The sequence below is a fragment of the Myxocyprinus asiaticus genome, chromosome 4 (assembly GCF_019703515.2).
Source record: "Myxocyprinus asiaticus isolate MX2 ecotype Aquarium Trade chromosome 4, UBuf_Myxa_2, whole genome shotgun sequence".
Lineage (NCBI taxonomy): Eukaryota > Metazoa > Chordata > Actinopteri > Cypriniformes > Catostomidae > Myxocyprinus > Myxocyprinus asiaticus.
In genome coordinates this window covers 40183475-40255563 of record NC_059347.1, presented here as the reverse complement: position 1 = coordinate 40255563, position 72089 = coordinate 40183475, and the positions used below count along the sequence as shown (strand labels likewise).

The 72089-nt window shown below is 38.5% G+C and overlaps 1 protein-coding gene and 1 pseudogene across 1 annotated transcript; one reads left to right on the top strand and one right to left on the bottom strand.

The window, feature by feature from the left end:
• Positions 1-40992: 40992 nt before the first annotated feature.
• Positions 40993-63277, bottom strand: LOC127439753 (carotenoid-cleaving dioxygenase, mitochondrial-like; annotated as a pseudogene).
• Positions 63278-69908: 6631 nt separating this feature from the next.
• LOC127440147 (mitochondrial import inner membrane translocase subunit Tim8 A-like) lies at positions 69909-70815 on the top strand. Its single transcript, XM_051696575.1, has 2 exons — positions 69909-70111; positions 70206-70815. The coding sequence occupies exons 1-2, from the start codon at positions 69968-69970 to the stop codon at positions 70371-70373; spliced, it is 312 nt and encodes a 103-aa protein (XP_051552535.1). The 5' UTR covers positions 69909-69967; the 3' UTR covers positions 70374-70815.
• Positions 70816-72089: the final 1274 nt, after the last annotated feature.

Sequence of the window (72089 nt, the reverse complement as noted above, 5' to 3'; positions counted from 1 at the left end):
AACAAAGGAGAGTGTTATCAACCACAGATTAGAACTAGAACATGGTAAGACAACTGATATGTAATATAGAATTGGATTGCTCATGATGTCATAACAGTGAAGCCGCTGCACCGCCATATTGCTATGCCCAAACATTCCAGTGTCCTTATTGACTAAATAGGAAATCATCTAATTTCAGTGAGTAAACATTGGTCATTCAATCACTGATTTTATAACTGAAATCTTCATGTACATCCCTACAACGCAAACATCCCACACATGTAATTATTTATTTAAAGTCTGGAATTTTCCTGTTTCTTGAAATCCAGAGTGAGTTATGTATATCTGTATCAAACAGTATCAACCTCTAACAAACTTTATCAGTAAACAGATCAGCTGAATGTAAACAAGTTTACTGAAACTGAGGTAAGATACAAACAGACATTTTCAGACTTATTTATTGTGAACATCAAAGTGTTTGTTCAGAGTTACTTGTTTTATGTTTTCATCAAAAAGTGCCTTGTTTTCGCGGTCACTTAAATAAGAGTGTGCACTCTCTTCCCATACACGCGCAGCAGGCACTGAGATTGAGGGAGATACACAAAGCAAAGTTGGTTAAAATTAAACTTATAAGCTAGGTTTAAATGGCAAACGAACACGTATTTATGACATGAATCCATGTATGACTACAGAGAGCACTTCAATATGAAAACAAGCAAATCCCAGGCATTTAAGGTGATTTAGAAATCCTGGTCTGACTTTTTTAAAGTCAGTATTGTCATCCTAAACAAGCAGACATTACAGCTTTTTGTACTTACATTACAACTTGTGGACAGTTTTGATGCTTCCTTTGGTGATCGTTGCGCTGCACTGATAGACTGAACAAGTTTAATATGTGAGGCAGGTGAATGCTCTGACATCGTGATCCACGAATAACTTCTCCCTCATAAAAAATATTATCCATAACTAGCAAATTAAACATTAAACATGATTGTCACTAGAGGGCGAAATGCAAGAGGTTGGAGACGGTGAAATAGCATATAGTAATGTTGGGTACGTGGAGTGGAAGAGGAAGAGAGGAGACGCAGGAGTAGAGTCTTTCAATCTTTTAATTATAAACACTGGAGTGTAAACAAACAATAAAGCTCAACATGCTAACATAACACAGCATAACACTTCAAGTAATGACAAAGGAATGGGCAAAACTAGAGGATATATATACAAAAGGAACTAATGAGGGAATGGAATACAGGTGAGGATAATAAGAAACAGATGGAATTGATGAGGGCAGTGAACAATTGGAAATTAAGTCCAGGGGAAAACTTCAAAATAAGAGTCCTTGAAGAAAATGAGGGAGGCAGACTGTGACATTACTCCCCCCCCTTAAAGGGTGACTCCTGGTGCCCAATGACAGATGAGGAGGGTATGATGATGCAGAAGGTGAAGAAGGATCCAGGAAGGACGATCCAGGGGCCTGGGGGGCGGTTTCAGGGCTGGAAATGGATCCGGAGGCCTGGGAGGCGGCCACAGGGCAGGGACTGGGTCAGGAGGCGTAACCGCAGGAGGAGGAGACTCTGGGGAAGTGGGCGTGGCCATGGAAGAGTCTGAGGGCGGAGCTAGGAGAGGCTTGACGAAGGCAGGTGGAGCCGTGGGAGGCAGAACCATGGAAGGCAGAGCCGTGAGAGGCTCGAGGGGCGGAGCCATGGCAGGCGGAGCCATGGCAAGTGGAGCTGTGAGAGACCCGAGGGGTGGAGCCAGGGAACTTGGTAGTTGTAGCCGACGACTCGAAGGGCCAGGGTGGAGCCGAAGGTTCGGAGGACCGAGGTAATGCCGAAGGCTCGGAGATCCGAGGCGGAGCTGAGTGATCGGAGGACTAAGGCAGAGCCGGTGGGACTGAGGACCAAGCAGAGCTGGAGGGGAGGAGGTCCCTGGTGGAGCTGAAGGCGGAGCCAGGTGACCAACGGACCAAGGCAGAGCTGGAGGGATAAGGGACCCCGGTGATGCCGACAGGCTGGTGGCCCACGGTGGAGACGAAGGGACGTAGAGCCGAGGTGTTGATGAAGGATTTGAGGGCCAAGGCGGAGTCCAGGGCTCAGAGGGCCAAGGCGGAGTTGGAGGGTTGACAAATCCCCTTGCCTGTGGTTTCACAGGGAGCGAAGGTCGAGCCTGTGATGTGTGAGGAGCCGGCTGACCAGGAGGAGGAGGAGGAGGAGAAAATGTCTTGAGTGGAGCCAGCGGAGGAGGAAGGGACAGGACACTGGATGGAACCAGAGTGTCCATTAAGTGGAACCAGCGGAGGATGAAGGGTAGCCAGTGTGGGAACTAGGGCGGGGAGCAAGTCCAGGTCTAATAACTTGGCAATAGCTGGCTCGTTGACCGTGGCAGGCGTGGGTGCTGGCTCGTTGACCGTGGCAGGCTTGGAAGGAGGAGTCGTGGAAGGCTTGGAAGGAGGGTCTTTCTTGTGGGTCGTTAGTGGTGAGAGGAGATATAGGGACAGCATGGCTCAGACAAATTCTAAAAAGGGAAGATTTTCCACTTGTGGAAGGGCTGTGGGATGATGGAATTTTAGGCCCATTCCATAAATGGCACAGAGGTAGGGGTCCGAGAAAGTGGAGGAAGTGACGAGTTAACAGAATTTGACAGTGTAATCCAGGAGAGGAAGGTCTTGTTTAAATAATTCCATTAAAGGACCGGTCAGCTCCATGACTAAGTGTTGTGCTCGTCGGGGTCTGGCTTTCTGGGAGAGGGAGATTAGTTGGATTGCTGGAGTACAGGAGGACGTTGGGAGGAACAGGTAAGTAAATCCGTATTTCTTTGTAGGTCAGTCCTTCTGTAACGTTGGGTACGTGGAGTGGATGAGGAAGAGAGGAGACGCAGGAGTAGAGTCTTTCAATCTTTTAATTATAAACGCTGGAGTGGAGGCCCACCCCTGCCACGGTCAACGAGCCAGAGCCCATGCCTGCCAGACTGTGACACACACACACACACACACATATATATATATATATATATATATATAAGTGGGTAAGTTTTGGCAAGGACTGTCATATATTTTTGCAAATATTATTAGGTAATAATTTAAAATCAGTATACAGTTTTCAACATAATTTCTTTAGGTCTTTAATTAATTCTGAATTTTGTACAGCATCTCCTAAGAGTCTTCTTTGAAAAGACATCATTTTATTTTGAGTATGTCCTTGTCAGGTCTGTGCTCAAAAAAATTAGCTTCCAAGGATGTTCACCTAAAAATGGAAAATTAACTTTTATTCATTCATTTACTTACCCTTATGTTGTTCAAAACCCATATGCTGTTACTTTTTTTGGAACATAAAAATAAATATTTTAAGCAGCTCTATTCTATAGAATAACAGTTTATATTGAGCAGGATCTGTCAAGTTTAAAGGACAAAAACTCTAAAGCACTATTAAAGGTTCTATATAAAGACATCATAACAGTAGTCCATATGACTTGTGCACTATATTCCAAGCTTTCTGGGGCCATACAACAGATTTGTGTTGTATGGACTACTTTTATGGTATTTTAATAATGATTTCCCCCCCTTCTCTATGGACCTTGACAGAAGTGGTCAATATGAACTGTTTTTATATGGAAAAGAGCAGCATTGGGATTCTTGAAGAAAAGATTGTGTTAAGATTCTACTAGGGAAAAAACACAATGAGGGACAACTTGAGGCAGTAAGTATTTTGTGTATTTTCTTTTTGCTAACCAGCTGACACAGTCATGTCATTTTACAGATACGTCTGTGATGAAAATAAATTATATTTGTTTTTTCTTTGAGACAGCACAAAAAAGAAATAAAAGATGACTGAAACAGGCAAATTGCTAACAATGCAGACACAGTGTTTGTCTTGTACTGGGTGAACTTGCATCTTGTAAAACATGTATCTTTTAAAATAAAGAATTATAAAAATGTTGGGCCTTTATCACATTTAAAGCCTTTATTCAGAAAATTATTGCATTCAGCGCCTTTACTATTTTAAAGGACCAAAGAGGACCATTATATTTGTCAACACCTGCAACCCCCCAACCCTAAAATTGTTTGGTCCCCCCAATGTTCAAGACATGGTTACGGTCTTGTTGGGAAGTGTAATTGAACTTGAAATCACGATTGTGCCGATAGACTGCAATGGCAAGATTTATAGTAAAAAAGGAATTATATAACAAACAGATATCAGATCTCTATTAAAGTATCTTTGTGTTTCTCGGAAAAAAGAAAGTCATAAGGTTGAGTAACTGACGAGAGAATTATCATTTATGGCTGAACTATTCATTTAATTAATAAGAGTACTGTACACACTTCTTACTAAGCTGTATGCCTCAAACCCCATGGAGAATCCCATAGCAATAGCAAACAACAAATGGTAACCTGTTGCATTTTAATATAAGCCTGTGATAAATGAGGCTGCCTGACAAGAGTAGAGATGGTTGGCACATTGATTTTGAGTACCAAACAAACCCAATCTCCCAACAAGTATAAAAGGACATGGGCATAACATGTGAAAGTACATTAAAATACACAGTGTGTTAATGCATTTTTCTGTTCTTTGTTAGCATGATTAAATGTAGTATTAGACATCGTATTTGCGTTATTTGGAACTGTGAGGTCTAAATAATGTATTCTGGCTGTATGTTCAGGCATTCATTCATCGTCAACATTCAAACAGTGTTTCCCAAGGGGTCATAGGTTCAGATGCATCATGGGAGTGAAGTGGGTGGGCAGGGGTGTACATTCTGTTCTGTTGCCTCAGGAGAAGTCAGAGGTCACTGTAACCTCTTGACACTTAGTCATTTCTGACCATATGTTTAATGCACTGGATAGGACTGCAGGATAAGTATACTTGAGAACTAAAATATTTCAGAAAGCACCTCATAGGGGATATCAGTTTGAACCTCCTTTTGCCTGAACATGTTTAGAATTTTATAATTATATTATCAGATTTTATAATTAAATTGAGTTAAATTATGGTTTAAAACTCAAAACGTATGCTTTTTTAACAATAAAAAAGTACTATGTGTTGTTCTAACATTTTGACAAGCTACAAAGAGTAAGTAGTAGAGAAGAGAGGGGATAGGGGAAAACAGCTGTTCAAAAAAACTGTAACAACAGTACTTAAAATACTGCTTTCTGATCAAATCTGAACTACTTATATTTTATTTTGCATTACATTCAAAAATAATTAATAATTAAAATATTTATGATTTGTTATTAATACAAAAAATATATTTTGTGTTAATTTATTATCAATGTATTATCTAACATTTTTATACTGAATTAACGGACAATCCTGAAAATTTCTTACACCATGAAAACACTATAAAAAATACAGAAGAATTCAATTTTGCTGTACCAAGTAGCAGTTGTTCAGTCCAACTACTGTATTTAGCTGTTTAGCTGTATTTTAAAATGTTAGATTTTAAAAATTCTGTAATTTGAAATATTAAAATGATAAGCACAAATAAAAATAAAAAAACAATAATAAAAAAGGGAGGATACGGGCTGATATTAAACATAATTACATTTGCTAGTGTTATGGTAAGTTTTGTACATTTTGTTAATGATGAAATGGCTGTAATGTAATGACAATGGCAAGCTTAAGGCTTGCGTGTGTTTGGGGGGGCAGGTTTGGGTGGTTTACAAGGACATTTTTTTAGGTTACAAACAATTAATTACAAGGGTAATATGCTGTAAATGTGATTTATGAGGACATTTCTAGTGTCCCCATAATTCAAATCACTTAAAAAATATACTAATCAATTTTTTTAATTTTTAATTTTTTTATAATATTTTTTTTTATGTAAAAATTCAGAAAGTATTTTGTGAGGGTTAGGTTTAGGGTAGGGAATAGAATCTATAGATCGTACATAAGGATAGCTGCACCAACATGTGTGTGTGTGTGTGTGTGTGTGTGTGTGTGTGTGTGTGTGGCAGGCTAGAAAAACCTTCCTTGAGGGTAAAGCCCATTCATTGCAAATGAGATGGAACTACATAAACCTGTTACAGAATAACAGGATTAATAGGTTTAAATTTGTTTGTTTTTAGTGCCTACAATTGAGAGTCAAACATGATTTACTTACCCCCATGCATTTTTATAATAAGAAACATTTTCTGGTTTGTGCTGTACTATGTGATTTTCAACATTCTAGAAAAATAATTACGATAACTACAAAAATAAAATAAAATAAAAATTAAAGAAAGAAAATAGCTATCCTACATTATAATTATAACTTGTTCCTTGAAACTTAATGTAGATTCACGTGCACTTGAGGTGATATGAAAGTAAGCATGTGTTTTATGCAAACTGTTTTCATTGCATTCTATTATTTAGTATGTATACAACAGAATATGGTGAATAGAGTTTTCTATGAAGCATAGAAACATTCATTCATTTGTTTGCATGTGCTGGAGTCTTTTACAGCTAACAAAATTTTTTAGCTTCTATAGCTTAAATTGAGAATTCACTCTTACAGTATGAAAATATAGTTTCATCAATGTTTTTAAAAGTAAACCTTTTTAAGAACTGATGATTCTCATTTTGGCACAAGAATTGTTGCTTATTTTTAAACATACTATTCTGTCATTATTTCATTCTTGGCTTTTTCCAAAAACATTGCAACTTAGCTTATAAGCGCAAGTTAGTTCTTCGCTAAACATAAGTTCTGTCAGGACCACTCTGTTTGACTGGAATGTTCTTGATTGTACAAGCTCTTGACATTAGTTTTGGCAGGAAGGCTCTGCTCTGAGGGGTTCAGCTTCCATGCTGAACACATGGTATACCTCGCTGATGCTCGAACATTCGACAGTCGACAATTAACCAGATAATTTACAAGCAAATTTAATACTGATTGATGACAGATCCAATATATGGTAATAATTCAGTACAAATCAGTACAAATTGTGATACAATACAATGGTTGAGTTCAGACAAGGAATCAGGAAGATGATGATAACAGTCTATGGCGCTGAAAGATGAGGTAATCTCCATATGGACAGAAGATTCATGCAGAAAGGCTCAAGATTGGCTTAAGCATGAGGAGGAGCTGAGGATGGGGGTGGGTGAGCGAACGTCTGTGCCACAGACTACAGCAGGTGTGTGTTCTGAATGATGAGTTTGTATGTACTGCCTAATTGGTAGGAGGTGGAGTTCATAGATCAGCTGATGAGCCTGCTGGCACTCCGTGGTTTGCCTGAACTACAATTAAGCTCCATTTCAGTCGCTAAATCTTCATTTCTTAACTAAAATTATCTCAATATAGAGAGAGACACTTGGAGCATTCAAAGATCATCTGGTTAGAGGTCTAGGCACTGTACACTTGTAGACTTACTGCCACTATGCAACATGCAATTTGTTACTGCCATGTAAACAGACTAGGATCCAGGAGCAGATATTCACCAGCCACTGGAGGAAGCAAGAGGAGGAGGAGGATGAGGAAAAAGAGTGAGAGGGAATCGCTCATTGCACACTCTCACGCTAATGTTATAAACAAAATAAAAAATGTTTTTGTTTCATTATTAATATTTAATTATTTAATATTTAGGCGAATTAGTACTACTTACATATGAGTCCGACTAACATTCTGCTTAGTGCATCGGGAAACCCAGCCTTTGTCAGTAAGCTCTCCCTCTTTCTGGCCCCTTTGTGCGAGGTTTTATTCCCTTGATATTTCTCCTTTGGTCTCATTTTACATTTTGTTCTCTCGTTCTCTCTCCCTAAGATCTGCCTAAAATCATTTTATACCACAGTTGATTGAACAGCTTACTAATTGTCCCAAACAGCCAAATACCTCCTTTAATTTCTTTCTTTCTCTCCCTGTTTCTCTTTTTCTTGTAGTCCCTATTTCTTTTTCTATAACTTCTCTAAACTTTTCCTTTCCTTCTCTTTATCTTAATACACTAATGCTGTGTTTTCCCCTTTTCAGTGCCCCCCACGAAAAAAAAAAAAAAAATCTTTCTGTGTCCTTCAGACTTTCTTTCGTTGCACTAATCTGCAAAAATACAGCTTTTTCTTTTTGTGCCTGTGTGTGTCCTTTCCCTCTCTTCTCTTCTTTACTTTACCCCTATTCTTTTCTTTTCTCTTACATTGCTCATTTTATTGGTCTTTTTCCTTTGTCTTATTTTTATTTATAGGGCTGTAATTGGTATGCTTATACACACAGTGTCTATATTTTCATATTTGTCTCTTTTATCCTTTAATTAAAGTGTTGTCATTTGGGAGAGAATATAACCATGTATGAATTAATTTCAGCATCACTAATCCTCCAGTTTTGGATCTTACAGTAAAGTGAAATCTTTGATGTTAAATTAAGTTGTAAACAGAATAGAAAATGCAGAAATAACAGATACGCGCACCTGTGCAGTCCAAGACTGCCTCTGGGGCCCTGGCAACGTCTTGGCGGGTTGCCATAGTAACCCTGACCACCAAAAAAATGCCAGGTGTCCGAAGACATACTGCTGGCGCCACCGGGTCTCCAGCCCCTCCCAGCAAGGGGCTGTCTCACTCCACAGTCTTCTTATGATGCCTTCTTGTCTCAGAGAGGGTAGACAAGCCAGGGGACTGAGGGAATTTGGGTCCTGTAACTTACTGAACTTTTCACAAAAGTTAGATTTATTAATATGCTTTTTCATTTCTTATTTTGTCTTTAAATGTATACCTTTTTGCTTTTGAATAATTTTGATAGACTTGAATTCATCATACAGTTCATCTACAGTACAGACAACATTATGTTCAGTTTTTGTCACTCATTCTCACTCTTGCCAGCAGCTTATTAGCAAATTCCCCATGCCATCTTCCTGTGGCTAGGTTTTGGTCATCATTAGGCAGCTGACAAATTAGGCTGACACCTTCCACTGTGGGCAATGAAGTCTACAACTGGTGTCTGCCCTATCTCCTCACCTTTTTGTGGAGGGAGTTTAACTCTCTATGTCTCTATATTTTACTCTTTCTTTCTTTCTTTCTCTCTCTCTCTCCATTACTTTCTCATACTTTTTCTCTGTTCTCTTCCCACTTTCCTTGTTTTCAGAGATCTCCTATGGTCCAACCTGGCCAAAGGCATTTAGTTGGCGGCTCTCCACATGGCACAAAAGCACCGCGGCATTCCTTGTGTCTGTGGTTAATCTGTAGTGTCAGCTCGCTTTGGCCGGGCCACATAGCGCTGGGAATATTAAAAAGCCCAGCGGCAGAATTCCTCTGGAGCAGAGATGAGGGAGAAAGAGCTTGAAGAAGGGAGAGAGAGAGGTCAGTTGAGGTTGGCTGGTAGGACTCAACAATAAAGCGTGAAGTTTGAATCGCAAGATAAAAACTAGCGGCAGAAAAATTATTGTAATTGATACATATTAGGTTGCAGTTTGCTTGTATATTTTCATACAGGTTTACCACTTACCCCTTTACTTTTGCACTTACTTCCATCGAAAGTGCCATAGTAGAAACTATAGTGAAAACCAGGGACAAAAAATGGTTCAAGGAACAAAAACGAAAACGAACAAACATTTTTGCAGAACGCAACCAAAAATGGGAACAAAGGCCGTTTCAATTGTTCCAGACTGAAAACGTTATTTTTAAATGCTGGTAACCAGTTTATAACCTGTTAATTTAATTCCGATATATTTTTATAAAACCAAAGACTAAATGGTTTATCACAGTACATTTTCAGAAACTACACGACTTCCTGTAGCCCAAAAAATGGGGCTTCACTCTCTTTAGTTAAACATGAAAATCATGTGCTTTGAAACTGAAGGAAACTGCATCATCACACATATCTTTCTCTTAATGCACATCATTGTAGATGTAGCCTTCCATGTCATCCGGAAGACCTTTTTGGCAACTATATAAAATTACTAAAAATACATGCACAATTAATCCAGATGCAAGGAAAAATATTGAGGAAGAAAGTACATTTCTCATTTGTTTTCATGTCTTCACTGAATTATTGTTAGATATGATTAATTAATACATATACGATGCTGCCAGGTTCGACCGAGAAGCATGCAGATCTGTAATTAAAACAAAGAATTAAAATAAAATAATTAAACAATTATTAAATAATAATAAAAAATTTGTCCCACATAATATAACATTTAGTCCAAATGTGCGCAGTGTGTGTATGTATGCAGGAGAGAGAGATTTTGGCTATTAATTGATTTTAGGTGGCCAAATGAATATTTTAAATATTTTTCAGGATATTTTTTAGTATTAAGAATACATTTATTGAAAAAACTTTATTTTATATAGGTTACTGTACACTATGCTTGTTATGATTTTATGCTGATAATTCCCCCACTTAACCACAAAAATTGGTTATTTTCACTTATTTTGGGTGAGGCAAGTCTCTTATTTTGACCTTGTTTCTTTGCAGACCTGGCAACACTGCAACTGGTATATCACTCAACCTTAGCACAGAGTAATTTCATTTTAAAAAGAATGTTAATAACAGTTCTTTTATTTTGGTCTAACTGGTTACCAATTAGAAATTAGACAGGGGAACACTCAAACTAGAAAGAAAAAATACTATTTCTGCTCAGAATGAACTGAAATGAAAAACATTTCTTTTTTTAGTCCCTGGTGAAAACACAGAAAAGCCCTCTTGCTTTTAACGATAAAATATCACTTTAGACACTTAGACATTTTTAATCACCTTTATGCCTTCACTTGTTCACTTAAATAGTCCTGCATTGTGACATTTTAATTTTTAAAAGTACAAACTCCACATAGTCTCTCAATTAATATGATGAACATGGACAGAATAAATGAACATGGAAGTATACAAAAACATAAGAAATGTAATCACTAGTAAAACTTTACCTCTTAACTTAAAAAGAATCAAAGAATGTCTTTACTTTCTACTGTGGTCATTTTCAAGGATCACTAAGAGACTGCACATTTTAAAAGGGGCTTTGAACTCAATAATTGGTATAATAAAGTAGACTTTATTTAGGTAAAGGGTTTTTTTTTCTTCTTCTTCTCAACATTGTTAAAACAAATTTAAAAAAATATATCCGATATTGCCAAAATATTTTTTTATTGTGCCTCTATCTGATACTTTTTTATTTTTATATTTTGATTGGCAGTTCAGGGTTAATACACACCACATGACAGTTTTCATATAATATAAACGTTTATGTTTTTAGAAAAAACTTTTTTTCTTTCTATTCTAATGATAACAATGTGAGAATTTTTATTTTTATTTTTATTAGATTACAGTAATTGATTGTAGTGGACATGAAGAAGGGCATGAACATCTAAATGACAGACAAATATAATACATCAAGGCTGACATTTCAGTTCTGTTTTTTTCTACACATATATTATTTTTGCAAGTTAAATATGCAATGTATATATTACATACAGTATGTGCTTATTAGTTAATATAGATCATTGATTGAAATTAAGAATATTATCATTTATCTCAAGCTTAGGAGGCTTTCGGTTTTGGTACAGTTAACGTTTTTGATATCAGATTAATAGACAATCATATAAGTGATTTTTTTTTTTTCATTTACCTTAAGTAAGGCAAGGTTACTATTTATGTTCTGTTTGTATATATGATTTTTTTGTTCTTAGTTCTGATTTTATGTTTGATTCTAGGCAGCTTGCTGTTTATGCAAGATGAGTAAGCATATGTGTGAGTGAATTTGGCGGGATGTTTGCTCCACAGCGACTCTCTTTGCAGTACCTCTCCTAGGGTCACTGAGTGCATGCTTTTACCCAGAATCCGTTAGCATAGTCTTTCAGTCAAACGAAAAACATGCTGCTCCTTTAAGAGCATGAAACAGGAGCCAGCTGTGTGTGCCCCTACCAGAAACACACAGTCAGCCAAGAGAGAAGGAGATGGGGTTTGGTGGGGGGGTGTAGGGCTTCAGAGGGGTGAGGTGGATAGAGTGAAAAGAAGGTAATATAGAAAAAAGAAGAGGAAGAGTGTGAGTGAGGGAGAGAGTAAAGCCAGAAATGAGGGACAAACAGGGAGGGAGGAAAAGGGAACCAGGGAGGAGGGAAACAGGAGAGAGAAGCCAGCAGGGGTCGAACAACAGAGCAAAATGGCAGAAAAGAGAAAGAAATGTTTCAGTTCTCTGCTTCCCTACACAAAGCTGTGCAGAAGCCATTATTCATATTGTAATACGGGTGTTAGTTTGTCGTGCTGAAAGGAAACAGTCGCTGTTGTTACTAGGAGAAGAAAGGTGCAGTCCTCACTTATTGGTCACAAGAAGTAGCTCCATTATCCAATCAGAGAGCTCCGGCATCAGCAAGAGATGGAGAGGGCCACACTAGAAGACCTGATTAATATATTAGCAGTATTTTATGGGATAAATAACTCTGGGAGTAAAATGTATTGATGAAACAATGGTAAGGATTGAGTGTGTATGTGTGAGCGTGTCCAGGTTGCTGTTCATGCATTGTTATGGAATATGCTTGATGAGCATGTTTATGAATGAGTATAGAGGTCAGAACATATAAGTAATATTTCCCTTGTAAATCTTTTTTTTTTTTTTTCTCAAAATACAGTGTAAATTCCCAAAAGTTATTAACAACAGTGCATGCAATTTCTGGTTTTAGAATATTTTTTAAATCATGCTTGAATTTTGTATGTTATAAATATGTAATAACATCTTTATTTATAACAATTTAACTAAAGTGAAGTCCTGTAACATTGTAATCACATTAGTAATGAAGAGTAGGCCCGATCAATCATATGCATGTAAAGTCACAAAATTTTGGCCTAAAGGTTCATTATAGTAGCTGTTCTCTATAGTTGTTAAAGGGTTAGTTCACCCATAAATGAAAATTCTCTCATCATTTACTCACCCTCATGATATCCCAGGGTGTATGACTCTCTTTCTTCACCAGAACACATTTAAAGAAAAATAGAAAAATATCTTAGTTCAGTAGGTCATAGTGGATGGTGATCTGACTTTTGAAACTCCAAAAATCACAGACAATCAGCATAAACGTCATCCATATGACTCCAGCAGTTAATTTAATGTCTTCTAAAGCGACACGATCGCGTTTGGTGTGAAAAAGATCAATATTTTACCCTTTTTATCCGTAACGTCACACCCCCTCTACCAGCTGTGCAATCTGACGTGCAAAAATAACTCACTCCATGGGGCACTGCAGAGGAATTTAGACCACTCATGAAAAGGTTAAGTACTTTTTAACTCTAAATCATTGCTTCTGGTCAGAGGTATGCACATGTGACATAATCGCGTTGGCACGTGAGACACGCGAGAACTGACGCACGTTCAACACACCAGGATGAGCAGCTCTATTTATATCTGAGTAGTATGGAACACAAGCTTCATTGGTTTTGGTTTAGATCTGTATTTGTATCTGTTTCTTTACTCATAATGGTGCGTTTGTGTGCTTATCCTGCATGTCTCAACCGAGAGAAGAACATGAGATGACACACAAGAGACCACGTGAACTCAGCGCTCTCGTGAAGCTTACTGGAAGCAATGGATTATAGTTAAAAAGTACTTAAATATTGATATTTTTTTGCAACAAAATTTGCAAAAAAAATTTGTGTCACTTTAGAAGACATTAATTTAACCACTGGAGTCATATGGATGATGTTTATGCTGACTGTCTGTGATTTTTGGAGCTTCAAAAGTCTGATCACTATCCACTTGCATTTTAAGGACCTATTGAGCTGAGATATTTTTCTATTTTTCTTCAAATGTGTTCTGCTGAAGAAAGAAAGTTGTACACACCTGGGATATCATGAGGGAGAGTAAATAATGAGAGAATTTAAATTTTTGGGTGAACTATCCCTTTAAAAGGCAACCATAGCATTAAGCAGCAGTGTGTTGTTAGCAAGTTTGTTCAGTAGGAATAGTGGAATGCCATGCCAAGTTTTGGTCCAGTCTTTCATCTAGCCATTTTGTGCCTTGTTTTCTAAATAAATGTTGTTTTGGAGATATGGAATATTAATTCGTTAGATCCATTTTTCTACTATCCCCAAGTTGTAGAAAACTTAGCACAAGTTTGGAAGTGTGCCATTCAGACTTCATATTTTTCCACCTTTTCTTGAACATGGTAGTTCCCTGTGAATCACACTGGAAGCCTGTTGTGGTTTTACAGACAGAGTGTTTTACATTCACATTCTGTTAGCCAATAGATGTGAAAGTTATTTATCTGTAGAAATTAGCAAAAAAGCGCCAAGTTCTTTATTAAACACTTTTTATTTTTTTGTATTGTAAGCATTGAGCAGAACATATAACTGGTCTTTATATGACAAACACTTACAGTAATATTGTGTCTTTAAAAATGAATTCAAATATGTTTTTTACACACTAATTATAAAAGCTTCCATCTCATTGTATGTCATTGTACATAGTCATTTCAGTCTATGTCAATGTGTTCATGTGTTCTATTGAAAGCCTGATCTCATGAAATTTCTGTGACTGTGGCAACATCTTTGCAAAATGAAAATATGTGGTTCATTACATGTATAACTGCAGTTTAGAGGTGAAATGTCCACTGAGGGGCGTTAAAAGCAAGTGAAATGTTCTCCCAAAAAAGATGAGGTTTTCAAGGGTAATGCTCTATTAAATTAACATAACCTAACTTCCGAACCTTAACATTTAACCGAAACCTAACCCATAGTGTCATAAAAAGCAAATATGAAATGAAAGAGAATTAAATATAAAAACCTCATCTGTTTTTCTAGTTTTAAATAAACAAAATGTCATCCCTACCCTAAATCCCCTACCTAAACCAAACCGATATTGTCATAAAAGCAGTTGTGAGATGAAAAACAGAATAGCTGAATCAACCACACCAGTTCGCTTCTTTGACAATTACCGCATAGTTGAAACATTCATTAAAGAGCACCTATTATAGTTTTCCAAATATTACCTTTCATGTAGTGTGTTATATAGCTGTTTGTGAATGTAAAAATGTCTGCAAAGTTTCAAAAATCAAAGTGTACGACAAATGGTGTTATTGACTCCCAAAAGAAAGAACCGATTCTGAACACCTGAAACGAGTCGTTAGTAATTCCAGACATACTTCCTGTACTGACCTACGTAATTTGGTAACAAAAAACCCGCATCTGGTCTTCATTGGCTGCTCGCGAACAGATTTGACCCGCCCTCAAACACTACACTAAGCGGTAGACCAATCACAACAGACTGGGACCTCTGACCAATCAGAGCAGAGAAGGCACTCTGAAAGGAGGAGTTTAGAATGAATCCTTTAGAACGGATCATTGAACGAGTCATTTTTTACACTGGAAAAAAAGGTAATTAAAGTGTTTTTTGACCTTGGATGCATGTAAATCTATTGTATGAGACCTTTAAAACAAAATTAGGCAGGTTTAAAAACCATAAGAGGTGCTCTTTATAAATGTTTTGTCAGATATGAAAGGAGAGGAGAATTTATGCATGCAGGTGCTTCGACCAAAAAGTCGTGGATGCACCTGCGATTTATATATTTATAGTTATTATAGTTATTTTGCCTATTTATTTTATGAATATCTGTTAGTTCTGCTGTTAAAAGGGCAGAGCTTTAGCATCCATATATCCTTATAAATCTCGTCCGATTGGGTCACATGGACACTAAGCAGCCACTGTAAAATAAATAAATAAATGAATATATTTTTCAATTATTTTCTTGAATAGTATTTTTTGTCATGTTTTCTATTAAAAATATCTAAACATTCTTAAAACTAGGTGCAGTATATTTACTTGACAAGCAAATGGCACAAGATAATAAGTCTTGTTTTGAGAGAAAACTAACTTAATTTAGGATGGTTTATGACAAGAAAAAAGTACAATGGGGTAAGAAAAAAAATTTAATTCAAAGGGAACAAGTTTATTTTTCTTAGACCATTGGCGGATTTTTTTCTGGTTTTAAGCATAAAGTTCACTTAATTTAGTCAGATTTCTTTAAAATCAAGACAAAATATCTTATGCCATTTTGCTTTTCAAGTAAATACAGTATATCTTATTTTAAGAATGTTTAGATATTTTTACTGGAAAGTGAGACAAAAATGGCAATTAAGAAAATATAATTATTATTTGCAGTGTAATTATAAATGGGTTCTTTAACCCTGAGTTGACTAATAGCTCAGACAACGTACTTACTAGTCGACTTTCCTACATTTACCTGCAAATTAAGTTTTACAGTGTGAAACAGTTCAGTTAAGTCAAACACAACTGTTCTTCAATAAAAGTCAGATCCCCTCTGGCTAAACAACATGAATATAATGCCAATATTAGTTATTTGTGTGCAGTGCAAGTCTTGGTTTAAAATTTGTAAACTAAGTGTTAAGGTCAGTGTTTAAAAAAAGATTTTTTATGAACTGTAAGATTAATGACTAATGTCTTTGAAGTCCATCCTGGATTAACTGCAGAAGTTCACATAGATGCATTGTCCTTTGTTAGTTGGCTGATGAAGGCTTTTGTTAGCAATTAAATTATTGTCTTTTTGTTCCATTTCAAGAGTGTAGTCCATCAATAGACAAAGGTGATGCAGTCAGAGATCAATGAGGTGTATCGCAGTTCAACCGGCAGGTCATTTCAGTGAGGTTCGGTGGGGTCCATCATAAGTCCAAAGTTCAGGCAGTGGCTTATGAAGTATCCGATGTCTTACAGTTGGAGTTGGCATCAGTTCATCCTCTAAAGTCCATCGCAAAAGACTGAAGTGATTTCTGGCTAGCACCAGCTGTAATTTGTCGTCATCACTCAGAGACACGTAGTAGTGGAGTCCGACACCAAGCAGGAATGGCGCTAGATCTGGCCGGCTCTGGTAACCTCAGGATATGAATCCCGACATGGAAACATGGAAACAAATAGAATAATATTAGCATAGATGCCATTAAATTTTATGCAGAGTTATAGATCATGATAGACGTTTCTTGGTTCCGGCAGACCTATTTAAAGCAGCCTAATTGTGAGTTGATGGATAAATTAGGTGTATGCCTGGCTAAATAGATGAGTCTTTAGTCTAGACTTAAACTGAGTGAGTGTGTATGCATCCCGAACAGTGTTAGGAAGACTATTCCATAGTTTAGGTGCCAAGTAGGGAAAGGATCTACCTCCTTTTGTAGATTTTGATATTCTAGGAACTATTAACAAGCCATAATTTTGTGATTGTAATGAACGTGGTGGAATATAGAGTGTCAGAAGGTCACTTAAGTACTGTGGAGCTAGACCATTCAAAGCTTTGTATGTAGTTAACAGAATTTTAAAATTAATACGAAATTTAACAGGTAGCCAAGGTAACGACAATAAAATGGGGCTAATATGATCATATTTCTTGGTTCTAGTCAGCACTCTGGCAGCTGCATTTTGAATCAATTGCAGTTTATTTATTGAACTTGCAGTACATCCTCCCAGTAATGCATTAAAATAATCTAGTCTTAAGGCCATGAACGCATGAATTAGTTTTTCAGCATCAACAACAGAGAGCATGTGTCATAACTTAGCAATATTTCTGAGGTGGAAGAATGCTGTTCTACAAACATTGGACATTTTATTTTCATAGTACAGATTGGTATCAAATATAACACCTAAGTTCTTCACTGTAGAAGATGACATAACAGTACATCCATCCAGAGTCAAATGATATTTTAGCTGCTTATTTTTTTTAGAGGTTTTTGGTCCAATAATTAGTACCTCTGTTTTGTCAGAATTAAGTAGAAGGAAATTTCTGGCCATCCAATCTTTGATTCCATTGATACACTGCTAATTTGAAGAATTGTGAATTTTCATTGGGTTTAGAAGAAATATAAAGTTGGGTGTTGTCGGCATAACAATGGAAACTTATCCCATGATTCCTGATAATATCTCCCAGGGGAAGCATGTATAAGGAGAACAGCAGAGGCCCTAAAACTGATCCCTGTGGCACTCCATACTTAACTTTTGTTTGATTTGACAATTCCTCATTTACACATACAAAGTGGTAGTGGTCTGATAAATAGGACCTAAACCACGCTAATGCAAGTCCACTAATGCCAACATAATTCTCTAGCCTATTCAAGAGAATGTTGTGATCTGTCGTGTCAAAGGTAGCACTAAGATCTAAAAGCACTAGAAGAGAAATGCTGCCACGATCAGGTGATAAAAGCAAGTAATTTGGAACTCTGATAAGTGCAGGCCTAAATCCTGAATGAACATAGTTGGGAGGATACTACCTTTTCTAGTATTTTCGACATAAATGGTAGATTTGAAATCGGTCTGTAATTAGCCAATTCACCATTTGTACCATGGTGCGGGGCTTTTTTCTTGAATTTTCTTTAATCGAAGGGGAGGCGACTCTATCATAAGTGCTAGAGAAGACTGTATTTATATTTTCTGTTATTACATCAAGTTCTTCTAGACTTTCTGGCTTACTGAGTGAAGCTATCTTTAGTGGTCGATAGAATAGTTCTACCTGAATGATAGCGTGGTGTAGATTGAGTGACATTAGCTGATCGCAGCAAACAAGAGACAAGGTAATGGTCTGAGATGTCATTGCTCTGTGGTAGAATATCTATAGAATCAACATCAACTCCATATGACAGAATTAAATCTAGCGTATAATTATGGTGATGAGTTGGTCCTGTCACATTTTGTCTGAATCCAAGAAAGTTGAGAATATTGATAAATGCTAATCCCAATGTGTCATTTTAATTATCTATTTGAATGCTGAAGTCACCAACAATTAAAACTCTATCTACATTAACTATGTGATCTATATACTGTAGCAAGGGCAAAAAGAGATTTTTTATTTATATCTGATGGTGTCACATTAAGCATTATTAGTTCAAAAGACAAACTTATATCCTGTCCTCTGAGTAACACCAGAAACTTCACTGTAAATTGTAGCAATACTTCAGACGTTTCATGATTACAACAATAACCTTTGGGAGTGGATTCATTTAAACTAATATATACATCCAGTTTAATCCAGGTTTCAGTCAAACAGAGCACATCCAAATTATGATCTGTAATAATTTCATTTACAATTAGAGTTTTGGTAGAAAGAGATCTAATGTTTAGTAGCCCTACCTTTATATGATGTTTATCTTCAATTTTATTGTTTTTTTTTTTCAGGTTTGAGCTTAATAAAAAAATTTCTAAATGATTTATAAAACAATCTTCTAAATGCTAGAATTTTGTGTTTGGTAATTTGGGGAACAGACGCAGTCTCTATATGATATCTAGGTGATATAGTCTCTATTTGTTGTAGTTTATGTGACCTGTGTGACGTCTCAAGGCAGCTAGCAGACGTTTGGATTAACCAGTTTGTCTGCTTCCTGACCTGGGCCTCAGTTAGTCAAATGCTATCAAATTACTAGAGAGGAGAGCGACACCTTCCCTGGAGGGATGGAGTCCGTCTCTATTTAGCACGTCAGGTCTACCCAAAAAACTCTTCCAATTGTCTATAAATCCTATGCTATTCTCCAGACACCACTCATACATCCAGCCATTCAGTGACACTAATCTACTATAAACCTCATCACCACAATGAGCAGGAAGGGGACCAGAGCACATTACAGTGTCTGACATCGTTTTTGCAAGTTCACACACCTCTTTAATATTATATTTAGTGATCTCCAACTGGCAAAGCTGGACATCGTTAGTGCTGACGTGAATATCAAATTTAGAAAATCTATGTTTAGCATTAGCCAGCACTTGTAAATTTGATCTGATGTCAGACGCTCGAGCCCCAGAAATGCATTTTAAAATGGTGGCTGGAGTCTCTATTTCCACGTTCCTTACAATAGAATCACCAATTATTAAGCCTCTTTCAACATGATTCTCAGTGGGTGCATCACTGAGTGGGGAGAATCGATTGGAAACCCTAACAGGAACAAGAGAGTGGTGTCGCTTTGCTGAGCGAGTATGCCGCTAAGACGTCACCCAAACGCCCTGCTGTGGAAGCTCTACAGCTGGAACCAAAGTATGTGTGGTGCTCGCTGTACTACCCGCATCCGAAACAGTATCTACCGGCTTGTCTTTCTCACTGACCTCCACTAACATTCGGATGTGTGTCTCTAACACATTAACCTTCTTCGTCAGCCTGACTAATTCCTTACATTTATCGCATGTGAATCCCTCACTGCTGAAGGAAGAAGCTATAGTAAACATGTGGCATGCAATGCAGGAACAAATAACATGAGCGGATGCCATGACTTACCGCAACTGTTTGTTGTTGTTGTTGTTGTTATGGTTGTTCTTAAGCCACTGGAAAGAACCACTGGGAAAAGCAGTTCTTTGGTGCTGTGGTTTTGGATCTGGTGTTTTGGTATGTTTCATGTAGTCAGATAGAGGTGATTTTAGATCACTTCAAAAGAACCTGAATCCCTGCTTTAACGTCTCTTCACAGATTACTTTTAATTTCAGGAACATTTTGTGAGCCATCAAATCAGTAAATAAAGTAATTTCAGTATTTGTGACTGCCTTAACTTCACTCTGAAAATCAAAACAGTGTTTTAAGTACCATAAGAAAAGAGTATCAAAGTAGATTGCATTAGCAAAGTTGTGGAAGAAATTTTCCAGCCTTTCCCCAATCTTTTGTTCCCTTCTCTGTAGATATTTGTTTCCGCTGTCTGTGTCAGAGTTGTTTGAAGTGGAGGTACAGCAGTGGGAAGCTTTGAATGCAGGTGTCTGAGTGGGATTTACAGGGCAATAAGGCACACACACACACACACACAGCTGTCTTTGTTGTGGCCACCACCTGGTTAGTGTATTGGTTTACTTCCCGCCGCTTCGTTTGTTCATTCATTTGCTCATTTGTTTGTTTGTTCGTTCATTTATTCATTCGTTCATTCATTCATTCATTCATTCATTCATCTTTCTGTCAACAGACATTGAATGTGGTTACCTTAAAAGGGGTGTGTGAAATCAGAAACAAGCGGAGTGAAGGTCTGGTTTTGTATTTCTCTGTGTGTGATTCTTAGTAGTTAGCAGCATCAGTATCCACACACCCCTCTCTGCTTGCCACCAGTCAGAACACTCTTTAAATCCAGAAAGAGAGGAATGAAGAAACCGGGACAAACAACTCATGCCATGTCTCTCACATAAACACACATACACATACACAGGGACAATAACAGCACTGTGTACGGGGAAAGAAGATCCGGCAGGTCGAGATACCACAGGAGAGCAGTGACTGTCTGTCTGCATCTGCTGGGCTCTGCCTGCTGTTTGATGTGCAGGGATTAGGGGAAATCTGAGAACTCCCAATTTAGCTGAGCCACAGAGATGTTAATATGCAAGAGCAGATATACACTCACACATTGCACACATACATCTAATCGAATGTCTCTGTATGGCTTGAATGAATGCAAAATTGGTTGATAAAGTATTCCAAATATATTGTTTGTTGTACAGAATGAATGCATACAGTTATTTTTTTTTCACATTGAGACTAGTGTCTACTGTCACCTAGTGGACAAAAAAGTAACTTCTTTCGTGTGTATCACTTGCATCTCTTCTTTCTGCTGAATGTTTACAATGTAAACATTTCTTTAAAAAGTAAAAAAATAAAAAATAAAAAACGTATATCAGAATTTGAAATTATTTTTAAAAAATGGGACACTTGGCCGCTTGCCAATTTTCCTCAAACATCTTGAATGTTTTTGTGGAAAGAGATTGTATGAATTTAATCCAGCAGATGGCATGCAAGCCCTGTGTGTAAAACTTTTTATTACAGAGATTGTGATACATTTATGATCATTACATTCAAGTTACAATAATAAATAAGTAAAAAATACAAAATATTATAAATAAATGCAACACATTTTTATTAAAAATATAACATTTATTGTTATATTTCAACCACCGACATTTTAGTGCAGTGGGTGGACTTTTCAGATGGTCCCTGAAAACAAACTTCAAACATACAGTAAAACTACCCTGCTTAGAATTAGCTGTCTGCCCATGAAAAATTATTTTTCATAGAAGCCAAAAAAATAAATAAATAAAAAAAATTAAAAAATAAAAAAAATAAAAAGGAGAACGATGATAATAGCGCCGTACAGAACAAAGGGATAATCAAAAGATAATCAAAGACAATCAAATCACAAAATAAGATGTGCCCCATGTGCATACAGTCTTCATACATTGACGTGCATTTTCTTTCTTCTAAAAACAAGAAATCATTGAGTGTTTGAACTTGAGCTCTTTATCACTCTGTAGCGAAGTTCACACCAGCAGAAGTCGTATAAGTTAATTATATATATATATATATATATTAAAATTAGCCTAAAATGTACTATCAATCCTCTTTGATTTTCCTGATTTTTAGTTTACGTTTGTTTATCTAATTTTATTTTAGTCTATTTTAACAGAAGGGGAGACAAAAGAATCTTTTAAAAAAAAAAAAAAAAGGCTAATAGCCTGTTAAATTCTCGTCGTCGATACGAGGGAAAAGAGGCGACGTTAATTTAAGAGCTAAATGGGAATTGTTGTCCAAAGGCCACCCAAAATATGATTTAAAAGACCTTTTCACTCAGAAATGAAAGATCATGATGCTGTCATCGGTGGCTTATTTCTGATTTCAATAGATAAAGAGGAGAAGGTAATGACTTTTATGACAAATTTGCTGAGATTCTCAAGGCAGGACGCATGCAATTTGTGTTCAAGTAAAGGTAGGAAAACATTGAAAAATATGAGTTAAGGACTGTCATAGCAGTTGCATAGCTTTATTTCTGTTTAGTCTGATATGTGGGTATGATTTGGTGAACTGAACTGAATAGAGGGCTAGTTATGGTGCGTTTTAAATTTTGACTCCCAACCTGTATTGCAGTAAGCTCTGGACTGATCTGGGCCCCAATAACGAAATCGTGATCTTAGTTTTTTTTTTTTTTTAAAGCGTTTTCTACGAGCAATTTTACAAACATTCGTTATTTTTTATGTGCCTTTCACAAAACTGCACTTAACATAAACACGCGAGGATGGCTTTAAGTGCTTCTTGAGTTGCTGTCATGTGCCAGATTCTGAAATGTGACCATATAGTGCTGCTCGTCAGTGTAACTTCATTATATTTGTGCATAACTTTATAAACATTTGTAATTGACCTTACTGTAAATGTTTATACACATTATCCTTATTACACAATTAGCCTATTGTTTTGCAATAATTTTGTGTAGAATTATCTATTTATTTTACACAATCACTGCTTCGTTCATCAGGTCAGGTGTGCATTTTTAATATTTCGTTTTTACAAATTGCTCTGTTGGTCGAGATGAAAGTTTCCGGGATCAGTGAAGACAGCGGAGGCCCTGTGTGTGGTCCTGCCAATGACAAGCATTAATTGAATATAATGAGGTTCACCGTTGGTGCAGAGCGCAAAATAAGGAGATGCGTGGAAGCTGCACTCTGGGGACATTCACCAATCAAAAGGAGGACTGCTCTTTACTCCCAAAAGTGATAACAGTAACAGGAGTGCTACTATACACAGCGCAGTCCAGAGCGCCCTTGTGTCAGGGATGAAGATGAGATGAGGATGAGGAGCCAATATAGAGACGATTTTCGTGCATTGCAGAAAGATATTGACATTTGAATTTGAACCTGTTCTTTTCTCATTTAACCCTGTGTGAGAAATAGGCCTCAGATGGAACAATGTGACCTTGATGCTTCCTTATCTGCTTTGTATGTTTTCGGCACTGTCTTGAGCACAACATGTACTTGATAAGAATGTACTTCTGTAAGCGAGAGGAAACAACCCCATATATGGAGGATTGAGAAAGTTCAAGGTAAAGGGTGTAACCAGCCTTGTGTGACAAGAACCATATAAACCCCTTGCTTCCTTTTAATAAATTGAAAAACTGCTTGTGACATTCTGTGTCCGTGTATTTCTTCCCACCGGTGAATTCATCTCCTGATCGAAGATTTACTGCGAGGATGGCAGAATAAAGTATCCTAATCTTATTTGACTAACACCCTGCTATTGTCTTAGGGTCATTTTTGACCCCAGGCAGGAAAATAAAACATTACAAGTACTGCATAGTTTTTGGTACTGGAACCAAAACTTTGTCAAGACCATCAAATTTATATATAGGTGCATCTCAATAAATTAGAATGTCGTGGAAAAGTTCATTTATTTCAGTAATTCAACTCAAATTGTGAAACTCGTGTATTAAATAAATTCAATGCACACAGACTGAAGTAGTTTAAGTCTTTGGTTCTTTTAATTGTGATGATTTTGGCTCACATTTAACAAAAACCCACCAATTCACTCTCTCAAAAAATTAGAATACATCATAAGACCAATAAAAGAAAAACATTTTTAGTGAATTGTTGGCCTTCTGGAAAGTATGTTCATTTACTGTATATGTACTCAATACTTGGTAGGGGCTCCTTTTGCTTTAATTACTGCCTCAATTCGGCGTGGCATGGAGGTGATCAGTTTGTGGCACTGCTGAGGTGGTATGGAAGCCCAGGTTTCTTTGACAGTGGCCCTCAGCTCATCTGCATTTTTTGGTCTCTTGTTTCTTATTTTCCTCTTGACAATACCCCATAGATTCTCTATGGGGTTCAGGTCTGGTGAGTTTGCTGGCCAGTCAAGCACACCAACACCATGGTCATTTAACCAACTTTTGGTGCTTTTGGCAGTGTGGGCAGGTGCCAAATCCTGCTGGAAAATGAAATCAGCATCTTTAAAAAGCTGGTCAGCAGAAGGAAGCATGAAGTGTTCCAAAATTTCTTGGTAAACAGGTGCAGTGACTTTGGTTTTCAAAAAACACAATGGACCAACACCAGCAGATGACATTGCACCCCAAATCATCACAGACTGTGGAAACTTAACACTGGACTTCAAGCAACTTGGGCTATGAGCTTCTCCACCCTTCCTCCAGACTCTAGGACCTTGGTTTCCAAATGAAATACAAAACTTGCTCTCATCTGAAAAGAGGACTTTGGACCACTGGGCAACAGTCCAGTTCTTCTCCTTAGCCCAGGTAAGACGCCTCTGACGTTGTCTGTGGTTCAGGAGTGGCTTAATAAGAGGAATACGACAACTGTAGCCAAATTCCTTGACACGTCTGTGTGTGGTGGCTCTTGATGCCTTGACCCCAGCCCATTCCTTGTGAAGTTCACCCAAATTCTTGAATCAATTTTGCTTGACAATCCTCATAAGGCTGCGGTCCTCTCGGTTGGTTTTGCATCTTTTTCTACCACACTTTTTCCTTCCACTCAACTTTCTGTTAACATGCTTGGATACAGCACTCTGTGAACAGCCAGCTTCTTTGGCAATGAATGTTTGTGGCTTACCCTCCTTGTGAAGGGTGTCAATGATTGTCTTCTGGACAACTGTCAGATCAGCAGTCTTCCCCATGATTGTGTAGCCTAGTGAACCAAACTGAGAGACCATTTTGAAGGCTCAGGAAACCTTTGCAGGTGTTTTGAGTTGATTAGCTGATTGGCATGTCACCATATTCTAATTTTTTGAGATAGTGAATTGGTGGGTTTTTGTTAAATGTGAGCCAAAATCATCACAATTAAAAGAACCAAAGACTTGAACTACTTCAGTCTGTGTGTATTGAATTTATTTAATACACGAGTTTCACAATTTGAGTTGAATTACTGAAATAAATGAACTTTTCCACGACATTCTAATTTATTGAGATGCACCTGTATATATATATAATTGTTTTAGAGAAATAAAAATTTTAAACAAATTGTTCCTTCTACTATCTATGTCCCAAATGACGCACTATACACTATGCACTTAGAATATTATAATATTTTGTAGCATCGTCCCAAATGGAACACTTAACTATTTTTTTTACTACACGGAAGCATTTGCCGTTTAACAGCTGATGGAAGTAATGTTTCAAATGCATGTGATGTGTTGCTGTTAGATTAAATTACATTTGTAAGGTGCCAGACCAGCAAATGCAACCGCACTGTGCGAGCAGTATGTGTTATGTTTGTTTCTTGTTTGTGATCATAATAAAGAACTCATCAACAATGTGTGAAGTTCTTTTACTTGTCACAACATACAGGCAAAACAAATTTTATGTCTCACTTGCTCTCTACCTGTCTTCTCCTAGACATCTCTTATAACATTGCCACCTAGTGGCACATCTAATGAACAACATTAACTATTGAATGTTACAGTATGCTAACACTTAAAACACTTACACTAAAAAATGACATAGAAGAGTGCAGAAATTTGTGGTTTGGGATGCACCTAATGTCTTAATGGGTACATTTTGACTCGTATTTGTGACCTTTCACCTTCAGACTTTTTGTTATTTTACAGCTTTAAATATTATTTGTACATTGATGAATCAAATTTGACCTAAAATATTTTAAATTATTTCAGATTTAGCCCCTAGCCCCATACTGTTCTCTAGCTTCCCCACCTGCTCCACTGGGTATTGCATCTTTCCCACAAACTGCATACATTCCTCTCAAACGAGGTTTGTGCACACATGCACATGTCCACACCCCCAAACACACAAAGAGACTATTTTTTTTTATTTATTTATTTTTTATTTTTTTTATTTTTTTACAGTTTTGTAAAGGTAATATGTTGTTAAATACATTTACTAACATGGTTTTCTATGATATGGCACAATGGGGCTAAAGGCTTCAATTGTAATATATGCAGGTACTACAATTGTTACTCTAAAAAATGTACACTGTTGATTTTCTATTAGCAGAATAAATCAGAAGTTGTTGTAATATAGTTAAGATATTATAAAATGCCAAAAGTGATTGAAGAAGCCTTTATTTTTGTCACACATTATACATTTGCACATATACAGTAAATTTTTATTTTTTATTTATTTTTTTTAATTTTTTTTTTTGTACATCAGAGTGCAGAGTCAGCAATGATATGGCGCCCCTGGAGCAGATAGGCTCAGGGGTCTTGCTCAAGGGCCCAACAGTGGCATCTTGGCAGTGCTGGAGCTTGAACCTTAACTGCTGAGCCACCACTGCCCTATAAATTAAATGGAAATTGAGAAATCCTTGGCCAACTTTTGCCACGTTTTTAATTTATTTTATTTAATATTTTACTTTTTTTATTATTTAAAAATTCTTTATTTGTTTGGCATCTTAACAATAAAAAAATAAAAAATAAAAAAAAAAATAAAAAAAAACAAACAAAGCAAGAATACAAAAATAGAAAAGAGATATGCAGGAGAGGTTAGAAACCCTTATGGGCTTATTTGAATACCTCACCTTTTCAATAACAAACATTTAACTCAATATGAAAAAACAAATAAAGAAAAGTAAAAAAAAAAAAAAAAAAAAAATATATATATATATATATATATATATATATATATATATATATATATATATATATATATATATAAACAACAAAAAATAATAAAAAAAATAAAAATAAAAAAAATAATAATAATAAAATGGTAAATGGTCTGCACTTATATAGCGCTTTTTTAACCTTTGCGGTTCCAAAGCGCTTTACACTGTGACTCATTCACCCATTCATACACACTCACACACCAATGACGGCAGAGCTGCCATGCAAGGCGTTAGCCTGCCATTGGGAGCAACTTGGGGTTCAGTGTCTTGCCTAAGGGCAATTCGGCATGTGGAGTCATGTGGGATTGACCACATGTTAAAAATCCCACCATGTTAGATCAAAAGTAAAACAGAAAAGACATAGACATACAATTTAGATCTTTTATCCTGAATCACCCAGATGTCTCCTGATTCTGTGTCAAAGCAAGGTTGGACAGATACGTCAAAACAAAACACTATCTTATTATAATGAAGGACTTTTGGGCCAATCTGAAACACAACAGGTTTAATAACCCCTACAGCAACAATTGCAGGGTCTATTGGCAACTCAGGTCTATATCGTCGAATTTCATTCAAAGATTATGGGTGAAAAAATACAAGAGATCTATCTAACTCATGTGTTTCCCTCCAGCTTGGTGTTATCTTTCTTTTAGGAACTGTTGTGAGTTGAGTCTGGGCTGCTAGCCAGGAGACCCAGTTTGTGCTCATTTGACATCAGCGGACGAGTCAGCCCTTCAGGGTCACACCTGTGGCAGCCAAGCCTGTGTCCAAACAGCCAGCACATCCAATTCCACCTCTAAATTTTGGAGTTTCACCTGTGAACATGAGCACAAAAAACCTAATTTGTTTCTTTTAGGTGAGTATTAGAGGAATCTAACAGAGACATAGAATAGTTGAACATCTTCACGGTCAGGGTGACCTCTCACCTTCTAAATAAGTGAGTTCTTCCTGACGGCTCTCTCATGCCTCTAGTCTCTATCCCCACCTTCGACCGGCCGGCAATGAGAGCTGTGTACCCAATGTGTCTTTCCCTGAACCTTTATTGCGGTTGGAGTGATTAGCAAAAATCACATTTCTACAGTAATAAAACATGCCCATGAAAGCTCTCAGTTCTTTAACAGTCGATGGGGGTGACATTTCTTTGATTGCAGCTGTTCTATCTGGTAAGAGCACTCAAACACCCTCAGTCAGTTGCTACCCTAAATAAACTACAGCTTCTTGTCCTAGTTGAGTTTTCTTAAAGCTTGCTTTGTGTCCTTTCTCATACAGAAAGTTTAGCAGTGACTCTACATCTTTACTATTTTGTTCCAAATCCGTGCTGCATATTAAAATGTCATCTACATATTGAATTACTGTGGACTCGAGATGTAGGTCAGACAAATGCATTTTCAACAGTGTGTGATAGACAGTAGGGCTATTATGGAAACCTTCTGGGAGCCTAGTCCACATATACAGTTTAAGACAGAAGTTTACATACACTTAGGCTGAAGTCATTAAAACTCATTTTTTTAACCACTCCACAGATTTAATATTAGCAAACTATAGTTTTGGCAAGTCGTTTAGGACATCTACTTTGTGTATGACACAAGTAATTTTTACAACAATTGTTTACAGACAGATTGTTTCACTTTTAATTGACTATATCACAATTCCAATGGGTCAGACGTTTACATTCACTAAGTTAACTGTGCCTTTAAGCAGCTTGTCAAATTCCAGAAAATGAATTAGCCGATTAGCTTCTGATACGAGGTGTACTGAATTGAGTTGTACCTGTGGATGTAATTTAAGGCCTACCTTCAAACTCAGTGCCTCTTTTATTGACATCATGGGAAAATCAAAAGAAATCAGCCAAGACCTCAGAAAAAAAATTGTGGACCTCCATAAGTTTGGTTCATCCTTAGGAGCAATTTCCAAATGCCAGAAGGTACCGTTCATCTGTACAAAAATAGTATTCAAGTGTAAGGGTGATTCTCCAGCTGGGGGCACATTTGACTGCCTAAACTTTTGAGAAATGAAATTACTTATGCTGTCTGTTAATGTTGCCTAAACAATCTTTACATGTTATGAAGTAAAGATCTAATGCTGGCCTAAATGTATCCCTTATAGAATTATAATATTTTTGCTTTTTTTTATGTACCCCAGCAAAAGGTCATTACCATCACATTGTTCAAATTCATTCATATTGTAAACATTGGTTACTTTAAAAAAAAAAAAAAAATACCTTTTGAGTTTTTTTAAACAAACAAACAACATATTACATATTTTTCATGTTTTCACCAACAAAACAATATTTTCATTTTCTAGCAAACTTCACTTTTGTTTAATGTGCAGCAAACCCCCTTCTGCTGTTTCTTTTTGATGGAGTGGTAATTAGCCCATGAAGTAATTTGTGTAAAAGCAAAATGGTGAGGATACAAACACTTTAAGCAAATCTTTTACCGAAAAATAAGTGTCATGATGGTAATGACGCAGTGTTTCGGTAATGACATAAAGTGTTGGTGATGACAATATTTAGTAACGTGGTACAGAAAAATTTATTAAAACAGAGACAAACAACACAACATAAATAAGGAAAAATTTGGTGTCAGAGAATAAAATGTAATAACACCAACATTAAAACAATACAGTGGTAAGCAAAATTCAAATACAGGGCATCAGAAATAACTTGAAAATGTGCCTTTATACTAGTTCTGTTTTGATACGTTTTTTATGATACTGCAAACCTGTAGGCCTTTCTTTGTTTCTGCGCATTGTTTAGCAAGAAATTCCAATTTGCTTTTTCACTTCATTAAGAAAACGGAACATCTTCAGTACCTTCCCAGCCAGAATCTTTGAGACAATTTTCTTGTCTTTCACTCCAGATTGATGGTATTTTATTCTAAACTCTGACAACACCGTATTATGAAAGAGCAATGTCCTCCTTAAGGCCTTTGGTTTAAGCTGCATTTGTTTTTTAGTTTTCAGCATTGGCGACTCCAAATTAGAAAGCTGCTGGGAAATCGAGTACACCTCTTTTTGTACTTTTCCATCTTTCTCTGAGTTTCTTCTAGCTTCTTTTGGATTGCACTAAGGTCAGGATAGACTTTTGTTCTGTTTGCCTTCACTTTTTTTCGTCCTCATCTGTGAGCTGTTTTATGATGCGCACTTGAACTTTCAGGACATTTTTGGAAACGTTGAGCATCATTCTGTCCCTGTCGCTGGTCTACTGGAGCCTCAGGTGGGCTGTTGCTTGCTAAATACTGCTGTATTTCCTGTCTTCTCCTATCACTGGCTCTTTTATTTCGTTGGTTAACCTTCCATTGTCGGCATTTATGTCTTTTTTCCCATTTTGAAAGCTGGGAGATTGTTTTAAGCTTTCCTGTCTCTTTTCTTTTTCTGTATCTTTCCTTTTCTCTTGCAAGGTACTCCTGATATTTCACAGGATCTTCCTTGACTTTGTCTCTGTATTTTCTAGACCGTTGTGCTGCCGTCTTCGGGGCCATGATATCTTAAAGAGAAATAATGAAAATCTAAGTTCCTTTTTTTTTTTCATCATAATTATGGTCATAAGAAAGATTCATCTCTAAACATCAGAGAAGAAATCTATATATTACAAAATAAATCCCTACATATTAGAAAATAAACTGATAGGATGTCATTACCATCAACAGGTGTCATTACCATCACAACTAGAAATGTATTGACATGTTGCTGTAATAACATTTCTTAGTTTTGGGGGGAAAAAAAGATAATGGCTCATGGTTTTGCTAACACTACTTTGTAGCTAACATAAGATGCAATTTAAATACATCAAATAAAGCAAAATATGTATCTATTTTTGTACAATTTTGCATCTGGTTCATATATGGTAATGATGGTGAATAAGTATACTCTTTGATCAGAAGGAATAAATGATTAAATTACACACTTTTGTCAACATCAAATCTTCAGTCTTCTCCCTTGGCAGGCATGTACTCCTCTGTCAGTTATTTTTTCATGGTTATCACTTAAACAGGTGTTACCCCACAAAGGTTCCCCCCAGAAACAATATGCTGTGATGGTAATGATGGAAATGTTAGGGACAGCGATATATTGTCCAAAAATATACACAAATTGTACAGATGTAAAATTAATATAGCTCTTAACTTTTTAAACTACTATGAAGACACACAATGAGAAATGTGCATGATTTGATCACTTTTCATGAGTTTTCGAAACAGAGAAGTTTAAAAGCCTGGGTTGGGGACAAGGCCAAAGTAGCAAAGTATTGGTATATAAAATAAATTTTTAAAATAGGAAGATATAATTTTTTTGGTACAGTAAATTTGTTCAAGGTAAAATAATTATTGTTTTTAATTACTAAACAGTTTGTTTCATTGTTAAGTGTTTTTAGATGAATTTGTGGTCCAGGGACATAAAAGTGCCTCAGACTGGAGAATCACCCATAAACACCATGGGACCACGCAGCCATCATACCGCTCAGGAAGGAGACGCATTCTGTCTTCTAGAGATGAACGTAGTTTGGTGCAAAAAGTACAAATCAATCCCAGAACAACAGCAAAGGACCATGTGAAGATGCTGGAGGAAACAGGTAGACAAGTATCTATATCCACAGTAAATATATCAACATAACCTGAAAGGCTGCTCAGCAAGGAAGAAGCCACTGCTCCAAAACCACCATAAAAAAGCCAGACTATAGTTTGCAAGTGCACATAGGGACAAAGGTCTTACTTTTTGGAGAAATGTCCTCTGGTCTAATTAAACAAAATTTTTACTGTTTGGCCATAATGACCATCATTATGTTTGGAGGAGAAAGGGCGAGGTTTGCAAGCCGAAGAACACCATCCCAACCGTGAAGCATGGGGGTGGCAGCATCATGTTGTGGGAGGGACTGGTGCACTTCACAAAATAGATGGCATCATGAGGAAGGAAATGATGTGGATATATTGAAGCAAAATCTCAAGACATCAGCCAGGAAGTTAAAGCTTGGCTGCAAATGGGTCTTCCAAATGGACAATGACCCCAAGCATACCTCCAAATTTGTGGCAAAAATCGCTTAAGAACAACAAAGTCAAGGTATTGGAGTGGCCATCACAAAGCCCTGACCTCAATCCAATAGAAAATTTGTGGGTAGAACTGAAAAAGCATGCGAGCAAGGAGGCCTACAAACCTGACTTGGTTACATCAGTTCTGTTAGGAGGTATGGGCCAAAATTCCAGCAACTTATCAGGAGAAGCATGTGGAAGGCTACCCAAAACATTTGACCCAAGTTAAACAATTTAAAGGCAATGCTACCAAATACTAACAAAGTGTATGTAAACTTCTGACCCACTGGGAATGTGATGAAAGAAATAAAAGCTGAAATAAATCATTCTCTCTACTATTATTCTGACATTTCACATTCTTAAAATAAAGTAGTGAGTCTAACTGACCTAAGACAGGGAATGTTTTCTACGATTAAATGTCAAGAATTGTGAAAAACTGAGTTTAAATGTATTTGGCTAAGGTGTATGTAAACTTCTGACTTCAACTGTATATTGATTACCTCTGACATTGAAGGCAAACCAGTGTTGAATTTCAGGATGGAGCGGAACAGACCAAAATCCGTTAGACATGTCAATTATTCACATTCTGTGGGACTGCTGAAAAATATAGTACTGGGGTCAGCAACTAATGGGGTAATTTTGTCTACACATTTATTTAGCTCCCTGTAATCTACTGTGAGGCGCCAGGAACCGTCCGGTTTTCTGACTAGCCAGACAGGGGAATTACAGGGAGAGGTGGTTTCTTTTAGAATAGATTGTTTAGTAAGGTCATTTACCACCTGAATAATCAGATCTTCTGCCTGTTTGCCAATTGGATATTGTTAAGTGCAGGGTGATTGTGTGCCCGTGAATGTATCAGGTGGCATGTTTAGATGACCACAGTAATTTTTCTTATTCTGCCCAAATAGGGTGATCTTTCACCCTGTAGCTAACTTGCCCACATAACACATCTATACCCAGCAGCGGTTGTAAAACATCCCCTACCCACACATTGGTATGTATTTCATGCGGACCCAGCGCCATATTAACAAGCCTTGTCTTATGTAAAGTTTTAATGCCTTCTGTAGCTCCACCTGCATTCAACACCTCACTAGTTTGTGTCAAATTTGGTAATCATTATCAAGGTATTGCTGTCAATTGTGCTCTTGTGTCTACCAAAAATTAAATATCATATGCATCATTCACCCTTGTTTTTATGTAAAAGCCATCAGCTCTACTTTCAATCTCTCCCCAGGGTACGGAGGAACGGTGGCTCTAGTTTGACTCTCTGTGATTGACGTCGCCTAACACCATCCTCTTTTGTTCTTCTGATAGCTCTGCAAATTGCTTGTTATAGTCATCACTGCGTCTAGCTGCATTGTGCATACTATTTGGATTGTCTATTACTTTACCTGTAATAGACAATCCAAATAGTATCTCTGGATCTGTGCTGGTATCATCGTCAGTATTATCGTTATACCCTATGCGCATCATTTGTTTTTGCTCAGACATGGGATATAAAGGCTTACATGGTTGGTTTAACTGAGTTTTCTTATTAAAAACCCCTTTTGGCCTTCTTGTATGCTTGTTTTTTTTTTATCTTATATTTAATCCCCTTTTCTCCCCAATTTTGGAATGCCCGATTCCCACTACTTACTAGGTCCTCATTGTGGTGCGTTTACTCACCTCAGTCTGGGTGGTGGAGGACAAGTCTCAGTTGCCTCTGCTTCTGAGACAGTCAATCCGCGCAATTTATCACGTGGCTCACTGTGGATGACACCGCGGAGACTCACAGCATGTGGAGGCTCATGCTACTCTCCACGATCTATGCACAACTTACCACGCGCCCCATTGAGAGCGAGAACCACTTAATCATGACCACGAGGAGGTTACCCCATGTGACTCTACCCTCCCTAGCAACCGGGCCAATTTGGTTGCTTAGGAGACCTGGCTGGAGTCAGTCAGCACACCCTGGATTTGAACTCGTGACTCCAGGGGTGGTAGTCAGTGTCAATACTCACTGAGCTACCCAGGCCCATTCTTGTATGCTTGTTTAATTTCTGGAGCTGTCCACCTTTCACCTACAGTTTTGCAAGACATTATGTCAACTAAGATTTTTTTCTCAATTTCTTGTAGACTCATTGCTTTTAGCACCTGCTCTACACATAATGTTTTTATCTCCTCTAAGGAGAGATTAGGTCCCTTCATCCCCGAGCCTGATCCCTCTGGCTTCTCTGTCCCCTTTTTTTCATTTCAATAGCGATGAAACTAGGTAATACTGTCACCAACTCGCACACTGTATGCGTCTTAGGCCGTAGACCATTCAGCAACTCCAGTTCCTCAGCACCCTAGGGATTTATGGCTTCCAGAAACCTTCGTAGTCTTTCAGTGTGAGTTCTGCCCAGGTTCCCTCAGTTCACCGTCTTCAAGTCAAGTCAATCTTTATTTATAGAGCACATTTAAAAACAACAGAAGTTGACCCAAAGTGCTTTACAAATTAATCAAATAAATATTCAATGACAGAATTATATACATATAAAAAAAAGAAATAATAATAATAATAAATAAATAGATAAAATTAAAAACTGCATCAAGTATTTATTTAATTTAACCTATTAAAAAGTCCTATTCAAATGCTAAAGAATATAAATACATTTTCAAGAGGATTTAAAAATGGCTATTGAAAAAGCTGACCTCACATGGTAAGGGAGACTATTCCAGAGTTTAGGACCTACCACAGAGAAGGCATGATGATCCTTAGATCTATAGCGACAATGAGGAACCCTCAAAAGAAGTTGATGAGAAGACAGTTGACGAGTGCTCTGGTGGGGGAGTAAGAGACGAGACGATCACTGATGTTTTTGGGTGTGAGACCAGATAGTGCCTTGTAAACAAAGCAGAATTTTAAAATCGACCCTGAATTTAATGGGAAGCCAGTGTAGAGACGCTAATACAGGGGTAATGTGATCTCTCTTTCTTGACCCTGTCAAAAGTCTAGCTGCTGCATTTTGAACCAGTTGTTGGCAGGATAACGCAGTTTGAGGGAGGCCAATGTACAGTGAGTTACAGTAGTCTAACCTTGATGAAATTAGTGAGTGGCAGAGGTGGGTAGAGTAGCCAAAAACTGTACTTAAGTAAAAGTACAGTTGTTAAAAATAATAATAATAATAAATCACTCAAGTAGAAGTAAAAGTACTAACATAAATAATTACTTGAGTAAGAGTAAGAAAGTATCCAATTAAAAGAGTACTCAAGTAGTGAGTAACTCGTTACTTTCCATTACATAATACACATTATTACAGAATTATTATTATTATTATTAATGGCAATTCAGTCATCATTCACCATCATGTTGTTCCAAAGCCATATGACTTTCTTTCTTCTATGCAACACAATAAGGAGATATTAGACAGAATGTTTGCCTGAGTCTATTTACTTTCAGTGAATGTTTTTTTTTTTCTCTCCATATTTTGAAAGTGAATGGTGATCTAGACTGTCATTCCCTAACATTCTGTCTAACATATTTTCTGTCCCACATAATACAAAGGGTCACATGGGTTTGGAACAACATGAAGGTAGGGAAATGATGACAGAATATTAAATTATGGATGAGCTATCACTTTAAAGGGATAGTTCACCCAAAAAATGAAAATTGTCTCATCAATTACTCACCCTCATGCCATCCCAGATATGTATGACTTCCTTTCTTCTGTTGAACACAAATTCAGATTTTTAGAAGAATATTTTAGTTCTGTAGGCCAAAATTGCACAAAGGCAGCATAAGAGTAATCCAAAAAGACTCCAGTAGTTAAATCCATATCTTCAGAAGTGATATGATAGGTGTGGATAAGAAACAGATCAATATTTGTCATTTTTTTGCTAGACATTCTTCTCCATGCCAAGCAGGGGACGATATGCAGAGAAGAATGTGAATCACCAAAAACACAGGAAGAAGAATGGGAAGGTGATCTGTTTCTCTGTTTCTCTGTTTCTCATCCACACCTATCACATTGCTTCTGAAGATACTGATTTAACCACTAGAGTCTTATGGATTACTTTTATGCTGACTTATGTGATTTTGTTTAGCTTTAAAAGGTTGCCACCCATTCACTTGCATTGTATGGACCTATAGAACCGAGAAATTCTTCTAAAAATCTTCATTTGAGTTCAGCAGATGAAAGAAAGTCATACACATCTGGGGTGGCATGAGGGTGAGTAAATAATGAGAATTTTATTTTTTGGGTGAACTATCCCTTTAAGGGCTCTTGTCAGATCTGGATGAATTTGTCAATAAGAAGAGAGGTTTGGAAACACTTCTAGTAATTATTACGGTGAAAACGTAAAAATGTCCCACAAGGACATTATATATAATGCTGAAATATAAACCAAAACAAGATCATGCTTTATTAATGACTACTTTCGCTATTTCATAACTTTTAAAGTCCTGCGTGGATTCTTATTTCAGTGTAGTTACAGTTTTCAGATCATTAGTTCTGTACAGCAGAACAGCCGCTCTCTAAATGCAGAGTACGCAGCCTAATTCGTAGGGCACCAACCCCAGTCGTGAAACACTCGCTGTGTCTGAAACCTATCCACTATATAGTGCACTATTTCAAGTGTCCGCCATTTTGTAGGAATGTCTGAATTCTGAGTTAGCCACTCGTTCCCTACTTTTGTTCACTCATTCTTACCCACAATGCACTTTAATTCTACAGTTAATTACCCACAGTCCACCACGGGGAAGACGTATGAGCTGAGAGTTTACTGCTTTCTTCACTCCTGCAATATTTTATTTCATGCTGAATGTATTAAAATACTTTTTGAAAAATCATTACTTGATTAAAATAACATAATAACATATAGCAAGACAAAACATACAGATACAATTTAAAATGTACTCTTTATTTGATAAAATGTGTTTAGTCTTTATATTAACATACAGTATATATTAAAAATGACAAACAGAATGAAGATTTATTGTATTAATATATTATTTAATAAGAATAACAAGTAAGGCCCAAGTATTTTAAAAGTTCATATGTGACGTTGTTTCTGTGACAGCCCCAAAGCTCCAACACTCGGTGTATATGTCAGCGTCCGAATTCACTCACTCATTTCGTCACATCTCTCACACGTGCGCCTCACGCCCCTCGTTGTTTATGCGCAGAAATGCTGTTTGTTCGTGCTCCAGTTGTCAATCATGCGAACGGCAGAGCAAAAGGCATTTACACTTAACTTGGATGTTTACATGGATTTATACAGTTAATCCGCCCGAAGTAGCTGCAATAGTTTCCAGTAAATGCGTAAATACTGCTCATGACATGTGGGATGGGGGACAAAGCGCACTGATATATTGCTGCACTTATTTAAAAATGTACACTTAAAAACTGATGTTATAAGAGCCCAGTTACAGAATCACCCTGAAAATGACCATCAAATTACACAGAAAAGCCAGTGTTAGCATTAGAGCCAAAACTTACCTCAGCGTGCTATCTTAAGTTGAAGCTGAGATTTTAATATTGAAATATCAGCTTGTCTTGGTGTTAAATGAAGGCATTGCATGATGAATCTATTATTTTTTTCACTGTGCAGAGCGAAGAAAGTGTTTCACTTTGAAGAGTTTGATGCTGCAGCATTGATGACTTGAGTGACAGTCTGTGACAGCGCACGCAGCTGTGTGAACTTATCTCATAAAAGTCCCATTCAGTAATCTCTCAATAAATTACACATTAACTCAAATTAAACCCAGTAATATAACGACAGGAACGCCACCCATTGTAAAGAAGTCAAAGTAAAAAAAAATTCATTAGAAATTATTTGAATGAGAGTAAAAAGCACCCACATTTAAACCTTCTCTAAAAGTACATTTTTTTCCAAAAAGTTACTCAAGTAAATGCAACGGAGTAAATGTAGTGCGTTACTACCCACCTCTGGTGAGTGGATCACAATTTACAGGTCTTTTCTGGAAAGAAAATGTTTGAATTTAGCAATAGATCTCAGGTGGAAAAAGCTACCCTTGACAATGGCACTAATTTGTTTATTCAAATGTAATGAAGAATCTAAAATCACTCCAAGACTTCTTACATGATCTTGTACATTCGACGACAGAGGACCTAATTAGGCGGCCAGGCCAGATAAGGAGGACATGGGGGGACCTAAAATCAGAACTTCAGTTTTGCTTTCATTTAATTGTAAAAAAATACAATAAAATTGCCAGCCAATGTTTAATATCTTCGAAGCAATTTAGGATGTTATCAAATTAACACTTCTTGTCTAACTCACTGGTAAGTAAAACTGTGAATCGTCAGCATAACAGTGATAGGAAATGCTATACTTCTGGAAAATAGAGCTCAGAGGAAGCATATACAAGGAAAATAATAAGGGTCCTAAAATTGACCCTTGAGGGACACCACATGATAAATGAGCCGATGTTGAAGTGAAATTCCCTACATTTACAGAAAACATCCTATCTTTTAGATAGGAGGCAAACCACTGGAGGGCCATATCCTGGATGCCAACCCTACACTCGAGACGATTGAGAAGAATGTTATGGTCGATAGTGTCGAACGTGGCACTAAGATCTAATAAGACTAAGACAACATGTAAGCCTGAATCCATGGAGAGAAAAATATCATTAGTAACCTTGAGCAATGCAGATTCATTGCTTTTGGTCGATTTGCATTATCAGAGATTACATTAGAGAAAAACGTAGCTTTTGCTTCTTTCACTGCTCTTTGATAGTTTGTTAAAGACACCTGTGGCGGAATGATCCACCCTCCGACTCGTCATCGTCACCCCGCCTCTTTGGGCCGCCCTTCAGCCAGGCTCATGATGGGAGTTGGGCAGGAGTGCAAGAAGAGGTGCACAATTAATAAGCCTCGTTCTGACAGCGGTGAATGAAGCACACCTGATGGGAATAATGCTTCATCACCGCTGTATTTAAAAATGCAGAGCGAGGATGCCAGAGTCCCCCTTTATTATGAACACTATTCCCCCTTGGACACTTTATTATCCCCCTTTATGGACATTTACATTTACTATTATTTCCAATAAATGCCTCTATAAGGCTTGATGCCACACCCACTGTGTCTGTCTCTTCCTCACCCCGCCACACACCTTTAAGATGTTGTGGCATGGGGGGGTGTTGTCATGTGTCGGTCTGCGGGAGAGAGAGCGGTAAGGATCGTCAACTGGGAGGGAGACAAGGGGAGGGAAAAGAGGAGAGGGAAAGAGCGAAGCGGAGCGACAGTGAGAGAGAGAGAGTGGCAAGAGAACTGGTGGCCGCATGACCGGCAGCAATAACTGCATAGTTCTATGAGAGACTTTTAAAAAGACACAAAATACAAACACACACACACATAGTAGCTGCGTGTGGCTCTCTCTCTCCCGAACTGCTGCATCTGGCTCTGCCTTATCCCTCTCCTCGGCTGATTAGCCTGACTGGAGGCTGGCACTTACGGCCGGCCCCGCCCTCCTCCTCAACACAGATGTCAAAAGAGATCTGAAGCGTGTCTCTTTTCCACTTGCGCTCCGCTTTTCAACATTCTTGTCTGAGATCGTGGGTGACGTCATTTAGCCAAGTCTGTGAAACGCCCTTAATTCTCCTTGGCTTGAGCGGGGCGACATTATCAAGAGTCAAAGTACAAGATTTATTGAATGCTTCAACCAGTGATTCAGTATTTACTTTATCTGAGACATCATCAGTAAAATGCGATAAAATTCTGAAAAAAGATTGGCAGTAGATGAGTGAATGGACCGGGAGTGATGTAAAGACAGAGAGGTAGTAGGGAGAGGACAAGTAGAGACAGATTCAAACATTATTAAATAATGTTCAGAGATGTGAATATCTAAGATCTCTAAGTTAGATACAGATATACCATAAGATAACACCAGATCTAATGTATGACCCATGTTGTGGGTAGAACCAGTGACATGTTGAAAATTTAAAGACTCAGTGAGGGAGAGAAATTCATTTACCAGCAGTTTCAATGAACAGCATACGTGGATATTAAAATCCCCAAGAATCAGGAGTCTATCACCGCGTGACACCAGTCCATAGAGAAAGTCCGAAAATTGTTCAATATAGTCCCTATTAAATCTGGGAGATCTGTACACATGTGTACATAAGGCAGGACCCAGGGTTTAAAACTTTAATAGTTGGCCTTCAAACTGGAATACACCCCCCGCTTCAAATCCCTTGCACCAGTCGGAGGGCAACGTCGTGAAAACCAAATGGCCGGTATGTGGTGGTTGTCAGAGGAGTCAGCCAGGAATCTGCCGGGATGTTGGCGTAACCCTCGATGGACATACCGGGGGCGGCATGCAATTACAAGGGCAGCGCAATAGTTGTAAACTCCAGCTGACAGTTGGGCTGAAGAATTCAGACACCGTACTTCCAAGGATGAGTAATATAAACCCATATCAGAAGCAAAATAACAGCATGAGCCTGCAAACAGGCAGGGAGCTCACCACTGAAACTGGCAAGGGCCAGCAGCAAAACTCCAGCAGGCCAGGATGGGCAACAGAAGGCAGAGCATCCTAAATGATCCACCAACACGACCCGAATTCCAGTTCCACGTGCTCTAGCCCCACTGGACATGGACAATGGGCAGGGAATCAGGCGGCCCATTTGAGACTGCACACAATAGTCCTGGTGAAGTAGTTCGGAGAGTACAGCAGTTTGTTTACTCCGATGTAATCCAGGCAGACAAGAGGATGACGTGGAGTTTAAAGCATAGAAAGAATGGTTTGGGTTGGTCGGGTGAAGGTGTAGTGTAGTTTCCAAAAAATAGAAAAGTCAACAGTCCATTATCCATAAAAGAGAATCATTAAACTTGATTTCCTGAGATCACTCCTTTAAAAGGCCAATCAATAAAAGCAACTAGAAACATCAAAAAGAAACCGGAGAGCAGCGGCAGACAGACACACCAGCGTTCACTCAACCGGAAGTTGGGGTCAACCAGTGGTCTTCTATCCTGTTCGTGATGCCAAGAATGTTAGATCAGAGTGATGTTTCTCTCTAAAGCCAAAAGGAAGACAACAAGGGCTTAAAAAGAGTTGCTTTTATTAAAGCTCAAGCAGGCTCCAAATCTTTATACAAAAATCAAGATGAGAAGAGAACTGATCTGCAAAACAACAGCTGTGTCTTATACTCCCCTAACTAGGGAATGACCAAGGTCACACAAAACTTGTGAGATGCGCCTGCTAATCTTCAGGCACACACACACACACACACACACACACAGAAACAGTCAAGACAAGGTCAGTACATAAATATCACATGAAGAAGCTAAAACCTCTTTTACAATTAATAATGATTGAATTAAAATAGAATCAAATGGTTATAGAATAGTTGATAAATTATGTAATAATTATAACAGGAATAAATGCAGTACAATATAAATTAATATTTTCCGGGAGCCGGGCCAAATGAATGGTCACTGCCAATTGCATTATAAATCAGACTCTCAGATTACACATGCTACTTGCACCTTATAGTAAAAAGAAAAATAGAAAACTGATTAATATAAGAAGATCTATCATCTTTCTCTACTGTACCTTTAGTACCTTTCTATAGATGGTCTTTTTTGGGAGGATGTTTTGAGATCTGAAAGTTAGAGAATGTTTACCTTTTACATCAAACTCTATTATTTTAAACTTCAAGGAAATGTAAAATGTTTATATATGACATGACCCTTTAATTAATCTGTGAATTGATTCACTATTAAAATCTCTACAGTATGTGTTGTATCCTGACCTCTTGAGTGTAACATTTTTGGTTAAGGCACTTATCCTCTCAATTGTAGCTGCTAAGTAGTGTGTTAACTGTTATGATAAGCTGCTTTTAATTTGTGGTTAGAGGTAGTTTGATCCCATGTGCTTTATGTACTGGTGTTAAAGACTCCATGGAACCCATAAGGAATGTTGACTGGCACTTCAGCTCTTCCCAGCTCTTCAAAGGTTTTGGCATCTAGGACTAAGAGGAATGTACTCTTGTCCTACAGAGTGAACAGAAAGAGAGAGTTAAGACATAAGACACACTGATAACAGATTTGTTTTTTATATGATTTACTGTGAAGACATCTTAAAATACATGAGAGTCCACCCCTTCCGAGAATTTCTCAATTAACACTGTCCAAGTTCTTGCTTTCATTACAGAATGAGTGATATATATAGTGCTTGAGTGTTTCTATTTAAATTTTATTTTTTGCATGCCTGCATATATAAATTCTAGGCTCTGTTGTACCTCAGTTGGTGTGATGACCACAGACAGGATGACTCCGTCATCCTCTTCCACAGTGTTTGGCATAGGAATGAAGACAGGCTCTGATGGGTAGAGATCAGGCTGGCACCATACCTGTCAATCAATTAAAAAAAACATACATAAAAAAATCTCTAGAGGACAGTAAAAATTTGAATGCTTTCATAATTTACTTCATTCACTCTCATCAAATGAATACTTGACTTGAATGCTTGAATGAATGCTTTATTACTTATAGACAATTAAAGCAATCTGTTGGACAGGTGTTGGCGGTACGGTTCTGTTATGGGCAAACTCTACGCCCATCCATGCAGCCATGCATGGACAGAGCAGGGAGTGCAGCAAATAACTGCAGGGGTACCAAAACAGATCCAGAAGAATTATTACAACATTGTTCCATATTTCTTAACATTCTGAAAGTGCAAAGTGGTACAACCTTTCATTGTATAATAGATTAATTGGACACTTAAAGACTTCAAATTACTGTAAATCAAGTTGATACACAAGAACAAGGCATGCAAGAAAGGAATTCCAATCTGGCAATCGATTGTAGTCTCAGAGCACAGAACGCAAAACAGATGTAGAGAAAAGTGGAACTGAGGATGGAGGAGGGTGTTAAGTGCAGCCTGCATCCATGCAATAGAAAGGTAGCTAGTGGAATAAATACACGGAGGACTTCAATAGGATCACTCTGATATGCCTCTGAATTGTATTGGTAGATGTCATGATCAGCTGCACATCAGCTGATTGCGAGCTTGACTCACGCGACCTGCCAGAATTGACGCTATGCTTGATTCCTCATACTTTTGGGTCATTTTGTTTAAAGCCATTTTGGATACTCTTAAAATAATTTTTAAGTATCGGTCATGATTCCCAGTGCATTTAATCTTACGTTGAACTTTTTGCTCTCCAAATCCATCTTAATTAAGGAGTCACCCACTAAGTTACAGAAGCCACAACCATAGAAGTATCTGTAAGGTCTGGTGTTATATCATGCATATTTAATATGCAGGAACTCCAAGCCACCATAATCTTTCAGGTCATCACCATGGAGATCCTCAAATGTGCAGCACACCTGAGAAAAAGTTCCAGTTATTTAGTCCTAAAAGAGCTGATAACACCTTTCCAACACACAAATGTAGAGTACATTTTGTATCATATACAGTACCACACACCTTTACAATATAAAGCAAGTAAAAATGTTTATGGTAATTAAATTAATACACTAATACACCAAATCTGTGTACTGTAGTATGTGCCAGTGGAACACAACATAATGGTTGGCAAAGATTGTAATAAAAAATAATGCTTAGTCCAGAGCCCCTGAGGCACCTCTGAAAAATGTAACCAGCAAACATCTGAGATACACTACAAGGCCTCATCCTAATGAACAGGTTTTGGCATACAGTGACATTTTATTCATTTGTGCCTCCAACTTTCTGACTACAGTTTGGAGTCTAGCATGACAATACCCCTGTGCACAAAGCTAGGTCTATAAAGCATGTTCCACCGCCTCTCGTTTTCCCCGTTAACTCCGTGATGCGATCCGCTCTGAACAGCTGGAAGCCCAGCAGATGTAACGCGTTGTCCGGAATGGCTTCACTCAGCCAGGTTTCTGTGAAGCACAAGGCAGCAGAGGTTGAAAAGTCCTTGTTTGTGTGGGTGAGGAGATGTAGTTTGTCCGTTTTGTTAGGAAGAGAGCGGAGATTCTCTAAGTGAATACTTGGCAGCGCTGTTCGAAATCCGCGCGACGGAGTTTGACCAGCGCACCGGCTCGTCTCCCTCGCCTGTGTCTCTTGAACAACAAAGCTGCGCCTCCGACTAAAATGTCTAGCAAAACGTCTGAATATTCAAAAACCGGGAAAAGATTGTCTGGTGCATGCTGTCGAATGTTCAGCAGTTCGTCTCTGTTAAAACTTACTGGAAAAAGATTACTAAACACAGGACAAACAAACAAAAACAACAAAAGAACCGAGGAGCTCCACACCGAGGCAGCCATCCGCGGCGCCATCAGATACGAGTTACTCATGTTGTAAGCTGCGCCATCTGGATCATTGTGTGGATGAGCGGTAGCACCATTCACTGCTATGAACTTGCTTCAGTCCACCTACACATAACAATCTTTCTTGAGTTAAACACAACGTCCCATGGTCAAATTGACAGTGACCACAGTTGCTATTATATGAACATAAAGGGTACATGAATAATAATGATTTAGCATAGACTGGCATATTCTTCATACCTTCTGTTTGGACTCCAAAGTCTCTGGGTCCACACTATGCATGAAGTTTGTCTCTGTGCTGACGTAATAGTCACCCTTGTATTTGACAAAGTTGACACTTGCATTATCCGTTGGTTCTAAAATGGAGGGAGGAGAAAGTAGTGTTTGTGCAATATTACATATTGACAACCAAGCTCTTCGAAAATGTGCTCAAAACTTTGGCACAATGCACTTTTAACTGGACAGAGTTTCAAGTTATCTAAATGTCCCAACACTGACAACTACATGCAGCATGGTACAGTGTGTCAAATTCACTGAGTAACACATATTATTAGCAAGTTCTGTGAGAGAATTTATGGAAAAATGCTGCCTCTCTATATTCCTCTGATGTGCATGCGGGTAATTTTTGCCTCTGGACTCCAGCTAAGATATCTTGCCTTTTTTTGTAATGCTGAACATTGTGCAAGAACCAGCAATATAAAGAGGATATGTGTTTTTCATTATTTTTGTTATTGGAAGGGTGGGGGAGTGTTTGAACCTAGACTTCAGTTTGTGACCACATAAAAAGTTACTGTCTGTATTTCTGTGTAGTTCTTAACATTTAGTTTCAAGTCTGAACATATAAACCTCTGTATACAAACATTCCTTCACATGATGTCACAGATTAGTGGGCATTACGAATTGGCACACTTCCACAATACTGTCATTTTAATAAGGACTGGATTTTCTCTCCAGGTTTGTAAACTACACTATTTTTGTAAACATTGATCTTAGAGGTTGTTATGTAACATTTAAAATGTAAAAAAAGGCCTATACAGTGTGTAACTGTAAAATTAATTCTGCTGTAGTGTAATACAATAAAATCCAGGGCCATTCTCAATACTTTAATAGTAGTATACTTTGGTTAATCTTAAGTGAGCGCTTGTGGTGTCAGAGGTATTCTGGTAATTACAGACAAACAAATAGGCTATAATATTTGCTAGGATATATTTAACTTTGTATTTAAGGCATATCGCCTCTTGATATTTTTCAGCCTATTGATGATATTCATTATATAAATCTCGATAATTATGTATTTGCTCTGAAAAGACTTAAATTGGGTGAATGTGTGAAGTACACTTCTACTGACAACACCTGTTGTACTCATGTACTCATGCAAGGCACTGCAGAGGCATGGCTCTTTATGTTTAGTACTCTTTGTGTCAGAAAAGAATAGAAAAAACTTTATAACCTGTTTAAGACAAACATTTGGTGATGTCCGAATTTCCTAAACAGATGTTACTTATTCCTTTAACCATGGTAGTATGCTAGACCACTGGTTCTCAATTGGTGGGTCACAACCAAAACATGGGTTACAGGTCTGTTCTGGCAGGGTTACAGGTAAAAAAAAATAACTGCTAAAAACAAATTATAAAATATATTGTTGGGATAACAAAACAAATACACTTAAGACTTTTTAAAGAGAGGAGAAAATGCTTCCCATATCTTTTGTTGTTCACATCAATAGCTGGACGTCCAATCAAACTTAATATTTTGGCGCAAATTCTGTTATTTAGTAATAACAATATTTAGCCCAGTTTGGGTTCATTTACAAAACTGTTGGTTTTCCTGTCCAGCCTACTTTACGTCATGTTCTATGTAGTTGCAGGCTTTTGCAGTTCACAGTAATATTAATTAATTCCGTGTTTGATTTTAAGGATGTTTTTGTTACTTTTCTAAAAGAAACATTTTTGGTACAGTGATGGGCTGCCATTTGATGTCCAAGGTCAAATCTGGGTCCTAATGCATAATCAGTTGAGAACCACTATGCTAGAATCATTGTGTATATAGAGACCATTTAACAGTAAATGTGAAAGTATGCAGTAAACCTCCATACTATCATTCACACACACACATTCATTACCTCTATATTACATACTTATCATCTCAAATCAAGAAAGAAAATGCTAAAAACTATTCTTGCAGGGGTCAGGCAGCACCAAAGGGCCAAACTCTGACACCATGATGCGGTTCCTCTCACTATTCTGCTTGTATGAGTCACTGCGCAAAAAATGGCTTTTGTAAGTCACTTGGCCATCCTCAATCTGAAAGCGGTGCATCAAGGCCATTCCATCAAACCAGTGGTTAAAGCTGCGGATGTAGAAATATTTAGAAGAGCATATGTGAGCCTGAGGAAACTAACAGAGTTTGCGTAACAATGCAATTATGATCAAGCAAATTACAAATCGAAATTCTGAATAACAACCCTGCCTTACTGTAAATGTTTTCATTGTTAGTCATTACATATGTCATTGGAAAGTTGAGTATTTATTGTATTATTCCTTACATTCCAGTGATGTTCATTCTAGTACAGTCAAATATTAATGATCATAACCATGTCAGGAGAGTAACTACAGGGAGGGCAGGGTGGGCAGCAACAGTTGACCAAAAGGAACCTTAAAAATGACTGCAGGCCCAACGGGTGACAATAAATGACCCAGACTCCCTAAGGAGTGGGTCAGTCAGGTTCTTAACACTGGGACCCGTAAGATCCAAGTTATGACACTGAACCATGTTAACATAAAATTCCCCATACTCACTTCTGATTCCCAAACTCAAACTTTCCCGGACCATTCCGAAGCAGACTCCCACAGATCCAAGTTGGGATGTTGCCTTTTACTGTGGTGAGAATAGGTTCAGGTGTCTCCTCTACCGAACGCACCAAGGGAGCAATGCTTTGCAGGCCATGTACCTCTGTGTAATATGTTCGCTGATCATTAGCAGCTGTTCAAAACCAGACAGAGAAGTGTCATTTAAATGGTATTCTAAATCTTGTACTGTATATACTGGGTTGGCAAGCTGACAAAACAGACACTGTTCATCAAAAGGCTTAGAATAAATGTTACATTTTAAAGGCCAATTGAAGGCTCTGAAATTATTAAATTGCTCATTAAAATGTTATCACTGTTTATATATGGAGGCTCTCAACAATCCAAACTAAAAGGTTAGCGCATGACCAAGCTTTTTGACCTCAGCTTTCACTGAACTGAGTTGCCATGGTAATATATTTGCAGACATCCAGTCCCGCTCTGGTCAAGTCAGCTGAGGGAACCAAGTGAATGACTAAACAAAGTCAACACACACATGACAGCTGCAGAATAAACTGAAGTCATAGGTATTACAAAGAGAACCATTACATTCAGAAATTATGTTCCTATACACTCCAAAATCGCATTTGCCTAAATGTACTGAGATAAACTAATGCTTATTTAGTGAATCAACTACATGAACATATAGAGTCATCTCTTTCAAAAAGAAATTTACAATTCAAATGGAATGAAATTCGGGTATTCATAAGCAAGAGCTGTGGGTGCAAAACTGTAAGTCAGCCGTTTGGTAATACAATCCCTACTCAAAAGCCATTGATCAAAGCACATACAATATTCCCCTCTCTCTCTCTCTCTCTCTCTCTCTCTCTCTCGCTTGAATACACCAGCTGCTTTTAAACACTGGCATGTGTATTCATACACTCAGCTGCACACTCCTGCAATGCAGCCATCTGAATGTAAATGATCACATAGCCTGCACACACCCTATGCAGCAACATACAAAAGAAAATGCAACTCCCCGACATGCATTCATGCAGAACAGCTCTCAAATTCTTACAAGGTGTTTGAAGCTTTATGCAGGACATCCTGTAGAGCGATGTATGGCTGCACCCTTGAACACAACAGAAGATGAGCAAAAGTGATTGTCAAATTGTTGAGAGCAATAAAGACTGTAGCATGCAAAATGTAGGAGACTAACTCGTTTGATCAAAGCTATATCGTCTTGGTTACTGACATAACCTCCGTTCCCTGATGGAGGGAACGAGACGTTGTGTCGATGTAGTGACACTAGGGGTCGCTCTTGAGAGCCCCGAACACCTCTATTCTTTTGAGAAAAGGCCAATGAGAATTGGCAAGTGGAATTTGCATGCCACTCCCCCGGACATACGGGTATAAAAGGAGAAGGAATGCCCACTCTCATTCAGGTTTTGTGCTGAGGAGCCAAAACGAGGTCCAGCCATTTCAGCGGCTAGTACAGCATTGTGGCAAGAGGGACACAATGTCTCATTCCCTCCATCAGGGAACGGAGGTTACGACAGTAACCAAGACGTTCCCCTTCTGTCACTCACTCGACATTGAGTCGATGTAGTGACACTAGGGGTCCCTACAGAAAAACGCCACAACAGGTGAACCATGTCACGTGAACTGCTGATGCAGGTGCAAGCAAGCTGCTGCGTGCGTAATAGCAGGTGCATCAGTCTGCACGTAACCTCCCCCAATACCCCAAAAAGACGCCATGTATTTCCCCACATCCCTGAGAGGAGGAAACGACGTAACTAGCATGGGAGCAGGCCACGCCAGCCACGGCCTTTTCTCTCTATTTTTTCTCTCCACAGAGTATTAGATCAAGTTGGGGCCATCTAACGCTATTATAGGCATCGGGGAATTTGTTCTTTTCCATTCCTATTATTTCAGGGTGAAAAGACCCCGTGGAGACCACATCCTGCCTAAAGGGGAGGTCAACATGTGGCAATACGACACGTGGGCTCACCAGCCGCACATGGAAGGGGCGCGGTGGTATGTCCTGCCTCGAAGGGGAGGAGCTCTACAAACACGGCGGCCAGGGGCAGAGAGGGCCCTGCCCGGGGGAGACATGGGTCTGCTGACAGGGAGACCGTACCGCGGAAAATACATCACAGGGGGTTACCTGAGTAATCGGCACCTGTGGAGCACCTATCCCAGTACAGGGCATATTAGTATCCGTAGTGGGTCTGGCTGCGAACTCCTCCGCCAAATTCGCGAGCCATGGGGCTATGGAGGAAGGACATCCAGGGTCCACAACTTCATGAACTCGACTGGGGGCAAAAGCGCACGCTTTCGCCTAAGGGAAGGGGAAAGGCGTAATACGCAAGAGATACACCCGGCCAGTTGTTCCATATTACCAAACTCTACCTGTTCGTACCTGACAAAACACGGGACGAAACCGGCTCAACCTGGAGATCGTAAAATCTCGCAAAGGTATTGGGTGTAGCCCAGCCCGCTGCTCTGCAGATGTCTGCTAGAGAGGTGCCATGGACCAGTGCCCACGAGGATGCCACACTCCTAGTAGAGTGTGCTCATATTCCCAAAGGGGCGGGCACAGCCTGGGCCTGGTATGCCAGAGCGATGGTATCCACGATCCAGTGGGAAAGCCTCTGTTTGGAGACAGCATTCCCTTTCCGCTGTCCGCCAAAGCAGACAAAGAGCTGCTCAGAGCATCTAAAGCTCTGCGTGCGATCCAAGTAGGTGCGGAAAGCACGCACCGGACACAGCGACGACAGGGTTGGGTCTGCCTCCTCCCAGGGCAGCGCTTGCAGGCTCACCACCTGATCCCTGAAGGGGTTCGTGGGAACCTTGGGCACATAGCCTGGATCACGTGAGAATCTGCCGGACCGAACTCCAGGAAAGTGTCGCTGACAGAAAATGCTTGCAGGTCCCCAACCCTCTTGATGGAGGTGAGCGCAATCAGGAGGGCCATCTTCAAGGAGAGGGTTTTCAACTCGACTGACTCTAGCGGCTCAAAGGGGGCTCCGCAAAGGCCCAGGAGGACTGTGGAGAGATCCTATGAGGGGAAGAGGCGTGGCCTGGGAGGATTCAGCCTCCAGGCGCCTCTGAGGAACCTGATGATCAAGTCGTGCTTCCCTAGGGACTTACCGTCCACTGTGTCGTGGTGGGCCGCTATAGCGGCTACATATACTTTCAAGGAGGAGGGGGACAGCCGCCCCTCCAGCCTCTCCTACAGGAATGAAAGCACTGACCCAACTGCGCATCTCTGGGGGTCTTCAGCTCAGGAAGAACACCAATTCGCGAACAAGCGCCACTTCAGGGCATAAAGCTGCCTCGTAGAGGGATCGTGTCTACCACTGCTGGTGGTAGGCCACTTAGGTCTTCTGCATCCCGTCCAAGGGCCAGACGTGGAGGTTCCAGAGGTCTGGGCGTGGGTGCCAGATGGTGCCCCGTCCTTGTGAAAGAAGGTCTTTCCTCAGGGGAATCTGCTAGGGAGGTGCTGTTGCGAGGAGCGTGAGGTCCGAGAACCAAGTCTGGGTGGGCCAATATGAGGCCACGAGGGCGACTCGTTCCTCATCCTCCCTGACCTTGCACAGGGTCTGTGCAAGTAGGCTCACTGGGGGGAACGCATATTTGCGCCGCCCCCGGGGCCAGCTGTGTGCCAGTGTCCTGTGCCAGTGTCTTGAGGGGGGCTCCCGTCAGGGAATACCAGAGCAGGCAGTGGGAGGATTCCCGGGAAGCAAACAGGTCTACCTGTGCTTTGCCGAATCGACTCCAAATCAGCTTGACTACCTGGGGTGGAGTTTCCACTCTCCGCTGAGCGTTGCCTGCCGCGACAGCGCATCCGCTGTAGCGTTGAGGCTGCCTGGGATGTGAGTGGTCCGCAGTGACCTCAGCCGCCGCTGACTCCAAAGGAGGAGATGGCGGGTGAGTTGCGATATGCGAGGAGAGCGTACGCCAGATTTGGGAGCAAGTCACACGTTCAAGTCACAAGCAAGTCTCAAGTCTTAACCATCAAGTCTCGAGTCAAGTCTCAAGTGCAGTGCAGACAAATCAAGCAAGTCAAGTCAAGTCAGTGACTCACCTCAAGCAAGTCGAGTCTGATGAGTTTCAAGTCAAGTCAAGCCACAGTACTAAAATAAATAGAGGTTAATTTTTGAAATAAATATTTATTTTTGCTCTGAAAAGATGAACTTATACACATATCTCTACATTCATTTTTTTCTATAAATTGTATATAGTAAATTGCATTAATGAACATGCACGTATTTTTATCGTGGGCACTTAAAAATACTGTGAATACTTCTAGATACCTTATTATCCGAATTGTTTGGATTTTTTGAATTAACCGGTTAAAATGTATAACACGGCGTGTATGCTGTGTAAAAATGCGGTAAGATTTTCACATTGATCTAACAAAAACGGCAGACGGGCTGAATGAATATGCTAATTCGCTCTCTGATAGTAGGTGGCGCTTATGGAACAGCAGAAAAATAGCTGTTACCATGGTAACGCCTGTACACAAAGCAGCCCTGCGCTTATAAACGCTACTTTATTAGGCATTATACGGACGAAAGATGAAAAGAAAATGCCATCGAAACTTTTCTGAAGACAGTCAGTTCCCTTCAGAGATACATTTATATAAAATAGTCATAAAGGTATTGCATTCAAGGGCTTTATCTAAAGTCTTCAGATGTTCTTAATCAGTATGAGGGCACTTGGAACTCGTCACGAGACATTCTGTATATTTTATACTACTTGTCATGTTTTAAATAAAGTGTTGTGACTGCAGATCTGCCTGTCATGTTTTTATATTACCAACAAATGGTTATGGTATATTGTTGACTGTTGAGAGGGTTTAGAAAAGGCACACATATTTAGAGGCAATGTTGGGTAATTTCAAACTTGTTGCGCTACAAAACAGATTAATCGCGAATCATTTTAATTGACTGACAACCCTCAAACATGTAAAACAGTAATTGTACATATTAATCTTTCTGGATAATGAAATGATAACGAAATGATTTACTTACCTTTCCTAGTGGTCTGATTCGAGGTTGTGGTGGTTGTATCGGATATTTTTGCGTCGGTCTGGCAAATCTTTTTTATTCACACGGTCCAATTCAAAATCTTTATATCCAAAGGAGATTATTTTGGGAACTCAACAATCATCTGTCATTTTGGCGCGTTGTGAGCGCAGCGTTAACTGCACAGATGCAGATCAGTGGTGCTGGCCAGCTTACAATTTTGCATATGAATTAATTGATGTCGCAATATTTTTTTAAACACATTTCATTACTGTTTATAATAAGTTATTGAACGAGTCATGCAGTTCAAGTCAAGTCAAGTCCCGAGTCGCTGGTTCTCAAGTCAAAGTCAAGTCATTTTCTTCATGACTTGCTTCTTCAAGCAAGTCACAAGTCCTTAAATTTGCGACTCGAGTCAGACTCAAGTCAAGTCATGTAACTCGAGTCCCCCACCTCTGGTGTACGCCACCTTGGCGATTTATGTATGCTACTGTCGCTGTGTTGTCCGACCGGACGAACACATGCTTGCCCCAGATCAACGGCAATAGCCTCCACAAGGCAAGCAATACAGCCAGCAACTCTAGGCAGTTGATGTGCCAACCCAGTCGCGGTCCTGTCCAGGAACCAGCGACTGCATGCCCATTGCACACGGCGCCCCAGCCCAACTTGGAGGCGTCTGTGGTGACCACGACTTGTCTGGACACCTGCTGTAGGGGAACTCCTGCTCACAAAAACATGAGGTCTGTCTAAGGGCTGAATAAATGGCGGCAGAGCGGCGTGATAGCTACGCGATGTGCGCCGTGGCGCCATGCCCATCTCGGGACTCGAGTCTGAAGCCAGTGCTGAAGCGGTCTCATATGCATCAACCTGAGCGGCGTGACCGCCGCCGAGGAAGCCATATGACCCAGGAGCCTCTGAAAGTGTTTCAGTGGAACCATTGTCCTCCACCTGAATGACTTCAGGCAGTTCAGCACCGACTGCGCACGCTCGCTTGTGAGGCATGCTATCATTGAGACCGAGTCTAACTCCATGCCGAGAAAAGAGATGCTCTGAACCGGGGAGAGCTTGCTCTTTGCCCAGTTGACCCGAAGCCCTAGATGGCTGAGGTACCTGAGCACCATGTCCCTGTGTGCGCACAGCAACTCTCGAGAGTGTGCTAGAATCAGCCGGTCGTCGAGGTAGTTGAGTATGCGGATGCCCACTTCCCTTAACGGGGCATGAGCTACCTCTGCGACTTTCGTGAAGACGCGAGGGGACAGGGAGAGGCCGAAGGGGAGGACCTTGTACTGATATGCCCGGCCGTCGAATGCAAACCATAGGAAGGGTCTGTGTCAAGGTAAAACCGAGACGTGAATGTACGCATCCTTCAGGTCTACCGCCGTGAACCAATCTTGATGCCGGATGCACGTCAAAATGTGTTTCTGCATTAACATCTTGAACGGGAGTCTGTGTAAGGCCTGGTTCAGAACTCGCGGTCCAAGATTGGCCGCAATCCACCGCCTTTCTTTGGTACGATGACGTAAGGGCTGTAGAACCCTTCCCCCATTTCGGCTGGAGGGACAGGCTCTATCGCACCCTTGCACAGCGGATTGGGTCCAGTGCCACCGACCTGCATCACTGAATGAAGCGGTCCAGCTGGCTGAGGACCATATGGCAGCGTATTCAGGGGCCGGCGAGCCCTCTTCTTCTCTCTCTCTACTCCAGTGGTCTGGATTGCCATTTTATCCCTCTCCAGCTCTCACTGCAACACAAAACAGCTGTTAGAGATCATTTCCCACTGGTGTCAATCCTTACCACTCTTCCTCTCCCAGCAATGCTCTCCACAGACGTTGCTTGGCCACGCCCACATCACCACACATGTATACAAAAATTCCCAAGAATTTGTCTTTGTCCTTCACTTTCTGTTCAATCCTGCTATGTTGTGACATTTCCCCCTTTAAAAATAATGGTTTAGAGATGGGTTAAATATACACCGGCGACCAAAAGTTTGGAATAATGTACAGATTTTGCTCTTATGGAAAGAAATTGGTACTTTTATTCATCTAAGTGGCATTCAGCTGATCACAATGTATAGTCAGGACATTAATAACGTGAAAAAATTACTATTACAATTTGAAAAAAAAATTAAACTACTTCAAAAGGTTCTCATCAAAAAATCCTTCAAGTGCGGCAATGACAGCTTTGCAGATCCTTGGCATTCTAGCTGTCAGTTTGTCCAGATACTCAGGTGACATTTCACCCCATGCTTCCTGTAGCACTTGCCATGGATGTGGCTGTCTTGTCGGGCACTTGTCACGTACCTTACAGTCTACCTGATCCCACAAAAGCTCAATGGGGTTAAGATCCATTTCTATCTTTTCCAGTTTCTGTTGTCCAATGTCTGTTTCTTTGTTTCAAAAGTGGCTTTTTCTTTGCAGTTTTTCCCATAAGGCCTGCACCCCTGAGTCTTCTCTAACTGGTGTTGAGTGGGTAGAATTCAACATGTGAGGCGTCTATTTCTCAAACTAGAGACTCTGATGTACTTATCCTCTTGTTTAGTTGTACATCTGGCCTTCTACATCTCTTTCTGTCCTTGTTAGAGCCAGTTGTCCTTTGTCTTTGAAGACTGTAGTGTAGAATACTATGATTGAATGAGTCAATGTGAGCCCACTTTTAAACTTTTCCATAACAAATTTATTCGCTCCACTTTAAGAAAAACAATGTGTTTAATAGGTTTTACCCCAAATGCTATCCTTTCACTTATTGGAGAGTTATTGAAAAATGTTTGATTTAACGACCTTAAACAAAAATGAAAATTATAAATACATATTTTGTCTTAAAAGAAATGTTAATTTCAGGGATTTTCATCAGCTAAATAAATTTGTAACATTTAAAAAAATATAAAAAATTAGATCAAATTGCCTCAAATTCAACCTTTAGACATTTAAAGATCTCATGGATCAGGAAATTTTTGCAGTGCATAGTGACACACACGTGTTTAGGAAAGTATTGTGGTAGTTTTGTTGCTATTTAGTGTTTTGGGAGAAAATAAAATCAATGGAGGCTTTTACCCTGTGGGGCCTTTAGCCACATTGTACCCTATATGTAAGGTGTGCATTTAAGAAATATTTATATTACATGAAATCATGTTTAATACCAAAACAACTTAATAAATTGATCAACATATTATACTACCTTATTTTAAGAGAATTATAATTATAATAATGTTTTCTTTGCAGTAAGCGATGTTGGAAGATGCTATTAGCAGCCACTTGTATAGAGTCATTTTTTTGCATTTCACTAACAGTTAATGTTTGGATTTGGCTTTTGGAAACTGATCCTATACCAGCAGTTTTGGGCCGCTTTATCCCAGAGCAGAAAGCAAGAAACGGTGTATTGAGTGAGATAATTCCATTACAATTTCTCTATGCGCGAGCGGAGATCTTAACCAATCGAATGCTGTAGGCTGGAGGCATGAAAGCAGAATGCTGCACCTGCAAATTAGGACATGCTCATTTTACACGTTTATTAGATTTGATGCAGGAATTTTGTCTGTCTGTTCGCCCGATATTCAAAGAAACCTGCTTTGCCAATATACAGTATTATTAGGCTTACTTACATATTCAATTGAAGGTGCTCTAACGTTTGTTTGAGGGTGCTTAGCACCCTCAAGCACCACCGTAGAACCGGGCCTGAGTTCAATGAGTAGTCATTATTTATGCTTACTCAAAATGGCCTCGTCAAGTTCAATATTTGCACTCTGTTATGGGAACAAGTCATAGTGATATATATATATATATATATTTCGTTTTTTTTTTTTTTACAGAAATATACAAATATTGTTCTTGGCACAAAGCACAAGAATATGGATTAATAAATAATGTGGTGCAATGGTATTTGTTAGCTGCTGTAAGGCTTTTATTAGCCATCTGACCTGCATACTTTCCTACCTCACATTGTCCAACCCAAAACATTTTGAATGTAAATATACTTTTGAAATAAAGAAAATATGATATTGATGAATGGTAATTGTTTGGGGGTTGTAAAACACCTTCTACTGGGATAAACAATGTCAGGCAGTGAATAATAATATAATAGTATAATAAAATGGGCATCTCATTAATCTATCCCTCACTAATCTATATTTGCTGCTTTGCATTATCAGACTGCATACACAATACATCCAAATCTATTGTTCTGCATAAAACTACTAGAAAGTTCTTATAGTGCTTATATTGTCTTTTATATGGTTATTCCTCAGAAGTATGCTGTAAGCTGTTGTCAGCGGACACCGTCATTGCCATTTTCCTTATAGCATGTCATATCATGACTCTGGAAGAACTAGGCAACACTTCACACTTGTCCAGGGTCACTGTAATAAGATGAATGACAAGTTATTTTTAGACTAGAGGTTTATCATTTTTATTTTAAGACAATAATGGCATGTTTTGAAATATTTAAAACACAACAAAAATTGTGTTATGCCGTGCAGTGGATCATTTCAAAATAAGATTAAAATTAATTAACTTAAAATCGAATACCTAATAAACTAATAAATTCACTTGACAAATCTCATAAACCGAACATATTACTGTGTTCTAACTACATACAGTTTAGCAACTTGGCTGCTTCTGTTGACGACGCAATACATAATATATATACTTGGACATTTTGTGATTCTAAAAAAAAAAAAAAGTGACTGACTAAATTTTCCACTAATGGAAAAATTTACAAATACTTTCACCTCTAGTGATTCACATTTTATCTGTCATGTACACATTACTAATGAAGGTGTGTGGTATCAGTATTTACCCTTTATTTATAAGCTTACATTTTGTAAATGTTGAGTTAAGGTCCCATTCATGTATTACATAGGTGCTCTAATCACATTAAAATCAAGCTGGTATGTTTTTCTTTCTCTTTTTTTTTTTTTTTTTCACTTTATAAAACGAACTTGCTGTGAAACATGCAATCTGCAAGGGGTGCAATATTTAAGTCTCAGTTACTGGTGCAAAATAAAAAAGGTTAAGTCAAATAAATAAGTCATATTGAAATATTTAATAGATCCTATGATGCATTGCATTGTTAAATCACTGTTGATTCCCACTGTTAATGAAAAGTATATGAAAATCCAAAGGTTTAGTATCACATCAAATTGCTAAATGATTTTACATTAATTTGAGATTATGACTGACCATAAATATACTATGCAACAAGAAAAAATTAAAGCAGTAATGGGTCTTTATGGTTTATTCAGTTTGTACCCCAAAAGTACAATTACCAGTGTAATTGCTTTTTATACAGTCTTAATGTTTGACAATACTGTGTCATGCTTAAGGAAACAAACATAACAAATGTAGTCAAGTAAATATTTAAGCATATTGTAAACACAAATGTGACCAGCACAGACACTGTGACTGACACTGCGAATAAAACTGAAACACTGACCTCTGCTGGATACTGACACTAACTGTGGAATTAAATACTAAGTACAAAAACATAAATTAGGTATTGAGTGAAGTTTCAGTAAAAAAAAAAATAAAAAAAAGGCAAATTATTAACCAGTTACAGGTCATCAACAGAGCAATGTGAAATAAAGGGGAAAATTCTTAACTTAGCCAACATAGTCACAACTCAAATTTTTCTATGAAATATCAATAAGACAAATAATATTAACATGGAACAATAAATAATACATATGACACTTATGTTGTCTTCTGTAAAGCTAAAGGAATGGTGCAAAAAACTGGGAAAAGAGGCTTAAATAGTGACAAATCCTTAACACTACTCTCCTTAAAAAAAAAAAAAAAACGTATTCTTATACCTTATATTCCTATTTGCCACAGCATGGTAAGTGCCTTGCAGATGCCAACATCACGGTAATTAAAATAGCAGAGACCAAAGAATGTGTCCGTGGAAATTTGGCATCACCATGGACATAGTCAGTAAGGACTTGACCAATCCCCCAGCAGGACAAGAAAAACACAATGAAGAGATAAGCAGGAATGAACATTAAAATACACTACAAATAGTGCATATGGGCTGAGAATTTAAAAACAATTACTTTGCTAAACATAAATGCTGTAAGAGCCAAATAGCAAAATTTTCCAACATAAGGCTGATTCTTTACTCATTAACTTGTCGACTATGTAAACTATGTAAACAAACAAATAGTTTGCATAGCTTAAGTATTGTGCTGACAGCAATCTACCCTGCACACTCTTAAAGATAGTAATAAAAATGTAAGCAGAACATTCTGAAAGAGGTAGTACCCAACTAGCCAAGTTAAAGTAGATTATATTTTTCTCTGCACTGTACTCCAATTCCTTAATACATTGCATAACTGCACAGATGACTAAGGTATGTAAGTGTAATCCACATTCAATAAAACAGAACATGCAGTAAGGATAAAGCTTTGCTCTTGATGTAAGTGCAAGTGCGTGAGTGAAGTGCACAAGCTCTCACCAGTGTCCATGTAACATGAGAGCTGTAGCAATAGAGTAGTCCACTACCACACCAGGGTACAGGTATGCTGCTGGAGCCATGCCTAACAGAAATATACTCAATACCCATTCACCTGTCTAATGCTTGGATGCTGCCCTGGAACCTGTAACAGCTTTAGAGGGAGATACAGTAAATAGAAACATTTTATACAAATATAATTATGCTAGTATACAATGGTGTAAACAAAGAAGCCTATATCGCTAGTCCTATATCGGCATAACCTGAAAGGCTGCTCAGCAAGGAAGAAGCCACTGCTCCAAAACCCCCATAAAAAAGCCAGACTACAGTTTGCAATTGCACATGGGGACAAATATCTTACTTTTTGGAGAAATGTCCTCTGGTCTGATGAAACAAAAATTGAACTGTTTGGCCATAATGACCATTGTTATGTTTGGAGGAAAAAGGGTGAGGCTTTCAAGCCGAAGAACACCATCCCAACCGTGAAGCATGGGGGTGGCAGCATCATGTTGTGGGGGTGCTTTGCTGCAGGAGGGATTGGTGCACTCCCAAAATAGATGGCATCATGAGGAAGGAAAATTATGTGGATATATTGAAGCAACATCTCAAGACATCAGCCAGGAAGTTAATGCTCAGTCACAAATGGGTCTTCCAAATGGACAGTGACCCCAAACATACCTACAAAGTTGTGTCAAAATGGCTTAAGGACAACAAAGGCAAGGTACTGGAGTGGCCATCACAAAGCCCTGACCTCAATCTGATAGAAAATGTGTGGGCAGAACTGAAAAAGCATGTGTGAGCAAGGAGGCCTACAAACCTGACTCAGTTACACCAGTCTGGAGGAATGGGGCAAAATTCCAGCAACTTATTGTGAGAAGCTTGTGGAAGGCTACCCAAAACGTTTGACCCACGTTAAACAATTTAAAGGCAATGCTACCAAATACTAACAAAGTATATGTAAACTTCTGACCCACTGCGAATGTGATGAAAGAAATAAAAGCTGAAATAAAACCTTCTTTATACTATTATTCTGACATTTCACATTAAAGTAAAATTAAAAAATTCACTTTTAAATTAAAGTGGTGATCCTAACTAACCTAGGTAATGTTTTCTACGATTAAATGTCAGGAATTGTGAAAGTGAGTTTAAATGTATTTGGCTAAGGTGTATATAAACTTTTAACTTCAACTGTATATATCAGTGGCACATTCATGCCTTTACAATAGGTGGCGCTAATCAACAAGCAATTTTACCCCAGTACGGTAGGTGGTGCAAAGCACCTTTCAGCTGGTCTGCCCTCTGCCTATGATGGATGAGAAGAAGAGGTACTTGACAAGCAGATCGGAAAAAGAAAACATCTCGGTTACGTATGTAACCTCGGTTCCCTGAGACGAAGGGAACGAGACATTGCGTCAGGAAGCTAACACTATGGGGAGTGTCCTTCTATACGACCTAGTTGAAACCATTCTACAATAATGGTAATTCTAAAATTGGCTATGGTGTTTAAGCCCTGCCCTTTTAGGTGCAAAGCTGTCTGGTATAAAAGCGGGTGCAAAAACACCATTCCTCAGAATTTTCTGACTGAGGGACAAGAGTGCATCGCTCGCACCTCAAAGAACTCTGAGTATGTAGTGCGGCCAGCTTATGCAATGTCTCGTTCCCTTCGTCTCAGGGAACCAAGATTACATACGTAACCGAGACGTTCCCTTATGACTCCGTACACTTGATATTGCATCAGGAAGCTGAGTCCCATCACGCCGCACTCCATGACATAACATTCCAGAGAGGAAACATGACACCGCAGTCCCGCGGGATGGTGACCGACATGAGTATGCCGCAAGTGAATGACCCTCATGGTGGGCCAGGAGGGGAACACTCAGAATGGATATATGAAATATAGAATAAACCCCTTCACGAACCCAGTCGGGAAGGACGTTTATTTGTAATGAAAGTGCCTGTGACTTTTAGAAAATACAATGGTCTGAATACAGCTGGTTGTGTAAAAAGTCAGGGAGCCCGTATTTAAAAAGAGGGGCATAATTATATGTTTGGCCAATGAAATAGCAAGCATTCTAGACAGAGATGACTTGCTATGGACCATCCTGCTGCAAAACATATGTCTTGTAAGGATACACCGTTTGTCCATGCCCATGAAGAGGCAACGCCTCTAGCTGAGTGTACTTTAACATTAATTGGGCAATTTGCACCCTGCGACTAGTAAGCCAGTGCGATCGCATCAATGATCCAGTGAGAAAGTCTTTGCTTGGAGTTCATAGCACACAAAGAGCTGGTCAGACAGTCTGAATTGGCGGGTGTGCTCAATGTATGTGTGTAGCGCTTGCAAAGGGCATAACAAATGCAAGGACTGTTGCTGATCCGAATTAAATGGAAAAGGGGAAAAGGTTTGAAGGTGAATCACCTACGCTCTGAAGGGTGTGGTTAGAACCTTAGGCACATAGCCTTTTCTGGGTTTGACAGTGGTTTTTTGAAAGACCCGGACCAAACTCCAGACATGAATTGTCAACTGACAGTGCTTGCAAATCACCGACCCATTTTGCTGAGGTCAAAGCCAGCAGTAAAGCGGTCTTAAGAAAAAGCACACACAGTTCAACATAGTCCAGAGGCTTGAAGGGAGGCCCCACGAGCACTTTTAGGACCAAAGTAGGTCCCAAGTCGGGACTGTAGCCTGGCGAGGGGGAAATAGCCACCCCGCCCCCTTAAGGAATTATGATTAAATAATTTTGCCTATAGAGGTGCCGACTTCAGGTAGGTGCAAAGCGCCAGTGAAGCGAGGTGGCCGGCATACAAACTGAATCGTATGACCGTGCTCAATCATTTTAAACACCCAGTTCTGACATGCCTGTGAGGACTTGCCATGTATTCGCGCAGTGGGACAGCAGGTTTATTCATCTGAAACAACCTCTATCGCGTTCTTTGCGAGAAGTTTGTGTATGTCGGTTTATAACACCGACACGTGTCCGGATGGAACCATGGAAGACAGAACACCGTTGAAACGGGGCAGCCAACATGCAAATTGGATCATATAACCACGTTGGATCGTTTTTAGCACCCAGTTGGAAATGCCCATAAGGGCTCACCACATGTCCGCGTAAAAGGACAGAGGGAAATTTGGTTTATTCATTGTATGACTTTGAAGTGGGAAAGCTCTTTATTGAAAAAGTGTGAGCATCTCGTGCATGTGCAACTAGCGCTGTACTCATTTTTGCATTCTTTATTACATGTGATTGAATGTAAGTCACAAAAACAACAACATTTTGAACAACAATATTCCTTTCCCAACAAAGAGCAGTGGGGAAGAGGGGAACAGCATTGTGTGTCAGGAGCGCTTTTGCTCGAGGGGGGGTTTTTCCCTTTGGTGCGGGGCTTGCGCTGAGGCGGTTGCCTTTGTATGGGCCACAGCTTGCGTAGCTTTACCGGTGGTGACATTTCACTGCTGAGGCAGCAGGTGTGGGATTTTCAGCTGGGCGCTGGCCTGAGACAGAGCAGGAGTGAGCCGGTTGTGATGAAGGACTGCTCCATTTTGACATAAATGTCTCGTAGCCTGTGAGTGTTGCTGAATCGTGATGTAACACTCAGCAAATCTATCCACAGAGCTGCCGAAAAGGCCGGCTGGAGACATTGGAGCATCAAATAGAGCTGCTTTTTCCACGTCACGCATTTCAGTGAGGGTCAGCCAGATGTGACGATCCAAAACCACCAGGTTGCTCACTGACTTGCCAATGGCCTGTGCTGCGACTTTCGTGGCTCGCAGTGCTAAGTCCGTAGTGGTGCAGAGCTCTCTGAATGTCTCTGGATCATAGCCTTGCTCGTCCATTTGCTTGAGGAGCTTAGCTTGGAAAACTTGGGGTATCGGCATCGCGTGGAGTGCTGAACAAGCTTGGCCCACCACTGAGTATGCTTTTACAACCAGTGCGGACATCAGTCGACACAGCTTGGAAGGATGAACAGGGCGTGATTTCCACAGAGATGTGCCACTACTGCCTCTTCCACAGGGGGTTGTTGAGCATAACCTGTCTTCCCCGTGGTCCACTTTAGTGAGGAGAGTGGAATTGCTGTGCGAACGATCTGAATAGGGTGCGCGCCAGGATTTTGTCAGTTAGTTATGAACTTCCGGGAAGAACGGGGCAGATCTGCAGAACGCGATCACTTAACTGCGTCCGAACTGCAAGAATGATTCATCAAGGCGAGTTTTTTCAAGTTCCTCTGGAGGAGACCACTCAAGACCGAGCTTTTCGACCGCCCCTGAAAGGACATGAAGCATCTCCTTGTCAGGGGCGCGTGCACGCTCCTCGCCCTTGCTGGGGGTAGGAGCGACAACGTCCTCCATTGACTACTCGCCAGATGCAGCGAGAGACATAACATCATCCCCAGCATCAGAACCGCTGAACGTGACGAGGTCGTGTGCTCCTGCAGTGGGCCGAAGCTCGTCACGCACATACTGTATTGGCATAGAGGAGGGTGGGAGGGCGAGGGAGGCTAAATCGTCCCTCAGAGCGAGGGCGATTCGCGAGTGAAGCGTCTTGAGACTCATGTCCTCACAGTGAGGGCAGTCTGTCTCTGCGTGGGTGTGGTTCAGACAGTGAATGCAGCTCTCATGCTGATCTGACGGCGGGATGTGTACCTCACATAAAGAACACTTATAGAACGACATCTTTAAAAAGACGCAAACACGTAAGCAGCTCTTTTAGTTTTATATACAGTACTGTGCAAAGGTTTTAGGCACTTGTGAAAAATGTTGCATAGTGAGGATGTCTCAAAAATAATGCCATAAAGAGTTTTCATTTATCAATTAACATCATACAAATCCAGTAAACATAAAAAAGCTAAATCAATATTTGGTGCGGCCACCTTTGCCTTTAAAACAGCCCCAATTCTCCTAGGTACACCTGGACACAGTTTTTCTTGGTTGTTGGCAGATAGGATGTACCAAGCTTCTTGGAGAATTCACCACAGTTCTTCGATCTATTTAGGCTGTCTCAATTGCTTGAACTAAATCTCTTCATGTAATCCCAGACTGACTCAACGTTCAGTGGGGGGCACTGTGGGAGCAATGTCATCTCTTGCAGAGCGCCCTGTTCTTCTATTCTAATCTTTTCTATTTGCAAAAGTAATGTTTGGGAGTCTAAAATGTATTTTTCCTATTGACACACTAAAGCTGAACATATAAATAATCATCTTATGACAAATGTGTTTGTGAAACACTTAAAGTTCCTAAAATTTTGCACTGCACTGTACTGGCGAGGTGGAGTAAATGTTTGCCGGAACACTGCAGGGGAGCGGAGAGTCTCATGCATGTCGACGGCGAAATAGTAGAAGGCTTCTAGACGAGAGATGATTTGCTGTCTTGAAGGAAGAAAATTCAGAGGAATGGTGTTTGCGCACCCGCTTTTATACCGGACAGCTTTGCACCTAAATGGGCGGGGCTTAAACACCATAGCCAATTTTAGAATTGCCGTTATTGTAGAAAGTTTTCAACTAGGTCGTATAGAATGACACTCCCCATAGCATCAGCTTCCTGATGCAATGTCAAGTGTACCAAGTCGTAAGGGAACTGATTTCTCTACAAGCTGCTGCTGTTATGAAGAGTTTGTTGTTGATTTGCTCAACGAGATAGAAAACATTCGAGACACTTCACAAACTATTTCAGTTCACCTTATGGATGAGTTGACTGTCAGTATTATCATGTGTACACAGTCTGAGGAGTGATTACAAAAATCGAGTGTAAAAAATAATATTAATGGTTAAAACATGTTATCATTTGAAATGAGTTATTATATGCCGCTGCCACGCATAGATGTTAAGTTTTTTTTTGTCACTGCGTAATGAACACTTATAATAATTGTTGTAACAGATGCTGTCAATTTAGACTACTGATTGTATCTTATTGCATGTGTATCTAAATAAATTTTCTCAAAACATATTACTAATTAACAAGTTACTCTAAAAAAAAGTAATTAATTACTAACTACTAATTACATCTACTGTGTAATTAGATTACTGTACTAATTACTCTGTCTGAAAAGTAACTGCATTACTTATTAATAATTACTTTCTAAAAACCTTTATCAACCTCAACCCAACATATTACACCCAACACTGCTAATTAAATGTGACTGCATTTAAACAGCCAAAGAGTCTATAAAATGCAAAAAACCCAATAAAACCATCTACAGTCTGACCCATTATTAGATACTAATACATGCCAACAACAGCTGTTAATGACTATTAACAATTGCACAGAAATAACGATTTTGAGGAGACAAAACCACGACAAAACCATGTTTCTGGTATACAAAGGCATTTTGATACAAAGACAGTGCACTGCAAGTCACAGCATTAATTTTATTAATATTTGGCGAATAAAAACACTTAAGATCCAGTTGTTTATATATATAAAAAGGTGATACAAAGGCAAATATGCTGCGATATATATTAGAGATAGGCCTGTAAGAGAACTGATGTAAGATTAAAGCAAAGGAATACAGAAATATATGAAGACAATCCAAGTAAGATCAGAGAGCTTTTTAAAGGGGATGCAAGCAGTGATGCAGCAATATCATTTACATGTTAAGAGAACCCATAGGAGGGAAAATGTTTCCATTTTTAAGGCATTTGATGCAAATGAAAAACACGGCCTCACTGCTTCAGCGTTTAATGTCGGTGGTCAAAACAGCTTTCTGTGCTTTAGCGCCACCTGTTGTCACCGCTGGTTTTGGGAACTGCAGCAGTTCTTGACACATGATTCACAGCTAACATTTTATTGGTGGGGGCGTTTCCCGATTCTATAACTACAACATCAGATTCGTGCTGTAATAATGCAGCAGTTCCTTTGCTGCTGAAGGGTGCCTTTATTAGATCAAGGAAGAAATGGTTAGAGGAAGGAGAAAAAAGTACAAAATATTTTTTTAACATGGAAAAAAGAAATGTAGAACTCACATCTATGGTCAAACTGAATATTAATGGACAGTTAACAGAAAATATTATGGAAATATCAAGATATGTGGCAAAATTTTATGAGAAATTGTATTCTTATGAAGACAAATTGAGTAATACACAGTCATTCTTGGATTCTATTAAAGAGGATTCTAAAAAGATAAGTGAGTCTTCTATGAAAATGTGTGACCAAGAGATATCTCTAAATGAAGTACTTCATTGTATTAACAAACTTAAAGACAATAAGTCACCCGGGAATGATGATTTAATTAGTGAATTTTATAAATATTTCCAAAACGAGTTGTCACCTTTTTTGTTAGCTGTATTTAGAGAGGCTATACAATACGGTTATTTACCAAGTTCACTGAGACAAGGTTTGATAACTTTATTACCAAAGCCCAATAAAAATGTATTACTTTTAGAAAATTGGCGCCCGATTACATTGATTAATAATGATGCAAAAATTTTCGCAAGTATATTTGCTGAAAGACTAAAGGATTGTATTGATCCCATTATTGATGATTGTCAGTCGGGATTTATGAAAGGTCGACACATTTGTAATAATATAAGGCTCATTTTGGATTTAATTGATTACAACGATTTTATTACAGATAATAGTTTTATTTTGTTTGTTGATTTTTTTAAAGCATTTGATACTATTGATCATAATTTCATGTTGGAGACCTTACATTTTTTTGGTTTTGGAGAGTTCTTTAAACGAGCTATTCGAACATTATATAATGACTGTAACAGTTCAATTAAGTTGACATATGGAACAACATCAAGTTTTAAAATCAATAGAGGCATACGACAGGGCTGCCCAATCTCACCCTTTCTTTTTTTACTTGTAACACAAACTATGGCCATACATATTAAAAGAGATCAATTTTGTGGTATTACACTTTTGAAGGAAGAAATAAAATGCTCCCAATTAGCGGATGATACTACCCTTTTTTTGCAAAATGAAATTGAAATAAAAAAAGCTATTGATTGTCTTCATACTTTCTCATCTGTATCTGGTTTATTTTTAAACATCAAAAAATGTGTTTTGTTTCCTTTGAGAACTTGTAACCTTGATAACATACATGGTATACCAGTGAAGGAGGTGGTAGATTATTTAGGTATCAAGATCTGTAAAGATCAGAAGGAGAGAAATAATTTGAATTTTACACCAATTATTGGGAAAATTAAACAAAAATGAAATTCATGGTTAATGAGAGATCTATCATTGAAAGGTAGAATATTATTATCTAAAACTGAAGGGTTATCGCGCTTAGTTTATACAGCTCTTGCATTAGACGTTCCACAATCAGTTATAAAAGAAGTAGATACTGTTTTGTTTAATTTTATCTGGAAGAACAGACCGCACTATTTAAAAAAGACGATTCTATGCAATCCAATTGAAGAAGGTGGTCTGAATGTACTTGATTTTAATACTGCTAATTGCGTATTTAAGAATACATGGATAAAGAATTATTTATGCTTTAAAGACAAAATATGGAACATTATCCCTGAGCTGATTTTTGGAAAGTTGGGAGGTTTGGAATTTTTTTTGAGATGTAATTTTGATGTAAACAAGGTTCCGATAAAGCTATCTTGTTTTCATAGACAGGCTTTTTTGTTATGGATGCTCATTTATAAACATAACTTCTCTCCACACAAATCTGTAACATGGAATAACAAGAATATTGTGTTTAAAAACAAATCTTTATTTTTTAGAAACTGGTATGATAACGGTATTGTACTGGTGAGACAGTTATTTAAGAGTAATGGACAACTTTTTAATTATTGTGAATTCCTTAATTACTATAAGATTCCGGTGACTGCTAAAGAGTTTGCAATAGTTTTTGATGCCATTCCTGGTGGCCTTATTCAACTCTTATCGGGTGATATAACCTCTGAGTGTATTTCTGTATATAATACTCAGATAAGTATTAATGGTGTGGAGATTTTAGATAAAAAATTTAACAACTTATTTATAAAAACAATATGCAGAAATACATTGTTACCTAAATGCAAACCATATTTTGATTCATTGTATAATCAGATTGAATGGAAAAAGGTCTGGAAATTACCTAGTAAATACTGTCTCACCAATAAAGTTAAAGAAGTCACATATAAAATTATTCATTTAATTTACCCAGTGAGACAAGTAGTCTCAAGATTTTTTAGGGACACGAAGACTACATGTGTTTTTTGTGACTTAGAGGAAGAATCCATAAAACACTTATTCTTTGTGTGTTTACCCAACTTTTTTGGATTGATATTAAATATTTAATACTTAAACACACAAAATTAAAGATTCAACTAACTGGTAGAGATATATTTTTATTATTTAAGAATAAGAGTTTGGAACAAAATTTGGTGATAAATCTGTTAATTATATATGGAAAATACCATATACACAAACAAAATTGGGCAAACAATAAACCTAACATCATACCATTTAAAACTGAACTGATGCATTATATTGAGACTCTAAAAGATATAAGAAATAAAAAGGCAAAACGAATGTGTAGAATACTTGAAACCTTTTCTCTTGTTAATTCATTTTAAGTTATCCCCTGGTTTTATTTGGTTAATTATTATTATTTGTTATTGTTTTTTCTTTCTTTATAATTTTACTTTTTGCTGCTACTATAATTGTATCAGAGTTCATTGTGATCATTGTATGTATATTTTGTTGTAAGTGTTCTTGTTCTGTAATAAAAATAAAATAAAAAATAAATTAAAAAAAAATCCTTTGCTGCTGATTATTCCCTCGTTATGCTCTTGATTCATTGTACCTACTCGATACCGCCATCTATCGCTCTGGAGGAGACAAAGTGGGAAAGATACATAGTAACTAACTAACTAACTAACTAACTAACTAACTAACTAACGATAAAAACAACCAACCATTTGACAGAGGATTTCCCCCTTTTTTTCTTTTCTTTTTTTAAATAAAGTACAGTGAAATACATCATCATAATGCATCTACATACAAACGGCAGCCTTATACCACAGATTTTTACAAGTCTTCATCACTTATTGATCAAATCCAGACATATATACATCACAAATCTTCAGTACAAAGGCTGTTTTTTTCTTTCAAAAAGGATAGATATCTTGCCAGCTTAACTGTTATTCTTTAGAGAGATCAAAGAATTATATATATAAAAAAGTTTCAGATCAACGTAGAATTGTCTACTGTTTGGTATAATTTACATACATTTTGTTTATGTATATGAAATGTCCCAAACAAAGCCAAAATTTTAATTAGGTAGTCAATCGCCGGTAAGTCAGTATCACACTCTAAAAACAAGACCATACTTTCATTTATTTGAATAATTCTGTGAAACTTAACAAATATGAGCAGGGATACCAGACACCAAAATGAAGATTTATTTAGATTAAATACAGTTATAGAAAAGGTGTGTAGCCTGATTGTTTCCAACTCACAAAAAGAGCATAGTGGTGAAAGACCTTCCTTAAACGTACCAATAAAGGCATTGCAGGGATAATATCGGTGTAATACTTTCAAATGGATATCTTAATCTCTGTTAGGAAGTAAACAGATATCTGACTACCAATTATCTGTACAGAGTGAAGGAAACCCTGCTTCCACATCACAAATGCAGTAGAAAATAACGTATATCTTTAGTTAACATTTTTCTAATATGAGAGTAAGAGTTATCACATTTTCTATCCATTATAGGCTTATAAATGCCTCCGAGAGCAGGCCTAAGTCATTGAAGTAGTCCAGCTGCATAATTATACAAGTGTTCTGCTTTAATGAGATGGAGTAATTTTGGAGAGGTACAACTTACAAATCTTAAATATTCCTTCTGAGGTACATTTTTCTAATATAATTATTTGTAAGTAGACTTTTCACCAGTATTTTTTAATAAATCTACATTAGAAAAAAAAAGATGCCTTTCACAAACCAGTCTTTCTGTATGCAGTCTTGTTTCTTGTATTTCAGTCTTGAAATGTTGATTATTCTAAATAATACATGAGTGGGGGGATTGTGTTTGTAGTACAGGGGTCGGCAACCTATGGCACACGTGCCATCATTGGCACATATGAAGCCTAAATTATTATATAAAAGAACAAACACTTACACGCATAGCGCGGTTCAAAATTCTGATTCAAAATCTAAATTAAACCACTTTGATTAAACTGCTGGATTTTCCCGTTCTTAAAGAATGAACGTCGGTATGACGTCATATTCTTGCGGCGGAAGTTGCTGCCTGAACTCTAACGCCTGTCAGAGGCGTCGCTTGATCCTTCACATGTTCCAGTGCGTATGATCTCTGAGAAAGGTCTTGACATGGCTGATTTTAGTTCAGGCTTTGATATGCCGTTGGCTAGTTCTTCAGAAAGCGCCGATGCTTCGGAGCTTCAGCGTCTGATTGCTGTGGAGCAGCAGAAAGCGCAGTTTCAAGCGCAGGTATCTCGCTAATCCGTGTGCTACTGAATCATTCTACACCAATTAGCGAGGTCCTCAAATTGAATTGTAACCGTGTTTAAAACTGTATTTGTAGGTACACAACTTTACGGATGCTTGCTGGGATAAATGTGTGGACAAACCGAGCAGCAAATTGGACTCACGAACTGAGACGTGTCTCGTAAGCTGCGTGGAACGTTTCATCGACACAACCCTTACCATCACGAATCGCTTTACACAGATGGTCCAGAAGGGCGCGCATTGATGAAGGACAGTGTGTCCTCAAAGACAGTTTGCACATATTGTCGTTATTTTTATGGTGTCTGTTTACTTCCCGCATGGTCTGTCAAAGAGTCTGTTCCTGTAATATCTAAAGCCTTTGCTCACACTCTCTGAAATGTTTATAAAATTATAGCTGATCCATTAGAACAGCAAGCAAAGATTATTCACAATGTGACGAACGAATGTTTGCTGTCCATTATCATCAATACATGTAGTTTGCATTTTGCTGTACCATTTCCATCACTGCAGTACAGTTATACATCTGTCAAACTATTCCGGGTTTGATTGACTTAATAAGTGGATACTTTTCAATTATGAAATGGAACAAAAATGAAATGAGCTGGGGTTTTACCTGAAAATAAAACGGCTTTAAGAACAGTTTTGAATAACTTCACAAAAAAATAAAATAATAATAATAATAATAATTTAATGACTTCCTTGTTTTTAATTACTTCCTTGGTTAAAATACAGACAGCATGGCAGATTTAAGATGATAAAAGAAAAACTACAAAGTTTTCTAAAAATGTTTTGCCTGATGAACTTAGACCTTACTATTTTTCTCCTGTTCATGTAGAAACAAAGCAGTGATGTCATGGTAACCTGGTTAGTATTACTTGCTCAACAAAATGTTTTTTCTCAGCAGTTTGCCTGGTGTACATTCAAAAAAAGATTAAATTTTCACGTCAGTTTTACTCGATTCTCCTATGTACGTATTACTCAAAAAATGTATGTAACCAAGGGAACATTAACTGAGTTGATTGAACTAAAATAACTGTTGTCAGCTTTTAATAATCCATTTGCATTAGGACAACATTAATATTTTTGGTTTGGTTAACTAAAACTGGGCAGAGGATTTCTAGTTCCCAGCATGCTTTGCATGGGACTCAACATGGAGAGTAAATGTTATTTTATGTCTTTGTGGAAGATGAATATAAAGGGGGAGATGTGTTTAATGTTTTGTAATGTTGAAATTAAAAATAAATTCTGTTACGTTGTAGTTTTAGGGGGTTACCATAATGGACCCTTTTCACAGACATGTAAAGTGTAAATTTAGCAAACTTTTTTATATTTACAATTTTTAAATCATTTAGTGTAAATTTAAAACATTGTACTTGTTATTTAAAATGTATTCCAGGGTAATATAATACAGTTACCACAGCTGCCATGAGGCATTCACTTCCAGTAAATCGGAAAGTTTAATGTTTATCTCATAAATCTAATGTGTGATAGAAAAAGGATAATCCTCTAGTCACATTATTACATCATTTTTCACATACATTAGTCAATTAAGGAATTTACTGAAATTTAATATTATCATTAATTTCATATCTGCTGTATCTGTACTATTAAATAAAAGTGGGACATATAGCATAAAATGATATAGCATCATTTGAGGGCAAAGCTCTAACACAGCAAAAAGCCATCTAATTAGATTTAAGTATTGTTTCATGTATACCTTCTTATCCACACAGTACTGTAAGATAACTCCATATGACAGGATTAGTTTTAGGGCAAAAGAGGTCTGCTTCTTGGCTATGCCCTCCTTTGTTGTTGAGGGTGCTTGGTACAAAGTGGCCTTTGATAGAGCTGTGTGTGTAAATCTTGCAAGCAGCGCTGCTTTCAGCCACTCTAATTAAAGTCAGGAAGCAGATGGGTTAGCTTAGTACTCTAACTTGATTATCAGAGCATACAGGAAACC

Excerpts from the sequence above, each read along its gene's own strand:
- LOC127440147 (XM_051696575.1), top strand. The coding sequence starts at position 69,968 with ATGATCTCTGAGAAAGGTCTTGACATGGCTGATTTTAGTTCAGGCTTT. Across the intron at positions 70,112-70,205 it reads AAGCGCAGTTTCAAGCGCAG|GTACACAACTTTACGGATGC; the intron begins GTATCTCGCTAA and ends CTGTATTTGTAG.